Source organism: Glycine soja, chromosome 1, assembly GCF_004193775.1.
Source record: "Glycine soja cultivar W05 chromosome 1, ASM419377v2, whole genome shotgun sequence".
Lineage (NCBI taxonomy): Eukaryota > Viridiplantae > Streptophyta > Magnoliopsida > Fabales > Fabaceae > Glycine > Glycine soja.
Window position 1 is genome coordinate 2,736,762 of NC_041002.1, and position 72,089 is coordinate 2,808,850.

At 32.7% G+C, this 72,089-nt stretch overlaps 6 protein-coding genes, 1 non-coding gene and 2 pseudogenes across 8 annotated transcripts; 4 read left to right on the plus strand and 5 right to left on the minus strand.

The window, feature by feature from the left end:
* Nucleotides 1-8,525: 8,525 nt before the first annotated feature.
* LOC114409538 (ABC transporter B family member 26, chloroplastic-like) lies at nt 8,526-16,749 on the minus strand. 2 transcript variants are annotated; one of them, XM_028373033.1, is made up of 18 exons: nt 16,122-16,749; nt 15,882-16,009; nt 15,343-15,385; nt 15,084-15,128; nt 14,864-14,986; nt 14,676-14,779; nt 14,250-14,304; nt 14,105-14,175; nt 13,908-14,010; nt 13,515-13,725; nt 12,727-12,800; nt 12,105-12,161; nt 11,939-12,013; nt 10,354-10,428; nt 9,998-10,279; nt 9,828-9,889; nt 9,681-9,741; nt 8,526-9,064 (listed from the first exon to the last, which is right to left on the minus strand). In XM_028373033.1, the coding sequence occupies exons 1-18, from the start codon at nt 16,575-16,577 to the stop codon at nt 8,984-8,986; spliced, it is 2,106 nt and encodes a 701-aa protein (XP_028228834.1). In that variant the 5' UTR covers nt 16,578-16,749; the 3' UTR covers nt 8,526-8,983. The 2 variants fall into 2 exon arrangements, with proteins under 2 accessions (XP_028228834.1, XP_028228840.1); XM_028373039.1 differs by having other exon boundaries at nt 15,871-16,009; nt 16,122-16,616.
* A 2,979-nt stretch (nt 16,750-19,728) lies between these two features.
* Nucleotides 19,729-20,634, plus strand: LOC114409563 (60S ribosomal protein L27a-3-like). The gene has a single exon (XM_028373060.1). The coding sequence runs from the start codon at nt 19,946-19,948 to the stop codon at nt 20,390-20,392; it is 447 nt and encodes a 148-aa protein (XP_028228861.1). The 5' UTR covers nt 19,729-19,945; the 3' UTR covers nt 20,393-20,634.
* A 2,864-nt stretch (nt 20,635-23,498) lies between these two features.
* Nucleotides 23,499-31,354, minus strand: LOC114409554 (protein DETOXIFICATION 29-like). Its single transcript, XM_028373048.1, has 8 exons — nt 30,938-31,354; nt 29,321-29,862; nt 27,064-27,150; nt 26,507-26,563; nt 25,493-25,731; nt 25,149-25,267; nt 23,935-24,021; nt 23,499-23,805 (listed from the first exon to the last, which is right to left on the minus strand). Exons 1-8 carry the CDS (start codon nt 31,274-31,276, stop codon nt 23,719-23,721), a joined length of 1,557 nt encoding a protein of 518 aa, XP_028228849.1. The 5' UTR covers nt 31,277-31,354; the 3' UTR covers nt 23,499-23,718.
* A 7,854-nt stretch (nt 31,355-39,208) lies between these two features.
* TRNAC-GCA lies at nt 39,209-39,280 on the plus strand. The gene has a single exon. It is a non-coding gene; the product is annotated as a tRNA-Cys (tRNA).
* A 2,010-nt stretch (nt 39,281-41,290) lies between these two features.
* LOC114409566 lies at nt 41,291-43,649 on the plus strand. The gene has a single exon (XM_028373071.1). It carries the CDS (start codon nt 41,533-41,535, stop codon nt 43,366-43,368), a length of 1,836 nt encoding a protein of 611 aa, XP_028228872.1. The 5' UTR covers nt 41,291-41,532; the 3' UTR covers nt 43,369-43,649.
* Nucleotides 43,650-44,676: 1,027 nt separating this feature from the next.
* Nucleotides 44,677-47,553, minus strand: LOC114409575 (F-box protein At1g70590-like). Its single transcript, XM_028373081.1, has 4 exons — nt 46,968-47,553; nt 46,287-46,423; nt 45,896-46,078; nt 44,677-45,301 (listed from the first exon to the last, which is right to left on the minus strand). Exons 1-4 carry the CDS (start codon nt 47,464-47,466, stop codon nt 45,137-45,139), a joined length of 984 nt encoding a protein of 327 aa, XP_028228882.1. The 5' UTR covers nt 47,467-47,553; the 3' UTR covers nt 44,677-45,136.
* Nucleotides 47,554-54,468: 6,915 nt separating this feature from the next.
* Nucleotides 54,469-55,002, minus strand: LOC114406374 (annotated as a pseudogene).
* Nucleotides 55,003-57,858: 2,856 nt separating this feature from the next.
* LOC114409586 (cyclin-dependent protein kinase inhibitor SMR6-like) lies at nt 57,859-58,836 on the minus strand. The gene has a single exon (XM_028373092.1). The coding sequence runs from the start codon at nt 58,461-58,463 to the stop codon at nt 58,140-58,142; it is 324 nt and encodes a 107-aa protein (XP_028228893.1). The 5' UTR covers nt 58,464-58,836; the 3' UTR covers nt 57,859-58,139.
* A 7,784-nt stretch (nt 58,837-66,620) lies between these two features.
* On the plus strand, nt 66,621-70,647 carry LOC114406382 (annotated as a pseudogene).
* The last annotated feature ends 1,442 nt before the right edge of the window (nt 70,648-72,089 follow it).

The window sequence follows — 72,089 nt, forward strand, 5'->3', positions numbered from 1 at the left end:
TTAATTAATGGAATTATATTGATTTCTACAATTAGAGTAAAAATAATTTGTATATTAAAATAAATTTAAATAATAATTTATCTAAATAATTTATATATTAATGTATGAAAATTAATTACAAATTAGTAAAATTAAAATAATAATATGTAAACTATTCAAAATAAAATTATATAAAATGATATAAATTATAATTTATTATATTAAATATTTTTTAATTTATAAATTTTATAATTTAAAGAAATTAATAATTTTTTATTAAGGATATATATAAAATAATATTTATAAATTTAACGTATTTTAGTGATTTATTTTTAATTTTATTTTTCAATTTTTTTAAAAAATTAATTTAATTTTCAAATGTTTTTATTTAAATTAATTTAATTATTTCAGTCAAATTATGTTGTAATCTTGAGGATCAACTTGAATGCATTTTAAAAATTTTGAAAATTAAATTAAAAATTTTAAAATAATTAAATTGGTGTTTTTTAAAAATTTGAAAACTAAATTAAATGTTATGAAAACTTAGAATCAAATTAAAAATTTTAAAATAATTTCAAAATCAAATTAATAATTAAACCTTAAAAGAAAATTAAACATCACATTTTTTTTTTTATAAAATCACCTTCGTCCCTCACTCCTGACCTAGCCATATCAGTACTATTTGTTCCAATGAAGCCCAGCAAGTGCTCCCAGGTTAATTCTCTTCCCCCACGCATAATAAAAATATAAATACTTCATAGATTTATAATATGCCTGAAAATGAAGCGGGGATTGGATGCGTGATGCTCTCTTCTTTTCCCAATTTCCTTCTTATTTTGAATGAAATCTTAGAATGAATATTGTGAAAATCCTAAAAACTAGTTCAAGGGTGGGTGAGGGTTGTCCCTCCTATTTTAATGTGAAATTATTTTTAATTGATGTAGGACTTAAATTATTTTTAACATGAAATCATAGGATACGTGATATTTTAATGTTTTGCTTATATATTTTAAGATGATTCTTATTTAGAGATGTAATTTGTCACGGATACTTATATTCTTATTTGACATATGCAAAATAATTAATAAAATATTTTTATACTAATATTAAATAGAGTAAATTGTACAAAGTGAATTAATTATGTTTACTTAGAGACATTTAAATTACATTGCACTCCTTTGATTTTAAAATTATACTTTCTTTTATTAGAAGATAAAGTGCGTTAATTATCTTTTAACATAATTTAATATAAACTAACATCTTAACAATAGTAAATAACGAAGAACAATCTTTTCTAATGAATTTATTTCACTCTATATAACTTTTAATGTTATCAACTAACTTTAAATATTGTATTATCAATTTTAGAAATTTACAAAATAAAAAGTTTTAAACACACTCACTATGGTTTTTGAAAGCCTTTGCTTGTCTAATTTCAGTAAATTTATATATTTTATTAAAATATAGATATTTGATAAATGCGCTTCTAAAATCTTCATTTCATATTTTAAAATCTAAAGTCAATAACCAATAAGAATTTAAATCTAGCCTGATTTTGTTAAAGTGTGTCAAAGAAAGAAAAAAATAACTTTTTTAGAAGTTTGTTAACGTTAAAATAGATTAAAATAAACCTGATATTAATATCTTAAAAGGTATAACTATGAGAAGAATGCAACTTATCAAATTAAATTCTTAAAAATACAATTTTATTTAATACTTAAAAAAAGAGTTTTACCATTTAGAATGTTTATATCTTAATGCAGCTCGAACATAATTACTGATATCTGTCAACTGTAAAAAAAAAAATTATAAGGATGTAAAAATAACATTATAAGTGATGTTTAATTAAGAATCTCTTAGAATTAGTAAATCACACGACAAAGATGATGAGCCTCATAACTAGTCACTTGGACACTTGTTGTAATGCTGATGAAGGAATGGAGGTGACGAACAGCCACCATCTACTGCTACTACTTTCCTCATCTTAATTCAGAGATTGTTAGTTAATGGTTTAATTTTCCTGGAGATTTCCAACTATATATCGTATCCCATGCAGACATTCCTCCATATCTCTAGAAGTTGGAATATTGTTTTAGACTCAGACGCAGTCACATAAATTGTATCTAAAAACTTTAAGTGTTCAGTGTCTGCCATATATACTATTAGATTTGGATTATATATATATATATATATATATATATATATAATTCTAGAGAGTTGCTGGAATATACCTCTCGGATCTTCCTTTTGCACCACTTAGTGATCAGATATGGGGAGCTGCTGTCCAAATAGGAATATGGATATTGGTTGTGTGATGGTGTGGGCCCCACTATATGGTTTTTGGTTCCATGAATGGCATAAAGGATTACCCTCCTTGTTTTGTGAATTGTGATCAACTTGAAGGAATGAAGGAAGGAAGATAATTGTTGTAATTGTTTTTGTTTGACATTTATTTGTTTAATTGATAATGTTGAGAACTGTTGCGATAATGGTTTGCAACTAAAAAAGAGAGCTATATAAGACGTGAAATTTATTTTTTAAGAGAAAAATCTTTTCTCTTAATTAATACTGCCCATAAACTAATTAATAATTTTTTTCGGAATGTTTTTAGTAAAAACAATATTAACAATTAATGATATTTTTGGAACCTAGCCATCTTGTTGGTTGGGTCAGCCTTCCGAGCATGATTTGCACTTCCATATGAAAGAAGTTTATATGTGTTAACTCGTTGACAAGTATATCAATTTGTTATAATTAGTAAAATAAAACGAACGTTTGAGTGTTGAATCCGTATAAACTCTATTTATAATTAAATTGATGCAAATCTAATTTTCAAGCAATTGATAGAGTAAAAGAGATAAGAAATTGTAACTAAGAAATTAAAGGGAAAAGTAAAAGACAAGAAAATAAACAATAATTTAAATGTGAAGGATGAATTCATAATGCAAATGTGTTGGAGCCTAACATGTCAAAACTAATTGTGATGTAATGTTAATAATTTTTCTCTATATAATGCTATCCAATTTTTACCCGCATTTACTATGATACTCTATCTTTGGTGCCTAATTTATTTATTTTTTCTCCCAAATTCTTTTGTAAAGATAAATAGTAAACCCCATTAAGTATAAAAATGTATGATATAAGCTAAACAAACATCACTCTATTTCTAGACATGATTTCATTTAGGTGTTCTTTCCCAATTCTCTAAAAAATAACCATTTTACAAAGCATTACTTCCTAAATAATACATGAGCGTGGGTGATCAGATTACAATCAATAACAATAAAGCATAAAAAGAACAATAAAACTAAAATTGCATTAAATAAATAGTAATGAATAGTTACATTATAAGAGTTTGACCTGTAAGCTCCCAAGAATAGGACTTTAGCCTCTCATAATCATGAGAGACTTTTCACTTTATGGCTGATAGGGATAGAAGAAAGAAAAATATGGATAAAGGAAGAGGGGAGAATGGCTAAAGAAAGATGGTTTTTCCTATTAGAGATGCTCAGACTTTGGGTGTATTCAATGGAGAGCTTTGAGTTTCGTTGTGTCTTCCTATTTTGCTTCCTACTCCTTTTATAAGTCCAAAGTAGCTTAAAATTCATGCGACCTCGCACTAATCACGTCCTTTTGCGATTCGATGATCACTCGCTTAGTGCAACGACATCTGGGGTGAGTATGGTGGCGATCACGCGCTAAGAGCGCCTTTGGGATTCTTTATGGGCCTTCTTCACACTAAGCTTGAGCTAATCGCTTAGCGAGTTGACACGATAGGCCTGTCTTGTGTGTTGAACGAGTTATCCTAATCTTTAACTTTTTCTTCACGTTTTTGTATTAATTTTTCTTCCAAAGTACTTATAATTTTCTTTTTTTGAATTTTGCTGGTCAAGAATTAAAATCCTCATTATTTCATTAAAAACAACAGTAAAATAGAAAAATTTTAATCATTTTTAATTAAAATTGATTATCAATTAAACCCAAATTTCATAATTATCAACATGCGAAAGAAACTTTAATCCTCAAAGTGACACCAATTTATAAGTGTGATGCAGAATGTATGTATAATAATAAGACTGACACAAGTATTTGTGAATAAGAAATAATGTCTAAATGGATCCTTTTATATTAGGTATATCCCCGTAGATACAACTGAGACTAACTTTTGTAGAGAGTAGGAACAAAGTAGTATTACTTAAAATAGGTTGAGTTAGGTTCAATAGATTCCATCTGATCATAAGCAAAAAGCCTGACTCGATGGGCCTATGATAATACAATCAATACAATAAGGCTAGAAGTCCTTAATAGTTGGGAAATAGTTGAAAGACTCTGACTATTTTGTCATAAGTAAAATAATTATTTATTCTTGGTACTTTTCAAGTATGATTTTTATGCTTAATCAACTTATACCTTTGACTTTCATTAACTTAAGCATCCAAGCTATTGCAAGTGACCTTAATTTCTCCCTGCTTTGGCTAGGAGCACCAGACAACCAGAATAGTCATTCAAATATCTTATCGAAAGCTTGTGATTAGAGATCGTGCTGTACAACTCAAGTCCAACCGAAAAAAATGACAACTCTATAATTCACTCAATAATTTTATAACAAATAATTCTACAATATTCTAACTCCTATTCAAGTAAAATTCATCTAGAGGTACAATGCACTTCTGATAAGTTTCTTTTTATTATTTTTTATTGGAGAGATTTGAGGAATGATTTTTTTATTGTCTTTTCAAAAGATATGGTAATTATTTAACAAGATGGAAATTTCTTTGGGTTGGATTCAGGCTCGTTGAATGCTATGTGGACAACGATTCAAGATTTAAGCACAGAACATATTAAATGCACCAGTTGCTTGCACCGTTTTAGGAAGTTTGCTTCACTTATTTCAACGAAAAGTGCACGCGCTCTAGATGGAAAACATCAACATTACATTCAATTTTTGTTGTTTTTTCACTTCGCTTCATGCCAAATGCCAATTGATCATAGAAGTATGTTTTCTGTTGTCGTTTATTTTTCGAATCATATATGTAAGTGAATTAAGTTTTTGGTTCTCTCCAGCCCGATGTAACACAGCCAAAAAATAGAAGTATTATATAGTTTTTTTTTTCCTGTCCAGAAATTGAAGCATTGTTCATTTATCTTTAATTAGTCGTCGACATACTTAGATAATTTGTCAATTATCCCACATAAGAATGGTAAGATTAGTACTCCAACCATCATTAAAAAGCATTTACAAAATAAAGAAAAAAGAGATGAAGCCTTTGGGTTTAAGTTTATCAAATGGGCAATATCACACACACAAAAAAATATAATGCCAAATTTGAATAAGGTAACGAGGAAAAAAGTACTTTCTAATTTTGGGAGTTCCTTTTTTATTTCATTTTTTTATATTGATGTAAGATAGTTATAACATATTTGATTTCATGTTCACATGAAAAAAAAATTACGTATTAACGTAAAAAAATCAGAAGCTAACAAGTTTATGTTAAATGAAAGAACACCACGATTTTGAAAATGATGCAAATCCAAACATGTCAAATGGCTAAAACAAGAATTGCATAATTAACCTAAAAATCAAAGCTAACAAAAGGAATTTCTTCATTAATAGCCTATTTGGTTTGAAATTGAGGACAATGAACGTGTGTCAACTTCAAACAATTTATAGCCTGTTTAGATTTCGTAATACTAATCCACGTTCAACCAAAAGTTACCAAGAGTAGTTTTTTTTTTTATCAAATTAACGTGAATATAGAGACACACATGTTACCATCAGGCTTCCAAACAACATTAGTGTTACTTTTGATTTGCATGTCCTTCTTTTGACGTGAATTTGCATGTTTATCTATATTTTGGATGTTATATCAAACACACTCTCCTTGTGACTCATGTTTAGGATGTGAAAAATTCAGTCATTGGTAAAGCTACTCCTTGTAGCCCATGTTTGGAACTGCGTCCCAACTCAAAAAAATCACGACAAGTGACCCCTTGATGCAGAAGCTACAACTACGAGTTTCAAGTTTGATGTGGAAAACCACGTCCATGATGACAAAGCAAACACGCTAGTAGCTTTCGTGTTCTTTCTTTAAAATGATGTGAAAAAGGAGATATATATGAGATTCCAAACATGCTATAAATAGGAAAACAATGTGATTTAATTTGAAAAGTAAAAACTGACTATTTAATTTAAATTGTAACAACTCTATAACTAATTGTTGTATTATATCAATAGTCTAACATATTAGTGGTGAAGGAGAAAAAAGTGGAAAAGGGAACATAAAAAATATGCAAGATATATCGCATTAATGCAATGAAGGGTTTTGTAGTGTTCACTCCTACTAGGCTACTACATTTTGGCGTTTATTCCTAAGACATTGGTGTATGCCTTGCTTTGAAAAAGTATCTTGAAACAGTAAGTGATTTTTTTTCTAAAATAATCACTGGGTGTAGAATGATTTAAGAAAAGATATGAGTAATCTATGTTTCTCAGATGTTTTCCTGTAATCAGAAAGTAAAAGGACATGAAGAGCATCCAGAAAATAAATTAAAATATAAGGTTAATTTCATACTTATGAAAACTAAATTATCTCAGTATTCACATTCAAACGTTGTTTTTTCTTTTAAATGATTGAAGAGAATGGAACATAGAACACAGATTTGTATTAGTATGGACAAAACAGCTTGTCTCTTGTACATATCTCATTTTGAATTTTGAAGCTGTAGACTATTGTATTGCTTCTTCAAAGCAGCACGTACATTACTACACACATAGCTGACAAAAAAAAAACACTAGTGCACACATACTCCTAAGTCCCCTTATTTCAGGGTGAACCTGATCAGTGAGTTTTGAGGCACCAAGCCAAGATAATTCAAAAGAAAAAATATGGAATCACTTTTATTAGCTGCAACTGGAAGGAAAATAACAGTACCTACACCAGAGGATCTGTTGCTGAGTTTGCAGCTGCCTCAGTTCTATGCTATTAGACCTATGTAGATGACATCAATACGCAATTTTTTTTCTGAGGACCTAAAAAAGTCTCCTCTAGCATAATCCTTTCTCAAGTCTGCCAAAGATCCAATGTATAAATTAACAACATTAAAAAATGGTAAGCCTGAATAATACCTTACCATAATATTACTAAGAGTTGTAACTTGTAAGAGAAAAACCATAACAAATACTATCATAGAGAGAGCTCTTGCACAGTGACAAGGCTGGGTTGCCATCCCAAACCCCTATATGATCTTCCCTTTGGAAGAGGTGGCAAAAAAGGCTTCTTCACTTTTATTCCTTTTCTTCTTGAATATCTTGATGACTTATCCTTGCCTACATAAAAGTCCTTTGCAGAGCAATGAACTTCTACATCTTCTCCACCTTGACACACATCCTTCTCTGCATTCACTTTCTCTTTCCCTAGAATGTTTGGCTCTTTAACTTCACCATTCTCATGAATTTTGCATTCACTGGGAGTAGGAGATAGAGTTATCTTTGTGTTAATCATCTCATTTGGGACACTGAGTTTGTCATTCTCTTTTGGTTTGTGTCCACTAAGATGGCATTCACTAATGATGTTTACCTCCGATGTTACCACCCCATTATGTTCTTTGGTTTTGCATTGCTGAGGATGCTTACGCTTCAGTTTCTCCACATCTGTACACGAGATTACGACATACTTGTGACCAAGCAGCAAATGCTCTTCAGGCCTTAGCACTGCCTGATGAGGAGCCATGAAGACTTGTGCTCTTGCAACACACATACCGGGATACTTCGCCGTCAACTTGGATGCCGGAAATGCATGGTGATACACCTCTTGTTGTCCACCCTGATGAACTACCCTCACATATAACTCCTTTGATCTCAAGCCAAAGTCAGAAGGTGTCATGGTTCCTCTCACTTTGCTCTTTCTTCTTGGATTTTTATCCACTAGGCCTAACGAGTGAACAACACGCTTCAGCATAGCGTGCAACTACTGAAAGTTGTGTAATCCAAATGTTTCATCCTCGCCACAAGGTTGGCAAGGAATGAATGAGCATGAGAAAGTGAAATACTGCTTAAACTTTATATACTATAGGTGGTTTTTGTTTCTTATGGCCGGCTGTGTAAAACTTGATATCTTCACCCCATAAGAGTGATGAAAACGAGGCTTTACACGTTCGAAATTAACTCCATCGCTTGTGCCTTGTGCACATTCTTGTATTAGGAACTTACTACCATAAACTTGGCTACTTTGACATTTTCTCATGACATAGGTCCAAGGAAACAAGCACCATTTGAAAATAAATATCCTACAAGGTAAGATAATGCCAAGTTTGATGAAATTACAAGACGTAGCTCCATTTCTAAATTCTACTGTTTCTCCCCGCAAAAGACAGGAACATTATATGGATGTACTGAACCCACAATAATGAGAAAATTGAGAATATATACTTATTTATATGCTTAAATAATTTTTATATATTTATTGACAATTGATGTGCAGGTGATTGTATATATAGCTTAATTTGGTACCAATCAACAAATAAATCACTTTCCATCACCAAGTTCCTTATTTGAAAACTCAATTTATATTAATAGACTTTAACATGAGTATAAAGTGCCATCAAACATGGGCAGGAGGTATTCTTCAACGAGAATGTCTTCCAAGAGCTAAATATTTAAATTACATGTATAAAATGAACAGTCTATACGGTCACTGGGACTACAGTATGACAGTACATCTGATGCTTATCAGCATCTTGACTGTGAATATTGAATACCCCTAACGACCTAGTTACATGCTTTTGCATCTGCTTTAGAACCTGTAGGGTGAAATCTTTCTGAAGCCGCTATGCATTTTAAACCAAAACTTCTGCAGCTTCCTTCTTTGCTGAGAACTTCACCAATTTTCTTGTATAACACTATAAATACATTGGTCAGCAACAAGAAAAAAAAATTGCTGCCTCACTTTACAGCCTTTAAAAAGAAGCCAGAGGAAAAATAGAATATCTGCTACAGAAACCCAAATCATGCCATGGCATCAGCCTGTTTTCTGGTTAACCGTGCATACAAACCATCTTTTAAGAGAAGTTCCCTGTGACTTCCCATCTGCATGGACAGAAGGTAATGAAAATTGTTTTTCTGATTAGGGCAGAGAAAGGATATGAAAATATAATAAGCATAGCTTTTCATTCAAACACAAAATCCAAACAGTTTCAATAATGCTTGGGATGTTAAAGAAGCCTTATTCTACCCGTAAGTTCAGTGAGGGCAACTTGACGCGAGTCTTATCTACCCATTATCGAACAAACGGATAAAAATATAAGGATGATTCAGTGCACGAGGTTCCCACCAAGTGGGTCTAGGAAGGGTACTCTTATCCCTGTAAGAAGAAAGACTGTTTCCAGGTTTTGAATCCGTGACCTCTAGGTCACAAGGCTACAACCTTACCGATGCACCAAGGCATAGCCTAAACCAAATGAAAATATGGCAACTATTACTGTCTTCATGGTCCTATCCTATGCTATATCCATCATGATCCAGCAGAGGAGTTTGAGGAGTCAAATTCATTAACACAAAACATGTATAACCTTCTAAACCCAACTTTTCATGTGAGTTTTACACTGTTAAAAACAGGCTGATGAAAATATTAAGGATAAGTTTCAAAAAGGAAGATTGACATGAATATTTTAGGGCATTCAAAATGAATCAACAGTTTACCAACCTCAACAATTTCCCCACCATCCATCACCACAATCCTGTCAGCTGCTTGTATGGTAGAAAGCCTGTAAGGAAGGTCATACACTTCAAAACTAATAGTTGGAATAACACTTAATTTCAGTTAATTGATACTCAAAAGCAAAATTATCACCTATGTGCAATGACTATGACACTTCTGGTTGCAGAATCACTTCTAACAGATCGAAGAACACCCTACATATTTTGGAAACAGAAGCATCAATATCTTTGCAATCTTTTTCACACTTTAATATTTAGCGTGTCTAATTGCCATCTGGCTTTCTGTTAGTTTCAGAGGCACACCTTAACATTATGCTCACTTTCAGCATCTAGTGCACTAGTGGCTTCATCAAGGATCAATATTTTTGGGTCCCTAAGAAGGGCCCTAGCAATAGCAATTCGCTGCTTTTGTCCTCCACTTAACAGATCATCATCAACAAGTGTTTCATAACCATTGGGAAGTGCTGAGATAAAATTGTGGGCATAGGCCTGCTTTGCAGCCCATTCAATATCCTTCTGCTTTACATCTTGGGTGCATCCATATCTGATGTTTGAACTAATATCCATCCGGAAGAGTTTCGGTTCCTGTACAAACAAAAATTGGGTAAGAGGAGCTATATATATTCACTGAATTTTGTCTATGTTGGTGACTTAAGAACCTGGCCCACAAATCCAATTCTCTCTCTCCACCACATGATGTCCAAGTCTTTAAGAGGGATATCATCTATCAAAATCTGCAACAAAATTTGGTGTCATGATAATATTCAAGTAACATAATATCTGCTCTAAGAATACTACCAGGCAGCATAACTGGCAATAGGTACTACATATCTAATTTCGTGAAAGAAACCTCTAATCAATGGCCAAGGCTAGGGTGGACCACTTTGATAAGTGGTCCTCTGTGGACCATTAATTTAAACCATTAGATTAATCTTATATGATAGGTCATGATACACTAGATCATTTCCCACTCATTTTCTTTCTGACCACGGTTCTTTGCCGCTGGAGGGATTTTCAACTGTGGTGTTCATTTTTTTTTAACCCTCCCTCTCCTCCTTCCTCTCTGGTTGCCACTGCTCCAACCTCACTGCCCCTCCACCTCCTGCAACAGCCGCCTCAGGAGAACTTCGCCACCATCATCCGGCCACCAAACAGCCTGATCCTGCGCCCAGGTTCCTCCTCCATCATTGCCACCACGTCAACATCTCCAACAACCTCACCATAAAATCGGAACCCAAAGTCAAACCCACAGTCAGGCACAATGCATGTCATCAATAATCTGCAAATAAACCCATAGTTTTGCTTTTACTCCCAACCAGATCCAAATCCAGATCACGTGCACCACGTCTTCTGCTCCATGAATGCAAGGTGGATATGTTGGGGCTCGACACAGGACAAAAGAGACCTCAACGGACAACGCGAGGAGTTGGAACGAAGGTTGACGAGGGGAAGAGAGAGGGATTCCGATCTCACAATATTGGTCTTCCTTAGAGTTGCTAGTCGATGAGGTTGTTGGTGTCGGAGTGGAGGTGATGAGGAAAGGAAGAAAAAAGACATTGCCGTCGGAAATCTCCTTCGGCGATGGCAACGGCGGTTGTCAGAGAGGTTGCTAGTGGAGTTGGGGATCTAGTGTGGAAGGACCTATACTAATAAAGCTAACCTAATGGTTAAAAATCTTGGTCCATTTTGGACCACTTATGATACTAGTCCACCGAAACAATGGCCCTAATCAAATCTGCAGTTGGGAAAAAGGACGACTCAAACTTTATTATGTTCACATTATTGGAATGGAAAATTAAAGTTTAATCTACCAAAGTTATTTTGGGGTGAAAGCAATACAATCAAGTAAAACTGTAAGAGAAATGTGATAACTTGCTATTAAGAAATCTAGAATCTGGATTCAAAACCCATGATATCCTTAACCCATTCTTAGAAAGCAGAAAACAAAAAACCATTTGCTCTCTTTGAACTTCTTGTTCCAACTCTAGAGGTTAATCCAATTATGTCATGTGAATTATCTAATTGAAGAGAATATGGTCATTTTACTAAGGTAGAAAGATAAATTCATTTTACCCACTTGAATAGATGTAGCAAAAACAAAATACTCCCTACCCCCCTCCAATAAAAAATAATAAAAATATCAGTATCTTTTTTTTCATTTCCATAGCCTTTTCTTGTAAATCCAATATTTTTTAAACCAACCATCCGAGTCCACTCTATTTTAATGAGACAAGCTAACTCTACCTGACCATTTGTAGGCTCATAGAGACGGAGCAAAAGATTCACCAATGTGCTTTTTCCGCTACCACTAAGTCCAACCTATGCCACAAATGAAAGGAAAAAACAGATTAATCTCTTACCCATAGTGCAGGGAAGGAATGAATTGAAGAGATGAGAAGCCGTTTCTTACTATTGCAACCACCTCTCCAGGATGGACAACAAAGTTCACATGTTGCACTACAGATGCCTGTTACAATAGCTGACATCATTGAAGCCAGTATAACTGACAAATAACAATGATAATCTCAATACCATGTAGATGCACAATCAAATTGAATATACTGGTTAAAATGCCTTGCAAAGAGGGAAGAGCTGCAGAGCTCAGAAGTCAGGATCAAAATATCCACAATACTGACTTGAAAAATTGCATTGATGATACATACATGCACAAGGTGTGTATTTAGTGAGGAAGAATACTGATACATTATGATCCCCCAGAAAAAAAAAATAGAAAACGGAAATTTCAGTTTGATGTAAAAAATCCCATCAGCATTAAATTATATAATGAACATGCATTTTCCTAAAGTGCATGTAAGATGCTATACAAATTCACTGCATATCTCCCCACACAACTTACACTACTAAAAAGAGAACAATGTGTGCACCCACTATTTTTTAGGGGATTAACTTTTTTATTCCTAATTTCTTATTATTGCAGCATTCATCCTTCACTGACTGAGGAACAAAAACTGTATCAAATATACAAGCTTCAACTCAAAGACAAAGTGAAGGTGTTAGAAATAGAGGTCTACCATTGGCCTTGAAGGATAGTGAAAAGATACATTTAGAAACTCAATACACCCTGTTAACCTCTGCAACTTTACCCCTGCAACAAAGTTACACTCAAACTTCAATATAGTAAAATTAAAACAACGGCAAAAAGTCATGCAGGAATTCATCATGTTTCCCATGAGGTTTTCTTTTCTCTTATTTATTAACACAGTAGGTAGAGGAATGAGAATAGATGCAGATACTGGAGTTGCATACTATAGGGGCACCTAGCTCTAGCTAATAAGTACTACTATTATCACAAAAATAATAATAAATTGAGAGCTGCACATGGCATAACTGCAGGAGTCAGCTTCAACTGACAACCCAGTCTGTTCACTACAGGTGTCACTAGTTTTTTTTTTCTTTAAAAATAAAATTCCAATATTGCTTGTAACAACCAGTATCAAGTATCGTAGAAAGTATCTAAAGTTTTAAAACACTTATAGTTACTATCAGTGTGAGCAATCCTAGTGGGATAAGATAAGACTTTGTTGTTGTATCAGTGTGAGCAACCTTATTCCTTACAAGCAAATAAGTAATAAACTACAGAGTTTATTTAATGCATAGTTTAAGAAAATTATAATTATCCCACATAATTCTTGGGGAAGTATCCATGCTCAATCTACTGGTAGAATAAGAATTGAACATGCAGGGAACATGCAGTCTCGAGATAGGTGATGACTTGACAAAATAAAAAGAAGCACAAAAAGGACTAAACTAATATGAAGGTGTTTATTCATATGAAATATTTGAGAAGAAAAATGCTTGCCTCTTTCTATGAATTGGCTGCTAGGTAAGAGATCCATTAAGTGGAATACTTTTTCGCTAGCCCCAACTGATTGCATCAAATTGGATATATTGTCTCCCACCCACCAGGTAGAATAAATTAACCATTCACTGTATAATATAAACTTGGTAAGTTTCTCAGCTGTGATATGACCCGCTAGAATAGACATTCCTCCAAATAGCACAGCGATAACCTATGAGATTTAATGTTTCAATAAAAACACAAGTCAATATTAAAGGTTTAATTAATAAAAACTGAAATCCTAGCAGACTTTCTTCCAAGAGTAAAATTATAGGCTTAAAGGAGAAAAAAAAACGGAAATAAATAAATTAATAAAAACTGATAAATACGTGATTTTAGAAACCCTTAGCTAACCTGAGTTGAATGATAAAGAATGTTAAAGCTAAAATTCCAAACTCCATATGCAGCACTTTGTCGCAAGCTTATGTCAGCTAATTTCTCCAGCCACCACTTATACCTGTAGATACAAATGGACAAGATGCATGTGAAGACAGCAAAATAACAGGAATGAAAATATAATAAATATGACATAATTGTAATAGCATCATCACCTTCCATGTTCTTCTTCTTCTGTTCCATAAACTCGCACAGTTCTAATAAGAGAGAACGTCTCTTGGGCTACCTATGAGAAAATTGTCATCACAATGGCATTTAGGAAATATAAAATGAATTAAAGTATAAGGCATCTTATTCTACATCATTTGCAGAAGCAGTGACTTCTTGGATCAACCTTGCTGCCTTTTTCTGGTACCTATGCAGAAATATATGACCAAATCAATACCAGTGATATAAAGGAGACAAACAAGGAATGAGGTAGAAGCCTAGAAGGGAACACAAGCATCAAAATTTCTTTTTTACAACAACTACAAAGCCTTATCCTACTAGGTAAGGATAAGGCAGAGATTCCTTTAGCTTTTACGGAGTGACATATTATATAGAAATGACAATTATTTAGAGTCAACTAATTGAATTAATTAAGAACAAGCTGACATGATGGGCATTGATGCATATTATGGCTGATATTTTCACCATCAGACATGCTGCCTCAACTAGTTGATTGCAAGCACTAGAAAAATGATGTTTTAAAAGGATGAACTTGAAGAAAATCAACCAAGAGCTTACCTTCCATAACGTAACATAACTGCTGCTAATATGGAGCATACCACCAATGTAGATAAACCAAGTGGCCAAGATAAAATCAACAAGTAGATTAATGAACCTCCCCCCTAACAAGATGAGAAAACCCAATTAAAGCCTCCAACATGTGAGATGAGTTTTACTAGAATTACATCTATCATAACTAAATCAACCTGAAGAACGTTGCGCATTATCAAATTAAGATCATTTCCAATAACTCTTGACACTTGTTGGCAATCCGCTCCAAGCCTACTTGTCAAATCACCTACTGTTTCATTGTCAAAAAACGATATATCCTACAATAAGGGCACTGCAGAATGAGTTAAATCATACACCAAACAAAGGAAATAAATGAATGCAGCAAGAGAGGTCAGTTATTAAGTGCAACCAAACCTGCAGAAGAAGAGATGAGTATAGTGTTTCTCTCATTCTCTTAACCTGCACATATTTCCAAAGTTTGAAAAGTCATATACACCAAAGAGTTGAAGAAAACACAAACTCAAAGCACAGGAATGGGGAGGCTGCAAAATGGTCATTGCTCAAGTACTTAGTCTTAATTTGATAAACTATAGCTCTTATTCCATTACACTCAAGTGTATTTTACACGAACCATAGAAATCCCCATCCCCAAATATCAGACAAAGAAACTCACCAGAATCATGTTTGCGATGCCAAAAAAGCAACCTCGTATCCCACTGAAGCACAAGAAAATGCTTGTTAAGAATGGTCACACCCCACCGGCAACATAAAAAGTTTCAAATGAAACAAAACTATGAGCATCATTAATCATTCAAAAAATAGTTCAACTTTTATCTACTTAACAACAGTATGATTGGAAACCCATTGAGAAATAAGAAATCACACAACAAGCCACGTGTTTGGAAGGTATAACTATTTAGCTCCTTAACAAACAAACGTGACAAAACACATCTTAGTATATGGAACCAAACACGCTACAAGAAGTAAAACCTCAGCTTTACGATCAATCTCAATAAACAGATGTCCTCACTCCTCAGAATCTTATAAAGCAAAACACATAGAAAGATAATGCTTTTTGGATTAACGAGCAAATCCATTACGTTTTTTCATAGAAGGTTCTTTCAGCAACAGCAATTAAGAACCAAAAGAAGAAGAAAAAATCACATCAGTATCAGCAATTAGAAGGGAGATTAGACCATACAAGGTTTTGACCTGCATATTCCCGAAGCCACGCACAACAGAACCAACAACCGCACATTCCGGTGAAAAACAGCAAGGTCCGCACTCTGTGCTGAGAAGATGGATGCTGTCAAGAAATGCGGTATCGAAATCTCCGAAACCTGAAAGTGAAACCCACATAACAAAAGCTCACAACTTTGACCCCCACCTTCGAGAAACACAAAATGGGCAAAAAAAAAAAAAAAAGAAAGAAAGAAAGAAAAGGGAACGCACTGCAGCAACAATGAGAGCAGAGAATGCAGCGAAGATGACCCATCTGTCACGCGCGACAAGGTCCCACATTTTCCCGAGCGCGCGCCACACGGTCACCGGCTGCGCCACCACCTGAACGTCGACGTCGCCGGAGAACTCCCACCACCGTCCGCCGGGAAGAATCGACGGTAAAAACCCGACCCATTTCCGAATCCGGTCGAGAAGCCCGGAAGCACTATAGACTTGTTGTTCTCCGGAAGCTTCTGGGTTGTTCGGGACAGAGATTCCGTTGATGGAGGCGCACTTGGGAGGAGGAGGAGGGGATGCTAGAATGCGGCGGCGGGAAGTGAAGAGAACGATTCGCGTTGCGGCGAGAGTGAAGCGCTTCTGGGAGGGTGTGATTAGAGGCGCGCGTGCGTTTCTAAGAGGGGTTAGAGGAAAAGAAGATGGTGGGGTGCGTGAGAGAAGAAGAGGCATGGTGGTGAAGGAAGAGGAAGATGAGGTTCGGATAATGCTAAGAGCTTGAGAGGAGGAGTGTGATGATGTTTAGCGGAGAAGGAAGAACAGAGAATCGCAAGGTTGCGCTTGCTTCAGCTTCTGACTTGGTGGTGTTTAGTTTACCACAAACAACACATGTCATCAAACGACGCCGTTTTCGATCTTCATAAAAAAGACCCATTGCAGATTTCTACACGACATTATCGGTTTTGACTGTAGACGTGAAGCACTTGTAAAATGAAGAGTTCTTAATCTACTAACAATTGAGTGTTAACTGTTAAAGAGGCTCCCTTTAAAATGATATATTTTAGTGTAGATTTGTTTTATAAAAAAGTTTATAATTTTTTGAAGAAAATTTATGTAAATAACTTTCTTTTTATCATTATGATATGATATATTAGTACAAATTACAAAGTATCCATAAAAATAGTTTAATTTTATTTCTTCATTATAAAAGTAACTTGTATATAAGCGCTTGTATAATATTATAAACTTCAATTGAGTTGCATATTTATATAAGGGTTTACATAAATGAAGGGAAAAGAATTAAAAAAAAAACTAAAAATAAACATTATTAGTAATTGAAAATATATTTAAACCAAATTATTCATCATGAAATTCCAGTTTGAATTACTGATTATTAATAAGAAAATGCAAGCAATTTGTTTATTAATGTTGTCATGAAAATGTTAAATAATTTAACCAACAATAATTAATACAAGTGATTGTCTTTTACATCTTTTATACAAGTGATTCGGGATATCAATTTTAATTGATGTTTTTGATGTGAAATAGATTATGTTAAGTAAAAAAAATATATATTTTATATGTTGTTATAATTTCTTGATAAAAATTAATTATTATTTCCAGCATAACAAGCTATTATTTATTCACCTATTAACTAATTATCTATGCAATGTTCAAACCCATATTAAAACTAGAACTAGAATTCGTTAATATCACTGCTCGTTTGTGTAATATACTGCTGATAATATTTGACAATCAAAATAGGGCATTGACAGCGTTTGCCTCGTACACGGATTAATAATCCGGGATTAGTATCCATAATGGCAATAATTCAGCAGTGTGTGATGTGAAGTGTCTACAAAAATGTGTTGATTAGTTTCATTATATTAACTTCTAGCGAGTGGAGTTTTTTCAAGGGACAAAACTACTTGCAAGCAACATACTGAAAGCAGAGATGAAGAAGAGGCGTGCAAACTTATAACACTTAGTGGAGTTGCCCTCCAAGGCTCCTTAAACACCATTCAAATAGTTTACGTTACTCCCAAACAAGTCACAAGTTTCCACTTTGGGGCCCTTTCTCAAGTCCCGAAGAAGTTCTTGCCTCACTGGGTTGCAATTGGGCCAGTTCCAAACACCTACTCATTGGCGGCAATTACTCAAAGCACATCATTTTTTTTGGCTTGGTGTACCCTCAAAAATTTGTAAAGTCTTCATCTTACCCTTTTCATCTCACTCGCTCTCTTCATCTCTCCATCTTCCTCTTCACCACAGTGGCACTTGTGCAGATCCTCTCGACTGGAATGGTGGCGGCTTCGATCAAACCACAATGATGATTTTCAAGGAGCATTATGGTTGCTTAAACACAAATTGGTATCTATTACATATTGAGCAATTCATAATAAAAAAATACATTATGGATTGAATAATCCGTAATACAAATATATTATGAAATGCCCAATCTAAAACTATATTGTGGAGGTGACGGGTTTATATTCTCTTTCTTTTATTTGATGAAGTAGAGCGAGCTTATATGCTTTTCATTTAGGGGACTTTTGGTACAAGGATTTTTGTTTCTCATTAAGGGAATGGTTTTTCGCAAAAGAAGTAAGAATCTCTATCCACCTTTGATTTGATGATAATTGTATCATCCTTGCCTTTCCACCTTTGACTTTGTAAAGACAAATATCATACGAAGGGGAGGGGTTGAATTGTGATTTATTACAAAAGATTAATTCTTTTCCAGAAAACAAGATTTTTTGTTCGTATAGACAACTTTGTAAGAAAGACAATTTTTTTATCACAAGAAAACTTCAAATGATGAGGAAAAATGAATTTTTAGAAATGCAGATTATCTTATACCTTTTGAAACGCAATTCAAATTCAACTTCAATTAATCAAATAGAAAGGGAGAAATAATAGATAGACACAAAGATTTTATATTGATTCATCTCTACCACGGAGATTAATTTAGTTTTTAGTAAACTACCAAGTTCTACTAATTTTTTCACAAGTTACAAGTATTATGTCATAACCACTTTTGGCTCTTACAAATCAAACTTTATCCCAAGTTTGATCAACATCCAGTATTCTTTCTTCTATCAAGCCATTAGACGAAATTTATGATGAAAGATGACTCAAAGACTAACACTCAATTGTCTTACAAACGCATAAATTATCTAAGCACATAACCTTTTTCTCTCAAGATGTTCAAGGTGTTTTGAGAGTTTTATAATTTTATAAGAAAATATTCAGAAAGACTTGTTGAAGAAGAAGAGTAAGAGAAAATTATGTGTAGAAGATAAACTCTATCAATTTTAAAAAACTTATGGTTTATATAAGCCTTCGACTTTAGAGATATGTTGTCTCATGACGAGTAGGTGTTGCTTTTATCTTTCGTCTAATAAAGAAAGGAGGTCGTTGGGTGCATTTAATGCATGTCTTTTCTTCATAGAGAGAGTTCTACCTTTAAAGCTTGTGTGTACAAAAGATTGATCACATCTTTGTGTGAGAGCAAGTCCTGTATAGCAAAAGTTCGTATTTCTAATGGTATATCATATCTTGACTTCATTTATTTTTCATAAATTTCGATAGATCTTAAGAAAATATTTTTATAGACAGAATTTCAGACATAGAATAATAAATGAAGTATTAAATATTATACACAATATCAAATTTTGATGTTATCTACCTATCGTTTGAAAATATCATACGCACATCATGTAACATATTCTCTTTATATTTGTTTACATCTAATTAAAATAATTATGGATCTTAAGCGGTCTTTTAGGCACAAACGTCTTTGGACTCAATAGACTCTCTATCAAAGTACCACAAACAAAGTTGCACGCTGATCTGGTGGAAGGAGGTGGCAACGCAACAGGGAGGGAAGGTGGTGGGAGAGAGGAGGAAGAAGGTTAAAAAGAATATTAGAGAATTAGGAGGTGTACCAAGCAAGAAATGGGGTGAGTTAAGTACTTTTCTTCATTGGCCCATATGCAGTAAGACGAGGCCCAGTAGCCCATAGCCACGAACAACTAACTCCAAACCCTAACTCAATAAATTCCCCCAATCCCCAAACCCTAATCCTGCCGCAAGCAGAGATGACAACCCGATTTAAGAAGAACCGCAAGAAGCGCGGCCACGTCAGCGCCGGCCACGGCCGTATTGGAAAGCACCGCAAGCACCCCGGCGGCCGGGGAAATGCCGGCGGCATGCACCACCACAGGATCCTCTTCGACAAGTACCACCCGGGGTTCTTCGGGAAGGTAGGGATGAGGTACTTTCATAAGCTCCGCAACAAATTCTACTCCCCCATCGTCAACATCGACAAGCTATGGTCTCTGATACCCCAAGACGCGAAGGACAAAGCCCTAAAATCGAAGGACACTGCCCCTCTAATCGACGTCACTCAGCACGGGTACTTCAAGGTTCTCGGAAAAGGTGTGCTGCCCCAAAACCAGCCCATTGTTGTGAAGGCCAAGCTTATTTCGAAGATCGCGGAGAAGAAGATCAAGGAAGCCGGTGGTGCTGTTCTTCTTACGGCTTAGGTTAATTTTTTTTTCCCATACATTCGAGGTTGTTGTTTTTGTTTTGTGTGTTTTGTTTCGGATGACTTTTTTATATTACATATTGCAAGTAATACATTGTGTTTTTTTATTGTTTCGTTGTTGTCGGATTTAGGTTAATTAAAAGGTTTATGCGAACAATTCTGCGCTAATGTCCTAAAAACCTTGTTGTGATAGGAAATTTATTGGAATAATTGAAACGAAATTTGGGAGGATTATAATTATGGGCTATATTTTGTTGCGAGTTTTGTCGATTACACTAACTACTGTGTTCCACGAACATAACAACGAGTGATGGAATGACCTGCAATCTTGTGGTGCTGTGTCTGAATTTGTATTGGAAGAAGGTTTTAGACTGGTCTCAGTTGAATTCTCGCGATGCTGTGATATATGGATTAATTTTGCAGGTGGCAGAATGTAGTTTTGGCAATGATGTGATACTCATTAGTTTTTCCCAGTTGCAGGTTGTGTTTTTTGCAATTATGGGTTTCTAACTCAGATTTGAATTCGAGAACTTTGATCAAACTGTAATAACCTTGTGCTAATTGATGAACGCCTTCGTTTGTTATTTCTCTTATTATTTCCATCGCAAAAAATCTCCTTGTTTCGTACTTTGGCTTTTCAAAACAAACTCAAAATCCCCGAGGGAAAACAGTAGTCCCTCAACTAAGCTAGAAGAACAAAATCTGGAGGAAATTCAAAAATCTTAAAGGAACATTTGACTTGATTTGCCTTTTTAAGCACATGTAACCATTTAACTTGTCTATCTTCAAGGAAAACATGTTCTTCAATGTGAGAAACCAGGGACGTGTTGTTATGCAGAGGAGGACATCCTCCTTAAAAAAAAATTATAGCAGGAGAATCTGACTCAATCTATGTTTTGGACTTCTGTAGCATTTTGGAAGCATGCAATATAATAGCCACAATATTGGTGGGATTTGATTGTTTAGTTTTGAAAATGGATTCATTATGGGCATGTCAGATAGCAGCTACAGTGATCCCAAAAATAATGCTCCATGTACGCTGTTGCCGAGTGTTAGAAAGGAGATTAAACTTAAACCATGAGAGGAAGGGTCCATTCAAATCAAAAGGAGTGTTGAATTCGAAAGCCAACTTGTTCCATATGGCTTTAGCAAATAAACAGTCCTTAAAAACAATGTTTGTTCAATTACTCTTTTACCAACAAATGCAATATAAGTGTTTGGAATGTTTGTTGAAATACTCTTTTACCAACGAAGTGTTTGGTTCTGCAATAATGATATCTTCCAACATACCAAAACAAGTTGTCACCCCACCAGTAATGGGAGATGTAATGTAAGTATGGATACAGAGAATAATTTTTTATCTGTTTGATAATCATATAAACGAAATTCCACTTCCGCAGGACACCAAAGGTGGGAAATGAGGTGCCTTGAACATCTAAGGTCATTTGTTAGGAGGAGATCATTCCTAACAATTTTCCAAAGACTGATCTTACATCTTTCGGGCCCCGGCCAGCTCCAAATAAGATGATACATAGAGTCCCTTTGTCTCCATTTACGGGCACATATGGATTCATAGGCAGATTTTGAGAGAAAAAACTCCATTTGTGAGTTTCCAAAGTCAGGGCCATTAGAAGGTGAGGGAGGCACCATGGCACTAATTCTATTTACAATTTGGTTCGGAGTGCGGTTAGGAATAGCTTGGAGATTCCAATGCCCAAAACCATCCGGTAAAGTCAGCAACCCAAGAGTTAATATTAGGATCCTTAGGGGATCCACTGATTTTTCAAAAATAGGACAAATGCTTGCATATACCCTTCAGAAGTTCAAGCCACTTTTACATTCTCTAACATAAGGATTTGTGTCATGCCCACATTTATATTTACTAAAGGCAATCTGCACCCAAGGTTGATCGTTCCTCGTACATAATTCTCCCCAGCTTTAATCATATAAGAGGAATTCATTTCTCTACTCATCTTCAACCCCCAAAAGCCCTGGAAATTTTAGGTTGGCAAATTCGCCCCAAGCTACAGTGCGGAATTTTTTCTGTCATTGGTATCACCCCAAATAAGTTGTCTGCAATTTTTATCAAGAGCTTCGCAAATACTAGTACGAATCCAAATAGATTGCATGATGCATGAGGGAAGAGCTTGAAGGATAGCTAGTCAACCGACCCATTATAGAGAGGTTTCTAACTTGCCAAGAATATAGTCTAACAAAAACTAACAATTAACATTTGTTAATAAAAAAATACATTTTGAAAAGTTACTCTATCCACTCTTTTATGAAGTAAAGGTGCTCCAAGATCCTTCCCAAGATCTGTTTTGTTGAATTCCAAGGCCTGAGTAATGATCAATAACTATTGTCTTTTGAGTCTTTAATTCAACTTTTGAAACATCACTTGTACAATTTCTAAAAGAATCGTAATTGGAATTTTTTAAAAATTAAATTTTTAGAGTGGGCAGGCTAAAGATGCGGTTAGCTCTTTGATCATAAACTCCTTCTGGGCTATCTGGAACTGCAGGAATGCACTTAGGTTTAATAAATTCCCTGGTGCCTGCAAAGAAAATGGAAGAATTGCCTTTTTTTTTTGTAAAGATATAACTTTGTTTTTTCCTCACATCTATAAGAAAGAAAACTTTTGTGAAGATAGGCTTGCTAACTTTGGAGCTTTTTCCTTTGGACCTCAACTCCTTTTTTTTTTTCGTGGAACTCTGTTCCTAATTTTGCAAGGAATGAGTACCTTAGAAATTGGATTACTCTTCTAAACTATAGATTCTCCTAGCTTTTCAGTTGGGATTTGTCTATGTTTCCTTCTTTTGTAATCCCCTTTTTATTCTTTAATGAATTTTGGTGTCTTGGTGCTGTTCAGTGTTTCGCTGTGATGCACCCCACCAATAGTTTAAATTGATAGAAAAAAAAAAGTTTTTAGCACAAATTAAATATTTTTCTTAGTGAAATTAAGTTGATTTGCCAAACCTATATGGGTCTATTATTATCCACGAAAAATAGGTTGTGCGTATTATTTTCTAAATAAAATAATTAAAAAAATGACTTTGTAGCAATTAAAGCTCGTCTGTCCTCAATTCAAATATAGTACGTCGTGATGTTGTATGGTACCATGCATTTCTTTTTCTGCGATTTATTAACCAAAAAGAAATTCTCCTACTATTTCATGTTCCCTTCTTCTGTGTTTTCTAAAATAAATAAGAAGTTGAATAATGGCCTTGCAACAATTTTTTATAGAATATTCTAAAGCAACTAAAGCTTTTCTGTCAACAATTCAAGTATCATGCTTCATATCGTACCAATTCTCCTACTGCAATTTCATGTTTCTTGTGTGTTTTCTGTGTCATTCACAGTCGCTTTTTTATGTCCACCCCAAGTCCGTATCCTATCTTCGGCAAGGGAGGCCTGCGATTTAATTTTGTGTTAGTCACCACTTCATAATTAATTATATATATGCTTGAAAGCAAATTAACATTGTCTTGAACTTGCAATTTGTTGATATACATGAGAGAATACTGAATAATAATATCTTACCTCTTCGTTCCAATTAGTTTTGTAAATCAGCACCAAAAGAACACATGTTTGGAGGATAGTCCCTGATATCATTCCTAACCAGATTCCCTGAAAACAAACAATTATCAACAATATTAAAGAACTGTGTACTGCCTTTTGAATTTGAAGAACATGTTAGGTTTTACTTGACCTTTATATTTAGCCATTTTAAAATAATAATAATTTTACAGTCTGATTGTAGGTGTGTCGTTAAGTAATTAGCTCGTCTGTTCTCAAGAATAATAATAATTTCTTTTTCTGATTGTAGGTGTGTCATCTAGTCAATTAGAGTTTGATGTATAATGACTGGGAATATTCTGCATCAGTGTGTTGATATTGCAATCTTTTGAAAATTTTCCAAAGCTACTATAGCAAAAAAAGCCTAGGATATTCTGAATAAAACATATGGAGGGGTTGGCAAGACAAATAAGGTGAAGCTACAAATTATTCGAAGGCAATATGAATTATTGTTTATGTCTGATCATGAGTCCATTGCTAACTACTTCAGCCTAGTTCAAATGCTTGTCAATGCCATGAAGGCCTACAAAGAAGAGTTGACAGATCAACAAGTTGTTGGCAAGGTGCTAAGAACCTCGACACCTCGGTTTGATCATGTTGTAGTGGCAGTTGAAGAATAAAAAGATCTTAATTTAATGAAGGTGGAGGAGCTGCAAAACTCTCTTGAAGAAGATGTGCAGAGAATCAATGAGAGGAGATGATGAAAGGACTCAAGAACAAGCTCTGCAGGCTCAACAATTTCAAGAATAAAGGTGCAGGTGAATGGAACAAGAAAGGAAAAAGCAAATGGAAAGGGGGAAGGAGCAGTGAATCAACAAATGGTCAAGATTAGTACGATCATGATGAAGGAAAATTCTCAAATAAAACAAATGGTGGCCAATCTCGAAAAATAAGAGTTGGAAAAAGAAGTTTGATAAGAGGAAGATTTAGTGCTACAACTTTAACAAGTGGAGGCACTTTGAAGATGAATGTAGAAGTAACAAAGGAGGAAAGGAAAGATTGAATGATGAAGCAAATCTTGCTCATAATGATAGGAAAGATTCTGATACAGTGTTGTTGGTGGGGACCACAAGTATTAAGATTGGTCTTGATTTCTCCTTCACTAAAATTTGTTGGAACATATAATTCATTCTAATTAGTATCCTTATAAATAAAGGAGAGAATTGAGAATGGCATACCTTGACTCCCCAGTCAAGCTTGTAACCCAATACAAGACCCACAGGAATTCCAAAAAGGTAGTAGCATGCAATGTTTACATAGGCAACAAGAGCCTGCCATCCCGCCCCAATGGCAACTCCTGCACAAAATTAAAATTTAAAAATGTCATACATAAAATTAATTGATAATTAAAAGAAAAATGATATTTTTTTATTCTTGGTAATAAAAGATAAATATAGAAAGATTTATAATAATTCACAAGTTATACTCAAACAATTAAGCTAGACTCTCATATCAAAGAAAAATGACTGAGTAACTTGAAAGAATATATGAAATAATTAAGAACCTTAATTAATTTTGTTACCTGAGAGAACAGGCTGAACATTATTAATGACAATGCAGAAGCACAAAAATGGTGTGAGGTCCTTAACTAGATCTTGCACTTCTGTGTCGTTTGAAAACAGGGAAGGGTACTCATTCCGCGAGATCATCAAAACAATAGCGAGTAAAACTCCGATCAAAACCGAAGTAATCACGGCAACCACTAGGGAAAATAATGCTGTTCTTGGGTGGCGTGCCCCTAGTTCATTCGATATTCTCACACTGAAATTTCATCCAAACTTTACATAAAAAAACAATAGTCTTTATCATGATAGTACAATCCTTTTATTTATTTTTTAAAATTTGTATATCATGATTTTATCAATATAGATTAATAAATATATCTTGAATAAATTACTCATACAGATTTTACAACATTTTCTATTGTATTGTCTTTTATTCTCTCTTAATGACATCATCTATTTTATTACACATCTTCTTTTATTTTTATCCATATTTTCTATATAAAATGTTGTATAAATTTAAGAGGAGTATTAAGAAGAGACTTTTTAATATATTATTTCAAATACACTCTAATATTAAAAATTATAAAAGTGTTAATAAGATTAGTTAAATAAGTAAAACTCAAAATTTTGCAATATTTCCAATAAATTTAAATCAATGAAAAAAAATATTAAGTGTTTTAGAGTTGTTGTTAATGTATCTTTAATTTTAATCTGTTTTAAATATATTTTTAATTCTTGATAAATGATATTTTTTTCTTTGGTACCTAATAATTTTTTTAACTTTTTGATTCCTAATAATATTTTTGTTTTGTTTCGTTTTCCTTAAGCCGTATATAAATAAATTTTCAAAGCGCTACTTAAACAAATTTGAGGACCATAAATAAATAAAAAACTATTAGGGACAAAACATTAAAAAAAGTATGGGAGACCAAAATAAAAATTCAGTCTTTATCATAGATCAAAACATATTTAAGTCTTTTAATATACAATTAATTTCTCATTAGCATAAAGTAGGTAATACGGAAGCAAACCTTGTGGCAGCGTTCATCCCAAAAGATACCATGATGGTCCAGCCTAATATATTCATGCTGCCAAGTAAAAAATAAAAATATGATTGTTGCTAAGAAAAACAAAAACAAATGATGAATAGCATAAGCTAAGTGAGAACAAAAGAGAATAACATTATAACAAAAGCTACAAAGTCAGCAATAATGTGAATAAAACAAATGGTGAAAGACACAAAATAAAATAATAAATACCCAACCCCAGTTATACAAAAAGAGTTATTTTCTTTGGACATTTCTGGTTAGTGGATCTGCCACTAATAATTTTGTCTGAGAAATATAAGCTTGTATAGTTGCAGGCTGAATTATCTATAACAAGAAAAATGTTTTATGCTCTTTAATTAACTCTTGAATTAGCAAACAAATCCTATCACTTTATTTCTTTTATTAATTCTTAAAATTTATCAAAATCTAGATCATTAGTTTTTTAGGGTGTTTTTTTTTCTTGACAAATGGAAATAAATATACTCTATCGCATGTTCTTCAAGAACTTAAGAAAACACAACTTGTTATTACTCACTCACCAGATAGAGAAGGCGTCTACGGAGACTTGTGCATTCTTGAGGTATCCAGCGAACAAAATTAAAGCCATAAAGTACCATGTTTCCAAGCTGCGCACATGATGCATCAGAGAAAATATACATAACTTTCTTACATAAAATTAAATATTCCAGTCTTTTAAGATTAAAAAAATGGATATCCATCGAACATGAAACAGGAATACTAGTCAAATAGGATGTTCTTACCTAACATTGATTTAATTTTATATTGCATCACACACGTACTTTAGTTATGTTTATAGTATTGTTTAATTTTTGGTTCAATAACTGATATTAGATATTTTATGTACCTTCTCACACTTATTTAATAACTTAAATTAATTTGTTAAGTAGTTGACATATAATATGTTATCAGAGTTACAAAGACTATACAGTCTATATATACTTTCATTCTTTTAAAAATAAAAGAAAATTCTCAATAAGAAGTAAATTTAGTTTGTGTATAATTGGTTCATTACACATATACACAGCATTATTAACCATATAAAACCCATTAAAAGCTTTTGATAATTGTTTTGCATGTGATTTGTTTCATAAAAGATTTAAATTACACAAATTAATAATTACAAATCTATTGATAACAAAGAAGATAACAAATCGATCACTTTATTACAATAAATTATGATCTTCTTCAAATAAGAAATTATACTACTCTTATTTTAATAGAAAAATTGAGGAAGAAATTAATATTTAAAAAAATAATACATATATAACAAATTCTTATAATACTTTATAATTATTTTTAGTCTTTACCATTTTCCATCACATTATTTATCTTATATCACACTTTTTCCTTTTTTTAATCTTTCTCTTACATAATGTTGTTTTAAATATACTGAAATATCAATACGCAAATGTTTATAACTTTTCATGTCTCTTCTTATCACACACTTTTACTTTTAATTATTTTTTTTTTAAGAAAACTAAAAAATAATATTCTCATTCATTTTTTAATGAGAAAAAAACTAAAAAGTAGTATAAATGCTATGATAAAAAAACTTAAAAGATAATATAATTATCTTTGAGAAAATATCATTTCTCTGTTCTGTAGCTTTCACGTCCACACCACTTGGCTTTTGTTGGTTGTAACTTCAGTCTTCAAAGATCCAAAAGTTTTTGTTTTATTTCCCAATATAACATAACATAAATAATACCTTATGTGGTAACAATAATTTTTTTTTTTTTTTTGGAAACGGCTGTGGTAACAATATACTAGTATCATAGTAGGAATGCTTCTTTTTTTGTTGAATGAAAAAACAAAATATGTGTACATGTATCAGACCAGAATCACCAGATTCCCTGCACTTGCTTTAAAAAGTATTAGACCAGATTCCCTGCACTTGTTTATTTTAAAGCAAGTGCTGTACATTCTACTTTCTACAATATATAATCTAGTAGGTAAAAGAGCAACTAGCCATGGGCAATTATCTATTTTAAACATCTCATTATTAAACACTTATTATTTTTTATATTTCTTGTTTCCTATTAATTAAATCATGTCATTTTACTATCTCATATATTTTAGTTAAATTTTTAATAATAAAATGAAAATATGTTCGCCAGGTATCAGACCAGATTCCCTGCACTTGTTGTTTTTAAGTGCAACAAGTGGTGCACATACTACTACAATCTAAACTAGTAGTCAAAATAGTACACCATTGTTGAACACTCTATTCTAAGCATTGCTCTCAACATTAATACTTATCATTTTTTAATATTTCTATTTTATTATTTATTTATTTATTTTGGTAAATAAAATAAAATATTTTTATAATTTTTATTCTTTTAGACGGATTATAATGACTAATAATCATCATTTCAAGTTTAATAACATTTAACGTTTATCACTAAAAAAATTTCTTACAAACTAAACATTGGTAGTTAACTGAGTCACTATTGGAATATTAATTTACTACTTAATGGGAAGAAATTAAGTTATTTCAAAAGTAATTTTAAGAAAATTATTTCTATTTTTATTATTTATTTTCTTAAAATCTAATAATCAAAATTAATTACTCATTATAAATATTAAATGTTAAAAAAATAAAAATAAGAATGAAAAATAACTTAAAAAGAATTAATTACTCATTTATTTTCTTAATTCATCCTCTTATTTCATATATTCATTAAATTTGTAATTATGAAATTAATGTTACATATTTTAAAGAGATGATGAGAATAAAAAAAAACACGTACGTGGGTGTGTTTTGCAAGCACTCACCAGAGCATAACAGCAGAAGCAAGAGAGAGGCGAAAGAACCCCCAAAGACTCCGAAACGCTTCCCACGAGAACCCGTTCCACGCCGGCCAGCACCACCCTCCGAAAACATAAACCAACTGGGCCACCACCACGAACCACCACGATCCGTTGAGCACGACGGCGGCGCCCACGAGCCCCCACTCCAGCTTCACCATGAGCAGCCAGCTCAGCACCGGGTGCAGCACCATGGCCATCCCGGCTATCGCCGCGATCACCATCACCTTGCTCTGCGCCTGCAGGAACTTCGCCACCGGAAAATTCAGCGCGTAAGCGAACAGCTGCGGAATCATCCAAATGGCGAAGGTCCCCGCAGCCTCCGAAATTTCGGTGTCTTGCCCTATCAACTTCAGAACTTGTCCCGCGAAGATGTACAAAGGGCACAGTACACAGGCCGTGCTGAGGAGTAACACCCATGATCGTTGCATGTACACTCCCAGCATGTCCAGCTTCCCTGCCCCCACTGCTTGTCCGCACAGCGTTTCCAACGCGCTTCCCATCCCTAGCTGCTCGGAATCACATTTTTTTTTATCCAAAATAAACATCAAAATATATTTATGATAATTTAGGATGTGTTCAGTTTGCATTTTTATTTTTTATTTTTATTTCTTGTTTTTATTTTCTGAAAATTATTTTGTTAGAATTTTGAAAATATGTTTAGTTTTATTTTTTATTTTTTGCTTTCAAGAAATAAAAATGCTGTAAATTGTGTTTTAAAAAAAATGTATTTTTAGATTTGTTTAAAATTACATTTCTTATCACCGTATTTTTATTTAATTCAAAATGAGGTTCCTGATTTCAACTAAAAACGAGATTTTATTGTTTTTAATTTTTAATTCGTTTGAGAAAATATTTTAAAAACACATTTCTATCATATTTTTTACTCCCAATGAAAATAAAAACACAAAATAATAAAACCAAACACCCCATATGTTTTGTGTTCTTTAATTAACTGATCTATATTTTTTTATGTATTTTTTTTTATTTGACTAATCAAAACTGCATTATTACATCTAGTGATGAAACAAGTAATTAATGATACTACCTACAAGGAGTAGTACTAGGTCCACTATGCCAGCCAGTGAAACAACTAAGATACGGAATATTTTTGGTCATGATAAAAGAAAGCCAAAACTAAGATACTGTTTATTTTAATATATATATATATATATATATATATATATATATATATATATATATATATATATATATATATATATATATATATATATATATTCAGAAAATAGAAAGATGATTTTTGTAAGAAAATACTGTATCGTTAATAAACACATTGTACCATGTAATTGTTGGCCTATACTACTCAACAAACACTTTGCATCTGTAAGTGTTAAGAAAAGATAAAAAATATCGTGTAAAATTAAAATAAAAACTATAGAAGTATTCATGTGTATCATAGTATTTTAATATATACTGTTAAAAAATAAAAATGTAGAATTATAAAATGCTGCTAGCTAGACACGGATACTATTAGTATTCATGTGTATCAGGGTGTGTATATGATGTAGCCTCTTTCATCAATCATGAACCGTAGTTATGTGATTATGGAGAGAAGGATTTTACCATTATGCCGTAGGAGAAGCCGGCGATGAGGGAGTTTTCAACGGAGACGGCGGCGAGGTCAATGGTGCCGACGTGGCCGGCAAAGATTTGAGTGAAGGCGCCGAGGGAGTACTTTGAGACGAAGGAGAAGATGGCGGGGCCGGCGAGGTACCAGAGCTTCTTTGACTCCACCATGAATTCCCTATAGAAGTCGCCGGCGCCGGTGATCGGAGCTATGTCAGGGGTGCCGGCGCTAAAAACTGCGGTTGTTTCTGCTGGGTGTGGGTGGATTTGACGGGGTTCGTCTGCCCTGGCCGTGAGAAGTGGCTGTGTGGAGGAGTTGCCATCTGAGTGTTTCATATTGCAGAGAGAGAGAGAGTTAGAGTGAAATGAAAGAGCAGAGTTTTTTGATAGGCTCAACAGCAAGTGTTACAGACCAGGTTAATTTATATATATGACCTAGCTTATCAACATTTTAATTTTATTTAATAGAAAGAGATCATGTAAAAGAGAAAAGTGTGTGGGGGAGTGATCATATAGATGTATAAGAAAAACATAAAGAAAATAATATGTTAGTAAAATGTATAAAGAAGTATATTGATGTTAATTATATTTTCATGTTTTTTCATAGTCGATCTTGTGCGCGAATTATATATATATTTCATATCTTTTGATGTTTAATATTATTCCACATGAATTAAGAAAAATTTAATGGAATTAAAGATTATTAAGTTTGGACTAAAATGTCCTTATTTAATATCTTGATTCACTACAAAAAATAAATGATTTGTGACAGCTAAATAAGTTTTTTTTTCGGTTAAAAATTGTCACAATTTCTGTTTTCGATAGTTAGGATTAACTATCAGTACTTCAGACGTTAGAAACAATATGTGACCGGTTTTAGTTAAATATAAGTAAATTTGTTTGAAAAATTATGACTGTTAAAAATCACCAGTAATTACTTTTTTTTTCCTTGACTTTTTCTAACAATTATGATTGTAAAATTGTCATAAAGTGTTTTTTTCCTTTTTAAATTTTTTATAACAAATATTATATATTTTACTATTCATTATATCACCTATTGATTATGATAGTAGGAGACACCTCATGGGTGGCCCTCACCTTGTTCTTATGGCTCCTCATGAACCACCCTCACATGGAGCAAAAAATCTTGAGCAAGGTCACAACTTTCCTCGCCGGCACGTGCGGCGGACACTGACGTTGTTACCCAATCCACCTCAAACTAGAGGGAGATCTGACTTTGGAACCAAGATTTGAGTGGTTTTAAAAGTGAGGTTGAAGGATTTGGGAAGGAGGAGACTCGGGAGATGTGGGATTGGGGTGGGAGGGTTTCAAATTTAGGGATTGGACTAGGATTAGGTTAGGTTTTGTGAATAACAGTGCATTGAGGAGTCTTTCATAATTGTTCTTACTTATTAAAATAAAAAATAAAAAAATTATTGACGGTTTTAATCGTCATAAGTGTCCATCTAAAAAAACTTTAAAGATAAATAATAGTTAATTTTGTTTTTAAATGTGTAATTAATTGACAACTACATAAAAATATAAGATTTAGTCTCAAAAGTGTAAAAAGTACAATAAATATATTCATTCGTTAATTTTTGTTCGTCATTATTAATAAAATAATTCACATAACACAAAAAAACGAATTATCACTAAAATAACTGTCAACATTTTTTAAGTACTTATTTCTCAACCAATTATATATTTTCACAATCATTTGAATGTTTTCCCTGGAAACAACTTTAACCAAAAGTTTTGAAGCATCGGATAGATGCTTGGAAAATATCTCAAGATTTGCTAGCAATTTCAATTATGAATTACCTTTAGATGGAAAGGTAGTTATTTTGGGAGATATGTTATTTCTAGGAGATCAAGGCAAGATACTAATGCATCCATTAATATTCTTCATGTTTGTGGTTTTTTTTTTTCCTTTCAATTGTTGAGGCTTTCAAAAAACACGAGACTTAATTCATCCTGAAGTCAATCTAACCATGCTGAATTGAAACAATTTAGTGAATAGATATTGTAAATAGGAGATGGATCCTTGCCGAGGATAGCATTGAAGGAGAGTGTGAAATTGAAATACCTCAAGATATGTTGATTAAAAATTCAAAAAATGCTTTGGATGAATTAACTGACTTTGCATATTCTAATGCGTTACAAACTTTGAATAATCCTAAATATTTCATGGAAAGAAGCACCTTGTGTCCTACATTGGATGTTGTAAGTTGTAACACAAGTAAATTAACAACTACATGATAAATAAAATTGTAGGAGAGGAAAACACATTTGAGTTTTGAATCAATTGGTGTTGAAAAAATAAATATCAAATGTGAGTTAAAGACTTTTTCATTAGAGATCTTAAATGATAGGCAAAATTGTATTCTCATTTTGTCTCCAACTTTAGATTTGGTCTCCCAGTAAATTAATTCACAAATTTTATTTTTCTAAAATCATGTAATGTTAATCTCCTAGGCTACAATTGGACGTTGACCGTTAACAAGTGATGTTGACGTTCTTATTGGATGACGAGTGCCACGTGTCATGTTCTGATTGAATGCCAACTCCATGAAAGATGAAATGCATTGTTGTTTTCATTGACCAATCATAACATAATATGTGACAGTCGTCATCCAATAAAAACGTGACACGTGACAGTCAACATTACTTGCTAACGGTTAACGTCCAACCGTGACCTAGGGGCTAACATTGCATGATTTTAGAAAATAGGAGGACAAAATTTGTGAATTAATTTACTGGGGAACCAAATCCAAAATTAGAGATAAACTGAGGACCAAATTTATAATTTTATCTAAATGATATTAATTGTTTTGGATTTTCTCCTCATAAAACTGAATTTGAAGGTTGGAGTGTCTGTGATGTTGTTGAGGGATATTAATCAATTAAATGCGAGTAAGGAGGATGAAAAAAATGTTATCCAATATCAAATTCTTACTAAAAACAATGTTGGTGGTATTATGACTCCTAGCAATCAAACAATACTATATGATTTTATCAACAAAAGAAAGTAATACATACCATTAAAGTAACACAAAGTAACTAAATGATTTTATCTTAACTGCATGATTATGAAATCTATTCTGTATTGTTTATCCTACTTCTATCCAGGCATTCATATTGGCTTTGTGGTGGATTTCAATGTTCAAACATAAGCATATTAATTGGTTAAATCACTAATTGAGTATTTGCTTTCTCATTCTTTCAGGATGGAAAAATAGAAGCTGAGGTCAAGCTCACGGGAATTCTCAGTTTAGGAGCATTGCAACCAGGTGAAAGTCGAAAATATGGCACGACTATTGCACCTGGATTATATGCACCTGTATGGACATGGCAGTTGATTGCAAGCCCGGTGAAGCATTTAATCAGGTCAGTGTGCAACTATACTTTTCATTTGGCAATGTCTTTATTCTTCAATGCTGAAGTCTGAAGGAATGTTTTGGTTGACTCATACTTCAATGTTTTTAGCTCGTGTAACATTGCCGCCCATCTCAAATTTTATTCTTAAGAAAAAAAATTGCATGAAAATCTACTGTTTATGTAGCTTGCATTCTGTAACAGAAGGTTAAGCACCACAATGAATTGTGTGTTGAATAATACCTAATATTAAGAGTACATAGTAGTATCTCTTTTGATAATTAATATCATATTAGCTAAATAACATGATCTTTGACATAGCCACTCATGGTTGTATGAAGTTTTTGTTCTTTTTTACTTCCCTTCCTTTTACTGTAATTTTATTAGTCGAAATTCTTTCATAACTTAATAGTCCATCATTCTATGGTTCCTTTTTGAAAAAAGGTGGAAAAAAGTCTTCCACTTCCATCAAAACTATAAAATTCACTGCTAGTATGTGTTCATAAATAATACGACAAAGTAGTAACAGTCCTCTTCCCTCTCCAGGTTGTCGAGGTGGATGCCAAGGTTGAAGAGCCAGGAAAGAATAATGTTTACAACAATGCATTTTATGCAGAGGAAAAACTGCTTAAATCAGAATTGGAAGCAATGCGTGATTGTAACCCTTTATCTGCTCGACACTGGATCGTAAGTTCCTACCACTTGTATATTATAAGAAAAATAACAAAAAGAAGAAGAAATGAAACATGCAAAATTCCAATTTTTCTTGGTGACTATTTCCATCCACCTCTATTACTGTAACTATACTTATTGTGCTAGCAGGGACAGTCAGTGAAATTTTCAAATTTGGCTGCTGTTTTTATTCTTCTCTATATAAGTAAAATTCCTATGTATGTTTGCCTTTTTATCATTTGTTTCTTCTACCTTCTCAGTTTTCATGTTTTCAATGTGCATATTTCCTGCTAGATACCGGCATATTGAGTTGTTCTGCAGTTAAATTATCAAAGCTGGGATGGTTCACTTGTTAGAAAACACTCTTTGACATATTGTAACAATTTTTGCTCAAGTGAACTTCCTGTTTTAGGTTAGGAACACAAGGAAGGTACCTGGTTCAAATTGTTTACCCTTGGCTGGTTCAGAGGCCAAGTTTCTGAGGAGATCAGCTTTCTTGAAGCACAATCTTTGGGTCACTCCTTATGCTCCCGACAAAATGCATCCTGGAGGAGAGTTCTCTAATCAGAATCCACGCGTTGGAGAGTTCTTTGATTAGTTCACTTGTTTCTATTTCTATGAGAGTTGATATATAATTTGCACATGTTCTTAAGTATATAAGCATGCTTTATGTATGTTGCACATCCAATACACATTAAGGGATGGCAATTTTTCCCATCTTATAGGCATCCTCACGATGACTGTCTGATATAAATAGTGTGTTTGGAAAACACCAAGAATCAATTCTACTCCTCAAAATCATGGTGGTACCAGGAAAAAATAGAAGTAACTATTTGTTACTTTGCCTTCACCTTGAAAAATAATAATTTTCTCATCATGAATCTAATCCAAACACACTATAAGACATCATTGACTGATAATTGTACTCTTTGGGCTTTTGTTGTTCTAATTCATTCTTTATACATGTTATCTGATATGGAGAACTACTCCAGGTACGTGTTTGGTGTGACACATATTCCCCGATTGGAAGACTGGCTAGTTATGCCTGTGGAACGCATTGGCTTTACGCTTATGGTATTCCTCTCAAAATTATCTTATTTCATTGCCATTCTTTCTGTGCAAAAGTAGAGTGAGATTCATATTAAACTACTATAACATGCTTAGGGCTATCACAACAAGTTTTGAGTGCAATGTAGTTATTCATTATCAATCTCATTTGAATTCTCCCAATCCAAAACTGAAGTTCATCTTCGAAATTGTTAAACTGTGCTATGTTTGAGAATTAGACATCAAGTCTTTGGGAGCACTTTTCAGTAGCATCGGATAATTTTCTGTCCATACTGTTGCAATTAATTTTGTTCTGCTATTCATGATGCAGCCACATGGGTTTTTCAATTGCTCCCCAGCTGTAGATTTTCCCCCAAGTGCAAGTGATTTGGATGATAAGGAGAATGGGATGTCTGCAAAGCCTATTCAGAATGGGATGGTTGCTTTGCTCTAAAAGGACCAAAAGTAGAGACCATTTGATTATGTTTGTCATCACCTAAGTGAGTGCATCATTTTAATTAATTAAAAATCTTCAATAACAAAGTTTCTTGTGGTTCACAGAATAGCTATTTACGTGATGCATGTCATGTAATTGTAAAATGATAGTACTTTATTGGTTTCTCTGAAATCTAAATTGATGCGACGTTCTTTTCGTCAGAAAGTGGAATGTGTTGGATTAAAATACGTTCCCATGTAATATATACTGTTTGCACCTGGTAAAATTCAGTTCCATATATTTACACAAGGATAATACTGAGCGTGTGCTTGGAATATAGTTGAAAAAGTGGAGTTCTGTTGAATTTAATTTTATAAACTTAAATTTAGTTAAAAGTAAGTTTAATACAACTTAATTTATGTTTGAAATGACTTTTCTACGTTCATAATAGACAAACGAGAAAGGGGTAACTTGATAAACCTCAATTTGGATGAAAATCACTTTTTGTCAAACAAACATATGCAGCTTTTCATAAAGAGTGAATCTCAGATTGGATGCTTAAATGCAAAACCAAACACCTTGAGTAGTATGAAAAATCCATTTCTTCATTCTTTATATATGCAACACATGGATTAGTATAATTTCGTCAATACAAAATAGCAAAGTTCTTCACATAATAGGCCTTTTCTTTCTGCATCCCAACCATCTCAACCTACACCCCTTGTGAATAACAGATTAGGTAATTCCGAATGTAAAACTTTCATTCTTAATTTTTCTCTACTGAAAGGAGATACTCTTTGTAAATTTCGGATTAAGTAATCCAAAATGTAAAACTTTTATTTCAGATTAACCTTTCCATATCGAAGAGGGATATAGGTTGATTTTTATAGGGTACAGAAAGAAAAGACCCACAAAATATTAGTACCATTCCAAACCATCCAAATGATGGCCCATAATATGAAAATCCTCGAGATTCCTACCCATCATGAGTTGGTATGATTATGATTGCTCCAAGGATCGTCGAATTAGGGAACAGACGTGTAGTTTAAGACTCATTTAGTAGTTAAGCAAATTAATATGGAAAATATTTTAATTTGATTCGATGGCCATCGCAGGTGCATTAATTTAATATAGAGATATCAGTTAGCCGTCACAAACATTATCTTGTTGACGATAATGTTGTCTCAACCAAAATGGTAGTTATATTACAAATTTGAATAAATTATTTGCACGTATTATTTTTAGTGCTGTATTAAAAATTGTTTTTGATGTTAATATCTAGTTAATAGAAGAGATCATTGTCCACTAATTTAAATACCGAACTGAATAACTGCGTTTACAAGTTTTGAAAGTGAAATAAGTTTTGTTAAATTACACGCAACACAAAAAAAATTCTTTTAAGTTGTGACATGTTATTAGGTTTGGGAGCTTCTAGAGAGGGAATAATGGTTCTATTCTTTTCCATTCTCATTGTTGTATTATAGTTTTGTTGTTGCAATCAAGTATCAGTAGTTGCACTACTTGTTGCAACCAAGTATCAGTAGTTGCACTACTTGAATGTGATCATTTTCTTTTATTAATTTTTTTTATCAGTATGAATAAAAAAATATGTATAAAAAATTTATAATAATTCACATTATTATTTAATCAACTGAACTAATTAGATTACTTTGTGTTTCTTTTGTTGATTTTATATAACTTGTACACATCATAAATTTTTATAATTCAGCAGTTAAGACTTTTGTTATATGTGTCTTAGTTTATGCGCACCTTATTTTTAAAGTATCTATCTGTTTTTTAGTAGTAAATAGTGTGCAACTTATTATTTGAATGGTGTCTTATCTTTAATTATCCCTTATATGGTATATTTGTAAGGACATAGGAAAACATTGATAATGATAAGAAGTAGTAAAAGGAAGGGATGGAGAAAGAGAAAACAAGGAGGGATTGGATTAGAGAAGGAATGACTTGTCTTTATCTATTTGATAAACGTGGATTGAGGGGCTTGACTATTGTATTATTACTTGCTAGGAAAGTGCACATTCCTTGTATATTGTTAGGAATGTGGCTTCAAGTTACCATACAACTTCAGAGTTCATGTGTCCATTTTAATTTATTTTCTGTGGTCGTAGTTAGACAAACTTGGAATTTTATTTTTCACTAGGATAATGGAATTGAGAGGTGTCGTGCATGTGTGGAGATTCAAACTCGAGGCCTTCAATCATATATGATGGTGTCTTGCACTAGTTGCTATAATTGTGTGCTGTGTTCATTGTTCAACATGTCCATTTGCACATTTGATAGGGTCTGGAAATTTCTACAGGACCTTCTAATTCCAAATACAAATTTAAATGTCTAACAAGTGAATAAAAATAATAGTAATAAAAAAGACAACGGTAAGATTGAATAAGACTAAATGGAAATAAGTTCATTGTTTAAAGAGAATCATAAAATTTTATAACTGGTGAAATAACATTTGTGAAGATAAAGTAATTGTCAGAGGTCAAAATGTCACAGAACCTGTACAAAAAATGTGTTTCATAATATCGATTGCAATAAATGTTAAAAAATTTAATTGCATCAATATTAAAAAAAATTGTGTGAATATTTGTTTTTGTTTTTTCAGTCACATTCATTAATACAGATTATAGGAAATTTACTCAGGTATCTGACGTTACAATTTCAAATGAAATATTCATACCTTTGATTAAATTAAAAATGCTTACTAGGCATCGTCAGGGTCCATAGCTCAGTGGTAGAGCATTTGACTGCAGATCAAGAGGTCACCGGTTCGAACCCGGTTGGACCCTTAAACTTAAATTTTTAATAACGTAATGTAGTAATATAGTTAATACATTTAGGTTATAATATATTCAGGGGTGTAAATGAATTTATGTATTTTTTATTATATTATGTTAGATTTTAAAATTATAAAGGTTTTTAGATTACATTGTAAAACTAAAAAATAATAATAAGAAAAATAAACAGAATAAAATCGAAAAAATGAATTATAATATTTCAAATTAAATGCTAAAAATCTATTTATTTATACTTTGCCTATTAATTGATATAAAAAGATTAAAAATTATACTAAACCTTAAAAACAAGTTTATAGAAAGATTAACTTATTTAAAAATTATACCTATCTAAAATTTTAATATAAAATAAATTTTTAAGTAGATTAACAAGTCAAATTAGCCTTTCAAAAAGACTAATTATTTATAACAAATTTTTGTAAACTATATAATTTTATTATATTCAAATTCTAAACTAAAAACTTATAAAATTATCAAAATTTATAAATAAATATGAAAATATAAAAAAAATAGAGAAACCTCCCTATCCCTATTATGTGAAATTCACAAGTTGAGTCTAAAATAATTTATAACAAGTAATAAATTAAGTTTAAGTCTTAATATTTTTAAATAGATCAAAATTATTTAAATAAAGTATTCTTTTGTGTTAACAAAGATTAATTCAATTAATGAAAATAAGACTTATATTTCATAAAAATGTGTATTTAAATTTTGTTATTGTTCATATAAGAATCTTATTAGTAGGTGATGTTATATACTTTTATAAATGTTATTTAAGGTTCGAGACACTTATTTATAGTGATGAAGTTATAATCAAATAATTACTCAATCTCTTGATTTTAGAGATAAGATAATTTAATATTAAATCTGAGATAAATAAGAAGACAATAACTAAATAAGAATGATGACAAGGAAAGATATAAAAAAGATTTGATGACAAGAAAAATATATTAAAAGATTTCTTTGCAAGTTAATCATTAGAAATGTAGAATATCCTCATCTAGTACTTCCATGGACCTAACTCACCCCTTAATAAAACAAATAAATAAATAAATAGTGTTCTACCGTCTTAATTTTTGCCGTCTAATTTATTTTTTAAGTCAATTTAATTATTTAATTTTTTAAAATTTTATTTTATTTTTAAAATTTTTTAAATCGATTTAATTTGATCATTCAATTTAAATGATAAGAAATTACATTTGATGATAATTTAAAATTGTTACTAAATAGTTTTAAACCAATACAAAATTCATTTTTTCAAAAAAAAATAGTCAATTTTAAAACTTAAAAGACTAAATTAAACTAAAAAAAGTACTAAAGAATCAAATTAAATTTAAATAATAAATTAAAAAACTAATTTAATGATGAAATATTATTAACAAACTTGGGCAACAAAAATACAACTGTCTAGTTACAAGAGAAATTTTATTTATATTTTTTTATAAACCCTTACATAATAAAAATTTGTAATAAATAATATAATATAATGTGATTAAACAAATAAAAACATTATAAAAATACTATATATCAACATTAACAATATAACTTATCATATACAATCTTTGTAAAATTAGTATGTTAAAAAAGTGTCGAAAAGCACGCTCCTCGGAAGCGAGTGCCATGAACTGTGCAGTGCTCGACAGAAGAATAAACAACAAGTATTGTGAGCAGAGGTTACGTTACGTACGAGTCAATTTGACTCCTAACCCCTAAATCCTAATTAGCAAACTCAAATCCCTTAATCCCTTCTTCTTACACTAATTTAAACCTAATCAATTCTTGCAAGCTCTCCTCGCAATTCGCAACGAAATCCATATTATTATTTGTCCTTCACGCAAAGCAAAACAAACAAAAATAACTTAAAGATAATTACTTCAATTAATAAAATCAGTAATTTAGTACTATATAATTTCCAAATCCACGATTAAAAAGAGTAATTAGAGCCCGATATAGAAAAAAAGGACTGTATAATTTTCAATTTTTTTTTTAAAGTAAAGAGAGAAGAAGTTACTTGTGTGCTGCTAACGTTTGGAGTTAAGACAAAACAAAAACATAAAAACATGCGTGGCAGAACAACAACAGTGTCAAATGAACAATAACATAAACGCCCGTTCCGTTTCCCGACTTGGATTCTATCAGACTCAGCGTCGACTCGGTTGACTCGTTTCTATCGCAGCAACACACACCACCATCATATCATACCACCGAAGAAATCTCTTATTATTATTTTTCTCGGCGCAGCGGCGATGGCATCATCGGAGCAGGAGAAGCGAGTGGAGGACGAGTTGTCGTACCCTATTATGGTGGCGGAGCGAGTTCGCTCGGCGGTGGACGAGTCCGACTCGTTCAAACTCGAGTGCTCCGAGGTTGGGAAGCACGTCGATCGCATCCTCCAAATGCTCCGAACCCTCGTTCGCTTCGCCACCGCCACCGCCACCTCCGCCGCCACGCCGCCCCTCTACGATCGTCCCATCCGCCGCGTCGCCGCGGAGACGGCGAAAAACCTCGAGCGCGCCCTCGCCCTCGTCAGCAAGTGCAAGCGCCGCAGCATCCTCCGCCGCGTCGTCTCCATCGTCGGCGCCGCCGATTTCCTGAAGGTCCTCACCCACCTGGACGCCTCCGGCGGCGACATGAAGTGGCTCCTCAGCATCCTGGACGGCGGCGGCGGCATTGTCGTCTCCCTCCCTCCCATCGCCAGTAACGACCCTATTCTCTCTTGGGTATGGTCTTTCATCGCTTCCATTCAAATGGGTCAATTAAACGATAGAATTGAGGCTGCGAATGAACTTGCTTCTTTAGCACAAGACAATGATAGGAACAAAAAGATCATAGTTGAGGAATGTGGGGTGCCTCCTTTGTTGAAGCTTTTCAAGGAAGGCACTTCCCCTCTTGCTCAAATTGCTGCTGCTAATGCTTTGTGTCATTTGGCTAATGATTTGGATAGGGTTAGAGTCATTGTGAGTGAGCATGGTGTGCCTGCTGTTGTCCAGATTCTCAGTGACTCCCCCATGAGGGTTCAGACCCTGGCTGCCAATTTGGTTGCCAGGATGGCCAAGCATGACCCTGTCGCACAGGAGGATTTCGCTCGGGAGAACGCCATTAGGCCGCTCGTCACGCTCCTGTCGTTTGATACCTTTGTGGATGATCCATTGGGGCATTTGGGGAAGCAGAGTATTCACTCCATTGTTCAGATTAATAAGGAGTTGGGGAAGGGTGGTCAGGGAGGGTGGAAGTTCGCGAGTTCCTACTCGAATTCGTATTTGTTTATGGAGGGGAGTAGCCGGGGAGGGAACCATAGGAAGGAGAGGGGGAATGAGGATCCTGCTGTGAAGCTTCAGCTGAAGGTTAGTTGCGCTGAGGCGTTGTGGATGCTTGCCAGAGGGAGCGTGACCAACAGTAGGAAGATAACCGAGACCAAAGGGATGCTTTGTTTGGCTAAGATTGTTGAGATGGAGCAAGGGGAGCTGCAGCTTAATTGCTTGATGACAATAATGGAGATAACTGCTGCTGCTGAATCCAATGCTGATCTTCGTCGTGCAGCGTTTAAGACCAACTCTCCGCCTGCTAAAGCTGTTGTGGAACAGCTGCTGAGGATAATTAAAGAGGTGGACAGCCCGGCATTGCAAATTCCAGCAATGAAGGCCATTGGCTCATTGGCTAGGACGTTTCCTGTTAGAGAGACCCGGGTAATTGAACCTCTAGTGACACAGATGGGTAATAGAAACACAGAAGTAGCAGATGAGGCAGTGGCTGCACTTACCAAGTTTGCTTCTCCGGATAATTACCTACACATCGAGCATTCTAAGACGATAATTGAATTCAATGGAATCCCGGCACTGATGAGACTGCTAAGGAGTAATGAAGTTACACAAATGCATCGCGGGCTAACACTTCTTTGCTACCTGGCACTGCATGCCGGCAACAGTGAGTCCTTGGAACAAGCAAGGGTGTTGACAGTTCTAGAGGGTGCAGACAGAACAGTTCTTCCTCCGCATATAAAGGAATTGGTCTCCAGGGCAATAATCCACCTCAATTTGTATCATGCAGGAATGAATTCTCAAAGGATATCATACTTGCCTTGACTGCAAATTTAGCTTGTTTGTGGACCCTGCGTTTTTGTGGGTTCATCAGTAAGTGTCGAGTTAGTTGCATCTGGTCAACTCTTTGGGGAATAAGGGGGCTTTATAGGAACAAATCATAGTTAAGAAAATACATTAGTTCTTCAGCTTAGACAGTTTCTTCTTTTTTTCTCCCCTCATAAAACTAGTCAATGGGTTTGGCAGTTGTGCAGAGATTTTTATTGTATAATTAATAATTAATTTTTAGTCATTTGATTTTATTACTTGAGTACTTATTTTTTTCATTAAGCATGTTCTCTACATTGCCTTTTTGATAATGCAAATTCTTGTAGTTGGATAGAATTGTTGGAGGTTTGATTCCTTCATAAATGTTGCAGTGGCTTTGCTGTTGGAAGTCTGTTTATCAGCTTACCTCTGATCTCATGTCTTGAAATGATCAATACTTCAATTGCACAATTTTTGTTAATCGAATCTGCTTTGTTCTTCAGTCTTTGGAGTTTTATATTAACAGAAGAACTTACATTTTGTGAGCGCTTGTTAGATCAATACCGATGATAATGGGTATGCATCATTCTTATATGACAACAGGAATCAGTTATTGCCCTTCTTGTCCACTCATAGTATGGAGCTTATGACTTGACTATCTTTTGTGATGTTCATAATTTGTAAGTGGGAGCTCTGTTATGTTAATAAGTGCTTTTATGTGCTATTCTGTATTTCGCTCGTGTAAAAAGTTTCGAATTGAAAGAACTTGTCTGCATGTTCTGGTCGGCCAAATGATAATTCTACCATAAGAGCCTGCAGGATTCCGTTACTTCAGAGATGGTGACTGAACACGGCATTGGAATCTCTTCTTTTTTTTTTTTCCTTTCTAAATGTTTTTTAAACTGGTTGTTGAGATTCCATGGAATTGGAAATTCTACTTGTCCCCTTTTCGTTCCTGAAAAACACATGTTTGACATAAATTTTGAATGGTAAGAATCTATTATGCCCATTATGATCCAATTTGATTCAGCATCGACAAAGCACTGGCTATGCTTGCAAGTCATGCTATTTATTTGATTTCATGAACCATTTGGGAATATGAATACCACATTCAAGATATTCCATCTCTATCTATCTATTGTTTGTCCAGCTGAACAGGCAAATGCCATCTAGAGGGCAAACAGAAGCGTGTATTTTTCTTGACATCCTTAACCAGTGAGGCACCTGCCTAAACGAAACTCGTGATTAACCAGAGTATATGAAACTTTCACGCTAGGGAAGGGTGAACATATTATTTCAGGAAGAATATTGATACACTAAACGATGTCATAAAATTGGACATGGTTAATTAATTGTAGATTAGAATTGAACAACACTGGAGGTTAAACTGATTCTCTTGTAAAGTCAGACACACAGCTAGGTAAACCTTTTCAACCATTACATAATATGGAGTAGTATGACGTTGCAATTTTCTACTTGCCATTCATGACAAAAAACGCCCACCACATTCTACCCTGCACAGTTCTAAGGGGAACTTAAGAGGAACTTTCAAGTAGTCAATAGGGCGTTTTACAAACTAGTTTTACAAACGCCCACCAACTAGTTTTTTTTTATATATATATTATAGGAAAACCACTATATTCAGGATTAGTAGGCAAAGGCAGTTTCTTAGACAGCTCCTCCTGCTTTCCTTGTTTTTATGCTTAGGCATTCTTTGTTGACTTCTCACTCTTACGACTGATCAAGGTCATGCAACTTCTTCATCACAAACCACATAAGGATTGGGTCAACTTGATGGCAATGCGCGCCAACTGTTAGCTAGATGCATAGCGTGATCACGTGAAACTGATGAAAGCCGATGAAGAACTGCGTTCTTGACATGAGCAGCACCTTTTTCTCCAGCACGAGTAGCAAGTTCCAAGTATACCACAGCCTTCATCATGTTTCCTTCCTGTACCAAATATTGTCCAGTAATCCTTTAGTTGTTAATAATCATTACTATAATCCTACCATTACTTTTAGTCATTGCTGATTGCCATTCTAATAGTATAAACATATTCCAGACAAGAACACAAGAATGAAACCGAAGTATAAAAATTGAGGCAACTGATACAACAATGGAACTTTAACCGAAAGAGCAAGTATCAAAATGCCAGATTGAAATAAAACCTCAAACAAACAACAATCAGTGTGCAGGTGCAAAATCACATTTTGCAAGAGTCAATGTGTAAGTCTAAATCTATTGTAATGCACTTGAAAACTTGCATAACAGAGGTCAAAACAGAGAGTGTAACCAAGCAACACTGACAAGAACCAAATTTATGAGATGACAAAGTCATAGAAAAAACATCTAGCAAATGCCTTCAGTTTCAAATTAACAAGCTTCGGAAACAAATTAATCAGGCAAAATCACAGATTCAACAAAAGTGCCATGATGTCCGGTTTTTAAAGAGAGAAAAATTCATAAAGACATCGAGTGTTTAATTTGTTCTCTGGCAAACATTCAAAGCACAAAGGAGCAGCACAAAGGGATAAAAATACTTACAGAAAAGAGAGCAAGTCCATGCTCAAATTGAGCTTTACTATGACCACGATCTGCAGCCCGCTTCATCCATTTTCTTGCTAGTTGATGATTACTTGCCAGTCCTTCCCCAAAGGAGAAGCACAAGGAGATATTGTACATAGCACGGACATACCCACCCTCTGCAGCTTTCATATACCATTTAGCCTGTTCCAGGAAAAACTTGTTAAAACCAAAGATCACAACACATCACAATAACAACAGAACCAAAAACACCCAATATCATAAGCCAACTCTCAAACCAAGAACCAAGCAGATTTCCCATCCTTTAACACACACACACGCACCCCTGAAAGAAAAGGTTCACTACTTCACTCAAAATTAGAAGAGGAGAGGAAAAGGATAGAGCACCAACAGCTTCTTTCAGATTGCTACGGACCCTCCCACCACTTCGATGCAGACAAAGTGCAAGCTGGTACTGAGCACGAACATTCCCACAAACAGAAGCTTTACGTAACCATTTCACAGCTTTCTCAGTGTTCGGAGGTTCAGCTGCGTAACATAGATATAACTTTTCAGACACCAATTATCAGCATCAACATAATGTATATATATTCATTAACAATCCCCAAACAAATACATACATATATACAGATATAAAAAGCAACACCTTACCCTTTCATTTATTTAAATAATAATACCAAAAAAAATATTTCTAGCCCCAGTCTCGAAGACGAAAAAAAAACTTTAAGATATATATATATATATATATATATATATATATATATATATATATATATATATATATATATATATATAGTATGCAAGTATGCAGTGAGTAAGAGGAAGGAGACAGAACAACAAGGATATTAGACACAACCTAAAGTATGTCCGAAAATACCAATAAACATAGACAGAATAAAAAAAGTGCATGTGATAAGGAAGATTCCCTTCCATTCTCTCCTACGAAGAAGGAAATGAAACATAAAACTTCAACACAACGAGAATTGCCCTGCAATTATATACACTATTTATTTTCATATTGCTAGTCGATGTGGGACATGAAATTAGGGTATAATGTAAAGAAATGAAAAACCTTGGAGATAGGAAAGTCCCAAATTGCACTGAGCAGAAGGATTTCCGAGTTCCGCGGCCTTAAGATACAACTCCATGGCCTTCGGCTTCTCGCCTCGCTCCCAGTAGATGAGGCCGGCGTCGACCATGGCGAGGGCGGAGCCGCGCACGGCGGCTTTGGTGAAGGAGTCTAGGGCCTTGTCGACGTTGGGGCGGACGCCGCGGCGGCCGTGCTTGAAGCGCTTCCCCCAGCGGAGCAGCACCATGGCCTCCCGCAGCGGCCGCAGCGCCTCGCACCACGCGCGACACACCAGCGACGCCGCGCGGAGATTGGGGTCGTCGAAGGAGGCGGCGATCTTCGCCAGCACGTCGTAGGGGAGCGACGAGAATTCGCCGCCGACGCCGGGAGGGGACGGCGGAGGAGGACGCGCACAGAGGCGCGTGGAGCGTGCGGCGGAGAATTCGGAACGGTTGGAGAAAGGGAGGGAGGAGAAGGCGCGAGGCCATGTTCGGTGCTTCATCTGCTGCAGAGTGAGTGTCAGAGAGAAAGAAAGAAAGAGAGAGTGCGTTGGTGAATGGGTGGTATCGGTAATTCGCTTCTTCACGCGTTTTATTTTGCATAATATCTATCTATCAGTAAAGTTTATTGGAATATTAGTCTCTTTCAAACTATACTTAATTAATATATAGTAATTATTAGTGTAAGTATAATGTATGAGTATAATTTTTTTAGGTAAATAGTGAAATATATGCATGAAAGTACGAGGATATGATAATTTTGTTAATGAAAAATAATAAATTTAAATTTAATTTTTGAATGTGTAAAAAATATAATAAATTAATTTTGTAATAATTAAATGATAAATTGATCTTAAATTTTATTATTTAATATCAAATTAATACTCAAAAATATAATTTATTATCAAATTAATCTTTAAACATTATATCTTAATAATAAAATGATCTCACAAATTTAACGACAAGATTAATTTGTCGTATTTTTTCATATTTAATGATTAAATTTGTATTTTTCATCTTTTAAGAATCAATTTATCATTACATCATATTTTCAAGAATAAATTTAACTATTTATCTATTTTATATTTTAAAAAATAAAAAATGTATTAGTACATTTTTAACACAATTTATTTATAACTCAACAGTTATAATCATTAGATGTGGCTGTAAAGTTCATTATCCTTTCATATCAGTGAAAGCTCAACATATTTCCTTTATTTCTTTTTAACAAAATATTATATCATCAAAATGTATTCTTTGGCATTTACTCTTTATTATTTGAGAGGAAAATTTATTAAGAATTGTGAAATTATATTGTTTATATTGTTTATTACACTAATCCTGAGCTAAGTCTCAAAAGAGAACAACAAATTATATCAACAAGCAAGATATAAACAGGGAGAAGACAAACAAATACATGTATACATGAAAAACACCAAAACCATAATAACAAGATCGAGATACAATCAAAATAACTATGTAAGCTTAGAAGCTATCTTCATTAATCAATGAAATGTAGTTGTTGTTGTTTCATTATAAGAGTGCAACTCTAAAAAGTACACTCATTTCCATCGCTTTTGGTACCGACAAAAAATTCAAGTAGCATTTCACATTGAATTGACCTTTTGAGAAATGATTAAGAGAGCTTACCGTGTTTCGTTGATGTTGTCACTATTGGTGGTGTTGTGCTTGCTATAGTGTCGGGGTTTACAATTTTGATCATAGTTATTGTTACCTATATAGTTTATTTGGTCAGTGTTGTGATGGCAGTGGCTAAGATTGGTTTTTTCTTCTTCATAAAACTGATTATATTGTTCTTATTGATCCAATTCTATTCTATATGTATGTCAATTTATGAATACATTTGTATAAAATGATTCAATGTATCGTTTTGGGCAAGTTGGTTCAATTTTATTTATTTGGTAGCAATGGTGAAATTTCATGAGAATATGTTTCCTAAGTGAAGTGTTGTTAGTCTGAAAAAGATTTTCAAAGTAACAAGAATTTCTTTTATAAGCCATTGCCACTAAGATAAGGATTCGGAGCTATCAATACTCAGATTCCCAATTCTCCTCAACTAGTAAATCAATAATAAAAAAAAAATAATGTTAATGCTATTATTCTTGATAAGTTGCAACTTAAGTTTCTGAATTTCAGTTGCAATCCCATCATAGCATCACGCATCGCCGTCTTTTAGATGTCTACCTCGTTCCAAGGGAAAGGGTCTGGTGGTGGGATTCGTGGGAAAGGGGTGTTGTCGTGTAGCAAGGGGCAACATTGGAAAGATATCAAATTTTAATTATTAAAAGAAATGAGTATCTTACAATAAAATTTATATATAAGAGTATTTTTAATAGAAGATCAAGATTTGTGAAATGAGTATCTTACAATAAAATTTATATATAAGAGTATTTTTAATAAAAGATTAAGATTTGTGATGTTAATCAATTTTTTTTAATCCTGCTTTGCTATATCAATGTAAAGATCTTTCTAAGTTTTTAGTCTAATAGAAAATCAAAATTTGTAAATTTATATCACTTTTTTTAAGTCCCACAAACAAAAGATCCACCTTTTAATATTTACTAAAACAATAAAAAAAATCAAGTCCATAATGAAGGTTTCTGTTTATTGTTTTTTTCCAATTCAAGTGTTAATCTTAGAGTGTTCTTCTACAAGAATAATTTTATCATGTTAGAAATCAATCATCACTCCAAGAATATATTTTAGTAAAATTAATTCTTCCATCTAAGATCAAGGTGTAAAAACACCTATTATCCATTCTTATATCAAAGAAGATATAAGAACACGATGGTGCTCTAACTATCAAAGTTTTATTGGAGGGGACTATTCTTTTGCTTGTCAAATTCGACTGATATAACATTTCTCTTGATGTGGTATCAAATACAACACATACTTTTGGTACCAATTAAAACAAGGACAATGTAAAAAAAATTCTTGAACCTCTTTTTATCATACAAATTTCAATATATATATATATATATATATATATATATATATATATATATATATATATATATATATATATATATATAGTCATATCGAAATTTAGAGCAATTGTTTTTTTTACACAACTACTATTATTAAAAAGATCTATAACTTCTAAAAAAAATAAAATCTATAACTTGACTTCTTTCAACCTATTTTCTTGGCCACTGTATGAAGAATGTGGTCCGTGGGGATGTTCTTTTCAAGAAATGGAAGATCATCATATTTCGCATTTTTTTTCTCAAGTTCCAAGACTCTTACAATTTGTGTAACAGAAAGCCACCTTCTCAAAATGTTCATAGACTCTTAACAATGTGTCTAACAGAAATCCATCTTCTCATAATAAGAGAATATGTTCATGATCCTCATAAGAGAATATGTTCAGATAAAAAACGCAGTTCTGATTCGGTCGATAACAGGTAGTTATGTTCTGCTTCTGCAACTAACTTAGTAACCTACATTGCTCACTTAGAAATATCTCATGGGACTTTACATGTTGAGGACTCTTTCTTTTGCAACAAAAAATTTCGTCTGATCATAATTTCATTTCGTTTAACATAACTAACTTTACAAGTTGAGAATCAAATTCTTCACAAAAAAAAAAAAGTTGGCATCTAGTTGAAATGCATATCACTTATTAAAAGAATGTGTCTCTTCCACACCGATAAAAAAAAATAAAAAAAATTGACCAACAGAACATATAAAATTTGTGCTCTCAGAATTTCCAACTTTATCAACTTATCCAACAAATTCATGCACTCCATGATTGTCATCAGAACGTACAACATTTGTTTCCTAGATTTTCAACATGTTAAACTGTTTCTTGGCAACCATTGTCTGAAAGATTCTTTTCAATAGGCAATTCATTCAAATTTTCGTAGCCACTTGTTAGTATTTTCCTCTTTACGAATACTTCAAATGTTTCTTTTTTATTTATCCATTTTGAAATCGCAAACAAATTAAGAAATATAATTAATATATTTATTTATGTTAAATTTATTCAAAAAAATTTATATGACTTTTATTAGTATTTATCTTTCATTTACTTACAAGTGTGTGTGTTTTAGGGGAGAAAACTTAAATCCAAAATCTTGTTTAAGGGGATTGAACCAACTAGTCATGCTTATTGATGCTTATGGTAAGTGTGTAAAATATTAAGAATTAGGTGAAAATTATAATATAATTAAAAAAGTAATTAATGATATATTAGATTTTTAAAATGACATAAATAAAATAGTTTTTAAATAGAATGGGAAAATGAAAAAATGGATAAATTAAGAAAAAGGTACACAAAGAGTATTAAAGAACGTAATACTAACACTTTTCTTCAAACTACTATTAATTAATTATTAATGATTAATGTTATATCACAGGAACTTAATCTAATCTTTAGACCAAATACAGGCCCAAACATGTATCATTAGCTTAAGCCATTTTTGGGTTTAGGCCCAAACGAAATCTACATTGATATTGAATGAAATTAACGACCTTTGCTTTGGCAAAACTAGTATATATATCAGGTTAATTTCTCTTGTTGGCTGCACCTACATACGATGCATATATCACAAGAAATTTTGTGCCTTGACAAATTTTCTAAAGTTGGGAGAGCATCTTGCAGTGTTTGTCGAATGAAATTGATGACTATTCTTGTAGCATTAAGTCTCCAAAACTTCTTTTTTTTTTTTTTTTTCAAGTTAGGGTTGTCGCATATTTGAGCTGTCACTTGGACTTACCATAAGAAAGATGGATTTAATGAGAATGGTGTTCTTTGAAAAAAATTCATGAATGATTTGAGAAGCTTCAAAGGGTAAAACCAAAAACATTTGTTAATTAAATTTTTCTACACCTATATAAGCTCAGGGTCTATAAGTTTTATATGCAATTGCTTCAAGATGTGGATGGCTGCTGGGATTCTAAATTTTAAATCCTAAATAGAGATTCCATACCATAATCGGGAATGAGAATTTGTCATTTTTCTTTGTTAACAAAAGTCATCAGTATTATCTCATTTTGAGTCTTAACTTTTTTAATTGACTTCAAATAAAAATCACCCTTGCATGTGGTCAAAGATAAAATAATGAATATATTTTTATTTCTTTATTAACGAGGATTACTTTATTATATATTCATTCTGATTTTTTGCAAAATAAATTAATGTTTTATGAGTAATATTTAAACTTGAATTATTTTATTTTAATTTTTTACCTTTACCTTCCCAATTCTTCATACGTTTTAATGGGTTTTAACATTTTCGCGTTCATTTGTAAACACTCCCCTCACACCTCTCTATCTCTTTCATTTCAATTACATGTTTCCTCATATATTTTCGGATTAACCTTCAACAATGATACTGTTATTGTTGAGGTATGGTGTAAAGAAAAAAAAATTTAATGTAAGTTTTTACAAGTAAAGGTATAATGTAAAGAAATGTGATACATCAATTATTACGTTTTAAATTTTTTTTTTCTTTCTTTTTTTTTCTCTTAATTGTATAAATTGTCGTAAAAATAATTATACAACTAACATTTCTCTAATGTAAAAGAAGTGTCAAAGACTATTCATTTTTTTTTAGGTTAAGACTATTCATTCTTAATCCATATATCTTTGCCAATATAATTTGTAAATTCCTCCTTTTATTGTCGGTTCCAAGGACAATCTACTGGACCTTAGTGGTATGCAAAATTAAATGAGACGCGGGTAATTGAGTAGAACAAATTTACAAGAACACTAGAAGGTGACATTCGAATATTGGTTAATACTTACATAATAACTACGTCACAATGCTGTCATTTTTTGTTTGCATTCTCCTATTACCTAATTAACATTGCATTCCTTTGTATCCGATTGCAATTAATTACCAGTTTAACAAATATTTTTGCTTTTTTAAAGATAAAATTTTGTTAATTGTTTTTGTTCAGTACTGTATTATCTTTCAAAGACAATAATATAATATAATATTTTTGTAATAATTTAATAACAGTGAGTTTCGTGGTTGGGTTCACTTCCTGCCAAGTGCTAACTTAATGCTTTTGTTTTGCTGGCAAGTTTGACGTAAGACTTTTGGTGAGCAAATTTTGGTCGGTTTGATAATGTTTAGACCTAGTGATTGACATTTTTTATCCAATAATTGTGTTGAACCAATGGGCTAATTCGAGATAATTAAGTTTTAAAACATTGATATAATTGGTTTTTGAATTTCTAAAAACTTCAATTTGAGTATGAGAATTTACAATGGGATAAGCCAACAATAATATCCAATGAAAACAAATAAAAGCCTTGTCTCTTCGGGTTTTCTCATTTTCTTCTTGTTCCTCCTTTTCTTCTCTCACGTTTATGTTGGAAATCGTTGTCGAGTGCACCCCGTTTTCAACGTTTGAAATCCCACCACTCACCATCATCATGCAATCGCTGTCAGAAAATACAATGAACTTGAGGTTTTTCCCTTTTTCCTATTTTTTAATTGCTAAAAATATATAAAAATAGATATTCTTTTATAAGATAAATATACAAAGTAATATAGATGAGATAAATATAAATAATTTGTTTAATTTATGTTTCTTAATTATGTTCATAGTTACTATCTATATGGACAATTTATCGATCTATCATTACACATGTGATTTTTAATAATATGAATAAATACTATTATATGGTATTTTATTAAATATTATGTATAATTTATATCACTTAAGGTTATTTGAAGATCAATTTCTTATCAATAATTTGAGTGGCCTTAGGCAAGTATAAATTACCTTGGTAAATCCCACCCAAGATCCAAATTTTCCTCATTACACATGGATTATCAAGGGTTTAGCTATTGATATTATCTAAGGTCAAATTACCAACCAAAAAACTCATACTGAAAAATCATTTTTGACTCCTTCCTGCCTGTAGATTACTGAGGACTTTTATGTAATTAAGTATTATCAAGTGGCAAATTACGGACGAAAAGCCCTACTTACATGCCAAAAATTGACATCTTCTCACCCTTGTATACATTAAATGACACGCATGGATATAAAAATTAATCTACTAGAATCCTAGACAGTGACATTCAAATATATTGATCATACTTACATAATAACTACGTCACAATGCTGTCATTTTATGTTTACATCCTCCAATTACCTAATTGACACCGCTTTCGTTTCTCCAATTACCTAACTGACACCGCTTTCGTTTCTATCCGATTGCAATGAATTAAATGTTTAACAAATATTTATGTTATTTTACAAGGTAAAAGTTAAATCACTACTTAAAAATTTTCACAACATTGTTTTTACATCGGTTGATAAAAAACTGACTTAGAAAGAATACGGTGACATTTTTGTAATTAAATTCAACAATTTTACAACGGTTTTAGAAAAATCGCCTTAGAAAGTTATCATTCTAAGACGGTTACAAAATCGTCTTAGAATATTTTGCACCTATATATATATTATTTCTCTTTCTCCTGTGGGACTCCCTAATTAAGAAGAACCCTAGGCTGTGATTATCACCTACACCGCACTCGCAAGCTCCGGCCGCATCGATTCCGGCAACCGAAACCTCCACATATCGAGCTCCAACTAGTTGAGCGAGAGCTCCACCGAGCCACCCTCCCTCACCACGATCTTCGTCACGCCGGGGTGGATTTCCACTGTGTGCGCCCTAACATCGTCGATTCCATCAGTCTCCGCCATGAACCGGAAGAAGTTAGGGGCCTCCTCCACCGCCACGTCGGCATCGAAGCGGAAGGGAAGCTCCAGGACGCAGCTGAACACGTGCGGGAGTCGCCGGAGCTTCTTCCTAGCGATCCCCAACAACGCCCTGAGCCTCCAACATCGGGTTCCCCCCGTTGCCGCCGAATTGGATGGAGATGTTGCGTTTTCAAGGAACAGGGTGGACCTTCATGATTTTGTTTCTACCGTGGAACACTAGAGAGGATTGCACCACCAAGATTAACACCGCGACCATGACCAAAGGTACCTTTTCTATCATAGACGAATGGTTCTTCTTCTTTGTCTTTCGTCTTCCCCCTTTCTTTTTCGGGCGAAGACAAAATGAAAATTAATATATTTATATGCAATACCCATAAGCCATAGAATTTATATGCAATACCCATAATATGAAGGGTACAAAATTAATATATTTTATTTTCCACTTAATCTAGACCCAAGTTCTTTTCTTAATTACATTTGGGTATTTTCTGCATGAATACTTTAAAAAATAAGAAAATAAATAAAATAAATTATCTATAAACTAAAATTAATTTATACATAAATATTAAATAGTATTTTAGATAAACTAATATGGAAGTGCTTCTACATATTAGTTTATGTGTAAACTAATTTTAACTCATAGAAAAATTTATTTTGTTTTTTATCCTATTTTTTTTAGAAGTACTTGTGAAAAAATTTAACCAAACACACCCTAATTCTATTACCATTTTGTGTCAAATGGACTTGTATGAAAAGAGAATCTAGTTTCAATGATTCATATATACCATAAAATAAAATACCAAATCAAATTCCATTCTTCTTTATTATGAAAGCTTCATAATATGATATATAATATATCCCAAACACTCCACACTTCACTAGCCACTAGACACTCGAGTATAAAGTTAATTAGTTTAAATTTGTTTGAATGACGAGCATTAAAATGGTATCATGGTAAGTTGGTTCATGGTTGTAGAACCACCAACCACTCCAAATATTTTCTAGAACATCTTGAAAGAAATAATATAATAAAAAAAATTCTTTGTTCCTTGTCTCCCTCGATAGAAAAACCAAGAAAAATAAACGAATTGCTAAAATATTAATACACATATGTGTGGGTATATGCCAAACAACTTTGCTCCTCTCCATGTGGACTCCAATAATGAGACTCAATTAAGAATTAGTGTATAGTGAGCCCAGCAAATTCTGCACTCTTTTTCTGTTTCTTTTAGGGTACAAATCTTTCAGTCTTCTTTAAGACGTGTTAGAATGCCATTCCCTTAATAACAGGCTCCGATCCCAAGAACCATATTGTTTAATGCACGATTCCATGATGAACTCCCCCTGACCACTATTGTAACATTTGCTTTGCCTTTTCTTGCATCTTCCCACTATTGGAGTTTTGCTATGTCTATATATATATATATAAATATATTCATTATTTGATAGTACAAGAACAGGATATTAGGATAAGATAACAATGACTACTTACTATAGTAGCTAGCATTCATTCATTCGGTCAATTATTGACCTTCAAATTTTAGCTTTTACAAGTTCAGAAATGTGAGCCATTCAACTAGCATAGGATTCTAATCTTCACCTCCACGTGATTTGTCGCTTTACACCACATGGCTCCATGAGCTAATATCACAAAAGAATTTACAGAGAACCTTCCCACTCTCTACATGAATCTGATGAGGTAGGTGGGGGGTCATTTGGAGTTATGTAACTTCTTAATATTTTTTTTAATATTGTTTGTCATATTTATAGTAATTTCGTATTACCTTTATACGTTACTATCACACCCTTAAGGGAAAATTTAACTTAATTTATTTCTCTTTTTTTTTTTACCATAAAAAGGAAATGTAGAAGAAATTAAATATAAGAAGAATAAATTAAAGTGTAACAATAACATTGTTATCATTTTTATTCATATGTGAGACTAATTTTTTAATAATACAAACTATCTTTCCCATCAAATCTCATTCTACATTTTTCTAACTTATTAAAGCAACATTTGTTTTTAAAAAACCATCATTCCATGTTACCCTTCCTCCCATTCCTTTAGAGGCTATCATATACTATATATAGAAATGTTGTAAAACAAAATTGTAAGTTTTCTAACAAAGTTTTTGACAATTTTTAAAAAAGTAGCTTTAAAAAAAACTTGAGTTTCTTTTTATAAATAATTAAAATGAAAGAGACATCTATATCAAAATTCGTAGACTTAATTTACTACTAGTATAGTCGTTGGTGCACTAAATGTTGAGGAAAAAGTTATTTAATGGAGATGTGGGACACTATATGCAAGACCCTGAAACTCTAAAAGGAGCAAGATGACAGAAGACTATGAAGCTAGAAACTGGGGCTATGGCTTGAGGACCAATTAAGTGGGGCTTTTGTTTCTCAGTCAATCAACAATAAGATCGACGCATCTGTGTGTAGCATCTGCCTACCCCATTGAAAAGGATTTCACTCCCACTTTGCATTTTAAACTCTCACATTCAGATGCTTAGCTTAACTTGGCTTTTTGAATTTTTGACCTAGATTTTCTCATTCTTGCGCATGGTCATCAACAGTGGCACACATAAATAGGCACTCATTGATACAGGAATTAAGCTAGTTCAGTTCTGTACATTTACATTTTTAAAAATTTTGAATAAATGTTTAGATAAGTTAAGTTTCTTCAAGAGCTCGCCAAGGTCATAATACACAGGACTATCAACATTTAGAAAATTACTTTTAAATTCTTTATCAATAAAATTATCACAACAGTGATCACAATAGCAACAAAATCTTATTTAAGTGAGATATTTAAATCACACAACCACATTTAATTTAAATTTATTTTCTTATGATATATATATATATATATATATATATATATATATATATATATATATATATATAAGTCAATTCTTATTTTTATCGAACGAATCTTTGATGGCTTTCTGTACATTTACATGAATCAATAGAAAGAGTACTATTCCTTTGTAAATTTACAGATAAGGAAACATGTCTTTTATGTAATACCAAACGAAGCAGATAAACATGCAGCAGACAAGACAATGTCAATTCAATTTGACGTCAGCTACTTCATCATATTACCATCTCTTCTTCAAGAGAGAGAGAGACTCAAAATGAAACAAAATTAACACAGGCAACTAAAACTAGAAGAAGATCAAAGCATGCAACAAGCAAGCAAATATCTAATTTTAATTTGTTTATTCAGCTCTTTATACAAATACAAATACCCTAATAATCTCTAAACTCCTGCAATGTTTAAGCTCTAGCTAGCTAGATTAATTAATAACAGAGAATTAAAACGACTTAAAAACTTAATAAAATATAAAATATATAGAAAGTTACATATAACAGAACTAAATTAATTATAGCTAGCTCTAACTAATAACTTGCTAAAGTTTTAATTGGTGAAGGGTTATATATTTTTCCCACCTCTATGATATCAATTAGCTAGTCCTTTCAACATGGCGTATAAACACAGTTTCTAAGTCCGGTGGAGTGAAGAACTCTCTTGCTCCACCACCACGATAGTTGCACTTCAAAGAAGGTTTTCTCTTCCTAGGAGCTGGTGGACACTTCAACGTGGTTGGAATCTTTGCTTCTTCCCCTTTTGGTGTCGTTGAACACTCTTCCAAGTCACCTTCTTCATCTTTTTCTTCTTCTTTGGTGGTAAATATTGGCTTCAATGGCGCTCGTGAAGGGATTCCAGCGATGACCCATTTTCTAGTACTATCTGACTCTTCCACTTGTGGCTTCTCTGAGAACCCCATATTTAACCACCAAAAGGGAAATATATGAATATGTATGTATAGGAAGGAATAATAAGGGAATAAAGATGGTTCTTTTATTTTTTTTTCTTTCTTCTTTTTCCTTTTTTTTCTTTCTTGTTCAATAGACTTATACTCTTTTGGGTGTAAACTGGTTGAGGAATCAGATGAAACCAGTAGGAAAGTGTTGACTGGGGAAAAGAGAGTGAGATGAGGAATAAAGAGGGGAAATGAGAAAAAACTTTTGCACTGAGAAAGATGGAGAAACGGATTATTAAGAGAAAAAGGAGGGTTTGGTTAAGGTTCAATGGAAGTGTTTCTTTGAAGATTGTTGAAGGTGAGGGGACAAAGGAAAAGTGATGTTTAAAGAGATTAGAGACTTTTATAAGGGCTTTTTGGTGCGCGAACGTGTAAAATGATTACAGGATATGGAAATTAATTACTCCAAAAATGATAAACTCCTTCACGCATGTAGTAATTGATACAGTAATTGTAATAAAAAGGGTGCTGAGAATAAAATGAGATAAGCTCACAATTATTAAATTTTAAAAATTAAATTGATGTTTTTTTATGAAATGAGAATCAAAGATAAATATAAAAAATTTATAATATTATATATATATATATATATATATATATATATATATATTTATTTATTGTTTAACCAAATGAGATAGATTTTTGTAATAATCAGATAGATGGTAGGGGTTTGTGAACTGTGAAAGGAAAAAAATATAGTTGAAAGAATAGATTTTATTAAAGATAGTTAACAAAAAAATTTAACAAATATTATTTATCCATAAAATTAATGGATAGTTAGTACTTATAACATATTGAACAAAAAAAATTAAACAGGTGCGTCAAGTAATTAATATGTATAACATTATATTCCTTACATATCAAATTTTAGTCATGGTGCATTTTCTAAATTTATGAGAATATAAGATGATCAGGCATGAATTTTAACTAACAATGAGTAAATGTACAAAACTGATATCTTTCCAAGTCTTTATCAATACTCTGGTTGATCATAAAATGTTTTTATATATTAACAACCAAAATTGTTTATTATAACCGCATTTTATATATTATTAAATAATTATACATATTTATTGTCATTAATGTATTTTTAAATTGAAAATTTTGATGTAATAAATAGTCATACAATATTATTATTTGATAAATTTATAGGTAATTAAAATATATTTTCAACATATTAATTAATACAGTAAAAATCGACGAGCAGATAATAATATTATATTTGAAAAAAATGAATAATTGGATAAATTATACTTTATCCTCTTATGATTAATTTTACCTTTCCCAACGCTGTATTTAATATATTTTATCAATTTAATCCCTCTAACAGTAACAGCTGGATTAATATAAAAAATATGGTAACTATAATTAAAAGCATGCTTAATTTTAACAGAAAAATAATTATACATGGGGATGTAAAAAGTTTTACACTATTATTTAATTATAATTTATTATTTATGATAAATGTATTAATTTTTATGATAATTAATTACTTTAAAAATTATATTAATAATGAATTATGATCAATATAAAAAAGTATTATATACTATTTGTGCATGACCATAAAATTCTAATTTTAATCCAATAAAATAAAGAAGGGAATTGGAAGAGTATAAAATTTGACAAGTTAAATGTAACTTGCCCTAAATAAATATATGGAGACAGAGAATAATTAATTAATTAATTTAACTAGAATGTTTATAAGACCTCTATTTTATTAAGGTTCGGACAAATGTGAGCACTATTTAGAGCGAGCCGTATGAAATTTTACTGAAATAAAAAAGTAGAAAACTTTTTAAGAAAATGTTAAGATATTAGTCTAGCAATGCCCATATTAGCAATCCCAAAACAAGTTATCAATTTCCAAAATCAACGTGGCATCTCCATGTTTGTGAGGTTGCATGTTTGCCCACAACCTCCGATATTCTTATTTTAACATGTTTGGTGAAATTTTAAGTACCCAAATTCATGTTACATGTTTGGTGAAGTGTTTATAAGTACTGATCAATTTCATTTTATATTTTCAAATATAGGTAATTTTTTTGGAATAAAAATATTTAAGCATAAACTGTTTTTAATTTCAATTTAATTAATTTAACGAAATCAAATCTGCCACATGCTCACCAAAAGATACGTATTGTTCATTAACACTCCCGACATTTGCAACAGAGAAGAGAGAGGTGCATTTTAAACGTGGAAGTGTCTGACAAGAAATGCAAAATGCTTGAAAGTTATAAGGCAATATTTTGGTTTTATTTTTCACAATTAGTTATGAAAGAAAAATAAAAAAGAGGATAAAATAATTGGTATTCTTTACAAGTTAAAATTAATTTATATATTTTAATTTTTATAAAAGCTTTCTTATTTAATTTATTATTCAGGAACTGAAATATATAATTTAATTTTAATTTATGAAAACATTGATTCATTTTTTTATGTAAATAAATATATTCAAATAGAGCCTAAATATTATAAAGTGACATAAATTAATGAAAGCATTGCTATTTTTTTATTAATAAAACCGTTAAAACTAAAGAATCAGAAATATAAATACATTAATTATTGTATAGATTATTTGAAAATAAATTAATGTTATATTTTTTTATAATCTTTTGGCTAAAATATATATTTTTGTCCCTATAAAATTATCAAAGTTTGAATTTAATTTCTGCAAAATTTTCACTTATTTTTTGTTCCAATAAAATTATAATGTATTATTTTTTAGCCTAAAGTTAAGGTTGGTAATTCCAAAGTTATGCGTCTGAAGTCTGTCCACTAAAAACGTGACCCATGTAGTTATATTCTCACTTTCTCTTTTTTATTCTTTCTCCTTTCTCCATGCATTTCAGATCTTCTCCCACCCCACCACTACTGGAGGATATGGAAGTGACGACGACGTCAATCATCACCATGGTGGGTAGGGCTGGTTAAAAACGAGTTGATGTTGCGGGTGCTGAAAAGACCCTTTATGGTCGAGGTCGAGGGTGATACTCCATGGTCGAGGTTAGGGATTGTGTAGCAGCATGCACCAGGTCCTGAAGCTAGTGCGGCGGATTGGGGAGGAAAGGAGGGCACGGTGGAGATGGTGGCGATGACTGGTGGCAAGGAGAGGGAGGGTGACAACGGTGCCAACTGCCAACACAAAGAAGTAGTGAAGAAGTTGGTGGTGGCGGTGGTGGAGGGGATGGATTTGGATTTGGTGTGGGGGAAATTCGAAAAGTAGATGAAAATAATTTGTTTACTAGTAATTTTCTTACTAGCATATTATAATGTTTTAGAGATGAAAAATAGATGAAAATATTTGTAAGAATGATATTTGTATTTCGATAATTTTATATGGACAAAAAAAATATTTTATTCAAATTTTATAAATTAATATTTCATAGAAACATTAAATAAAAATTCATACATTGAATATCCTAAAAATATAAAAACATTTAATAATAATTATAATAAGCTAGTAAGAAAACTAATAGTAAACAAATATTAAACAAAATTTAAAATTATTCTTAAACCTAAATTAATTAAATAATACGAATAATAAGTTTTGATATAAAGTATCTTTTGGCAATTAAGTGTATGTTTGGTTGTGTATTATTTTCCATTGAATGTGTGTTCATCACAGTCACACGTAGGTTATGTTGTTGAACGAGATGTTTGAGTAATTCAGTTTACGTGATTTTGCTTAAGATACATGCATCTTCTTTGATGCTTATGTATCCAACAAAATAATTGATTTTCAATGGCTATTTTTTTGGTTTCCAATTTGATCCCTCTTTCATCTATCCATTCTCAACCGCGTGCATCTCATGGAAAGAAGGAATAGAGCAGAAATGCACTCACACTCACACATGTAATAGAAAGAGTACAAACCACGAATTACGAAAAACTTGGGAAGCCTTGCGAAGAGCTTCAGATTTTAGAATTAAAACTCAAAAAGTTATGGGAGGGAAACTCATAAGGATAAACATCCATCTAAGCTGTTGCTTTGGTCCATACTATCTCACTTTTTTTATAAAAAAAATTGTAGTAAAAATACTTTTATAGAAATTAGTTTTAGTATGTTTTAATATATCACAAATTAATATTCATAATCTAATCTTCCAGAAAGTAGTTTTCACAATCCAACATTGTTAATTTCATTGTAGTTTTTGAAAACCTAGTTTTTTTAAAATAATAATAATAATCTATATATCAATATCAATAATTATCTTTAAGAGATGCATTTTATTTCTCAAGCTAACATTTTAATTATTAATTTTATTATAAAAAAACCTGTTATAAACCTACCTATTTATTTTAAATTAATAATCAACATATAAATACAATAATAAATAAGAATACACAAGAGATGTTCAAATAACTAAAACCCATTTTAGTAATTACATACCCAATATCAATTTTGATTTAAAGTATCCAAACAACATTCTCTTAAAAAAAATCATTTTTTTTGACATTTGTTATCCAAACAAAAATCATGTTATCTTATAATCAATTCTGACCATAATTAATTTTGTAAAATCAATTTCATTCAAAATCAATTTTATCACCCAGAATTCAAAGACACGGATGCTTAATTACTATCTCTTAAAATTTGATTATTTTACGGGAGCACTACTTTGGCGTGTAAACTTTCATTGTAATACCGATAAATATCAATCAATGTTATTAATTAAGGTACTTAACATATTAGTTAAGAAACTATAAATAAAAGTAATTATTATAAAATCATATAAAAACTTAAAAAAATATAAATAACATAATATTATATATCTCAATAAACAAATATTTCCTTCTAATTTTTTACCCAATAGCTTGAGATATTCTTTAGCATTTGCCATTAAGTGTCACTTGTCCCTTGATTAAAGCAACTTAAAAAGAGAAAATGAGTGAAACCCGAGGAAGGTGGTGACATAAGCGAAGACAATCGATTAAATAACAAGCATGAAAGACTGAGAACTGAAAAAGAGAGAAATATGGGTGCCCGTAATAGTAGCTGACCGTCGGGCAGGACATAATAGAGAGCAGCAATTGGGTTTTGGCGCCAAGTTTTTAGGGTTTCGGGATCACCAATAATAATATAATCAATCCTATGTTATTCTTAAAAAGCCTCATGTGATGCGATACAAAGCACTTTTCTTTTCTGTATCTATGATTTCATTGGAGGGACCCCTTTTGAACACATGCTTTTGATTTTGAAAACAAATCAAAAGTTTTCCAAAGAATTTCCATATGCAACCAAAACCTTGTATTATTGAGTGATGTTTCGATCTGCATATTCGTTATGATTTTCACCTTTATAAATTTATACACTATGTCCGGTTTAATTAGTTTTTAAAATTTCACAATCTTCGTTTCTGTAACAGAATAAAACCAACTATCACAACTAATTTCACAAACCCTTTTCTTTTTGTAATTTTACTATAAAAAAAAGATTCTTTTAGATTATCTAAATAAAATAAGATTATCTCAAAACAACTTTAGCTTCACCACTTAACCTAACATAAACATACCCAAATATAAATTATTCAGATCGAACAAAGTCTTAACAATCATATTAGCAGTGTGAAAGTAACATTTGGCATGCTACTAGTATTCTGATTACGAAATAGTAGCTTTTGACAACATAAGACGACTCTAGCACAGTTGATGTAGTTAATTGACGTGATTAATTAGTATGATTTTTTCAAAACTTTGTCCTTTACGCAGTGTAAACGACAGATTCTTCTGTCTTTCAAAAAAAAAACGACAGATTCTTCCATCATTATTTCAGTCCTCACATTTAAGTAATTTTGTTGGTGCATAGGAGTTAATTAATTACAACGATGTGATAAATAATGAGTTGTTGGTCATCACTTTCAAGCAATTATATTAATGCGTGGAAGTTACAACTATTAAGAACGTGAGAAATAATAATTTTAATTATCAATAACTGTCACCTGTTACTTTGCCCTCACTCTTGGGATAAGTTAAATTTCTTTATTACCTCCTCATGTTCTTAATATAAGACACCATTTAAAAATAATTGAGAATCCTTAATATAAGGAATTCATTTTTTTTTCACTAATTGTCTTTATTAAACACACTAAGTATATGTGTTTTTTTATTGATAATGATACATGATACTTTTAAACTTTATGTTTTCACATTCTCCATAACAAATTATTAATAAGGATAATATTGGCACATTACTAATATTTTTTAAAAAATAAATCAATAAAATCAATTCAATTAATTGTTATATTTTTACGTCGAGTGAGAGGAATTTTGTAGTATATATGAATTTTATTGAGTTTTTTTTGTGAAAATTTTTACTGACCTAATTTTCAAACTATTAATTATTACACCTTGAGCTTGATCAATAAGAATGATCAAAGTGTCACACCTTTGGTGATATTGATCTGCCTCTTATATATGACTTTAATCTACATCTTCAATTTATACAAACTATTAATTATTACACCTTGAGCTTGATCAATAAGGATGATCAAAGTGTCACACCTTTGGTGATATTGATCTGCCTCTTATATATGACTTTAATCTACATTTTCAATTTATACATCTCTCATTCTTATAGAATAGATCCTATTAATTTTTATATGGAATATAAAAAAAAAAGGTGGTAATCCAACAATCAAATTAGCGTGAGCTTCAAATTCATTGACATGACCATAAATTGTGGTGGATTGAGTGAGTCTGAACAAGTTGCCACAAAAGCCATCATATGCGTAGGGGGAAAACTTAGTTTACACAACTCTAAGAAAGCCTACCCAAGAACAGATTTACCCATTCGGGTAGATCCATTATTGATACAAAGATAAAGTTGCCCCATCCATATAAAAAGAAGGAACAAATTGTTTCCTATTTGTAGTATTATGTTAATGAGAACAACCCAAAATCATTGAGAAGGTGGATTGTTATGCGCTGGTGGAGGGGAAAGGGGAAGGGGAAGAAGTGAAATGGTGAATGAGCTATAATTCCTTGATTTGAGGTCAAGGATCCTCCTTGATAACTAAGTTTCTCATAAATGCTTTCTCTGGTATATTCCAATATGGTCAAGCTTTTATACAATGTGTTCATGTTGGTTACAGGGAGTTAACAACTCTAACGGTTCTAATGATTTTGTAACTACTTATGCTAACTAACTAACGAACCCATGGTCATGCATGCAGTCACGTGTTTGGGTCCTTATACGTAATCGTCCAAGTGCTTAGGTCGCGTGGTGCTTCTTCGTGGTCGTCCCTCGTGAGTTGCAGGTGGTGAATCTTCACTCCTGCTTCTGCTGCTGCTAACATCGATATACTCTCAAGTTGTGGAATTCTAATTTTAAGTGTCACTGAGATCCCATAAGGTCCAATGATAGCAAACGGTTCACTTAAAAGGAAGACAATCACTACTACAAAAATGTTATTCTAATTTTTGCGGTAGTATTCAAAGACGATTTTAATTTTTGTTAAAATCATCATTGAAATAAGATACACAACATCAATTTTATTAAAATCGTCGTGATATCGAGTTCTTCTTCTTGTTTTCTCCCATGACCAGAAATCCACACTTTTATATTTGCGTGATATTGATAGTTGCGGGAGCAGACCAGTGCAATCTTCGCTTGCGCATCACCCTCAGTGTGGCCCACAACGCCTTCTTCAATGAAATCGAATTCAGCAAGCACGTCCCGTGCGTTGTCTTTGTCGATCTCGAACCCACCATCATCAATGAATTCCGCTACGGCACCTACTGTTAACTCTTCCATCCCGAACAACTCATCTCCGACAAGGAAAGATGTTACCAACAACTTCGCCAGAGGCCACTACACTGATTCCTCCCTCTCACATTTTCACTCAATTTCATTTTCTCTGACCTATTTTTTCAATTTTTAACCTAATTTTTGATTTTCCCCAATTTTAGTTGGCAAAAAGATCGTAGATCTGTGCTTGGATCGCGTTCAGATACTCGCAAGCAACTGCACTAGTCTCTAGGGCTTCCTCGTCTTTAAAGTTGTCGGTAGTGGCACTTCCAATCTCGAATCCCTCTTGTTAGAACGTCTCTCCATCCACCTTGGTTAAAGCCCAAACTTAAATTTGCATTGCAGGAGCAGGAAAGAGAGAGAGATATGGAGAGATGTTTAGGAGGAGAACACTGTGGTTAGTGTTGGGGCGCGACAAAGAAGAATGTGGCAGAATTCACAAGCTGAGAGGAACGCCTTTCGCCTATTCTTCTTCTTCAACACTTATCAAGTTCTTAACCCCTCCCGTCTCCACCCATTACTTTCATGCTTTCTGATCCCAACTAATCTCTAAGGTTATCTCACTTTTTGATTTGGGTACTCTTCAATGTTCAATTTTTATCCTTTTTAAACCTGTATGATCTTATGTAGTCATGATTTTGTTCCTTTACTTTTTATATATTCGCAATCACTCCAAGCCATCCTCTTCTTCTTTTTGAGTCTCTCCTTGTCCCTGATGATGCTATTATGTGAGTGTGAATGTTTAGTTAGTTCTAATGAAATGATGCTTTTATTTATGGTCATCATGGTCATGTACCACAAATGAGGAACTTTTCTAAGATGGTCTATGCTAAAAAAGAAAGGATTAAAGCTGCTAATGAACGGGGTTCATGCTCAAAAATTGGTTGGAAAATGGTCCTTTGGGTTAGCGGCATGGGTGTTCAGCATGGTGGTGCTCAGGGGTTTAACAAGACTTACCTGATCTGGTCTTTCAGTGACTGATTGGAAATTCATCAATACTCTTTATCCTTTCTCAGATGAAGAATGTTTGCAAGGGTTTGACAAATATAAGCAACCACCTGAGAACAAGCGGTAAACTGCAAGCACTTTCTATAGCTTACCACCTTTAAATGCATTTCTTCTACACCTTTTATTTTCCATTAACTTATGAACTGCAAGAAGGGACTTATTTTTTTATAGAGAAAAAGATACAAATGCGTTAACACATGTAAATAAGTCCTCTTGAACTTGACTAACTAATTGCCAATGTTAAAATGAAACGATGAAACATAGATAATTAAAAATGAAGGAATGGTGGAGAATAATTGATTGAATAGATCAATTTTTTAAATTAGCCTTTTGTAACTTTTCCAATGGACAAAATTGTTTTATCTTTCAAGTTCTAATTACAATCTACAATTTTTAATATTTATTACGTGAAAAACAAAGGGATTAATTAACTGGAAGTGAGTCAACACTTAACACTCATTCTAAAAGAGCTTATTAGTTCTTATGAATGTTATGATGATAATTAGTTTTGCCCTTGTTGCAGTGTTAACAAAGGCATGAAGATTGAAGAATTCAAATTCATATACTGGATGGAATATGCACATCGTATGGGGGGAAGGGCACTAGGAGTTATGTTTGCTTTGCCATATTCATATTTTCTTCATAAAAGGGTATATTAGCTTGACATTGGTGCTAAGACTCTTTGCTATGTTTGCCTTAGTTGGGTGCTGGGCAGGGTCTCATAGGTTAGTGGGTGGTCAAAAGTGGTTTAGAGGTTGGAACATAAATAAAATAAATTTCTCTCTTTATTTGAAGTTAAATTGACCTGCCCTGTCAGATTCTAATAACATTTTCTTTCTTTAGGAATCACCGTTTGAATATTCTTAGCCAAGGGTAACTCCTTATCGTCTTGCAACTCATCTTACATCAGCATTTGTTATTTACTGTTGCCTCTTTTGGATTACACTTTCTGTTTGTTATGCCTAAACCACCAGTTGAATCACTAACATGGGTTCGTGGAGCAGCTAAAGTGAGGAGACTTGCATTGACTATCAGCATACTTATTGGTCTTATTGCAGTCCCTGGTGCATTTGTTGCTGGAAATGATGTTGTATGTTCTTTTATTCAATAGTTTCTTGCCTTTCATATTTAAAATTGAAATGATAGTTGAGCCTTTGGTAAGGATAAAGATCATCATTCTGCTCACATGTTGATTGTCAAGGGCATGCCTTTAATACTTTCCCAAAGATGGGTGATACATGGACACCGAAAGACATTTTTGAAATGAAGCCTTTGATTTTGAAATTTCTTTGAGAATGCAACAATTGTACATGTAATTAATCCATGTTGATATCTCTAAAAAATTTAAATAGTAATATCCTCATAAGTGTGGTTTGGCAGCCAAAGTTTTAACAACATGAAGTTTTAATTAGTGTTTTGCATTGCTCTTAACAACTTGATTACCATATACTTGCAACTGCAACTCTGATTTTCGTGAGCATTTTATGGTGGTCAACAAGAAAGTTGGAGATACATCCTATAGTACGATTTGTGATTGGAGGTGTTGTTGGCATGTCAGCTCTTCAAGTCATAGTTTCATTTTCAATTTTATATACTTTACAATAATAATTATCATTTTATATTGTTGTTTCTAGCTAGCTCTCTGCCTTTCAATATATTGCCTTCTTTGTCTAGTTATGAATACTCAGACCTGTTACTCAATGTGTTTTTTGTTGGACCTTGTGGCCTCAATAATCTTAAGAGGGATAGGCTTAGAATACAGAAGAAGCAACAACAATCAATTTAACAATGTTCTTTAAACATGCAAGACACAATTGATTGCAACAAAATAAATAAGATAAGGGAAGAGAGAATGCAAACACAGTTTTATACTGGTTCGGCCACAACTCGTGCCTACGTCCAGTACTCAAGCAACCCACTTGAGATTTCCACTATCTTTGTAAAATCCATTACAAAGTCTGAACCACACAGGGACAACCCATCCCTTGTGTTCAGGAATCCTTTACAACAAGAGACTCACAGTCTCTTAACCAATCTCATTGAATAAGAAGAATGGAAGAAGAATTCTCTCTTCAAGAGAAGAATATTACAATAAAGATCATGTAGGAATCCTTATAGATTTTGCAAGTGTTTGGCCAATGATTTCTTTTGAGAGAGCATTTGAAAATGAAGTTCTTTTGGAATCTCTCTCATTGTCTTTTGAGAGGATAAGACATTTTTGCCAAGCAAAACTCTCTCTTCAAATTCGTGCCCAAGTCACCTATTTATAGGCCTTTGATGACCATTCACAAGTCTAATGAAAAGATGTGACTGTTGGCAGATTTTTTGAAAACTTTCCACTGGTAATCGGTTACAATGTTTGTGTAATCGATTACACAGTTATAATTTGAAGGGTTATGACTTTTGAATTTGAATTTCCAAAGTTTCGCTGCTGGTAATCGATTACAGACATGTGGTAATCGATTACATGTTGAAAATTCAAATTCAAAACCTTTTTCAACAGCTATTTCTCAACCCTGTCTTCTGGTAATCGATTACACTTCCTGGTAATCGATTACCAGAGCCTTGCATGTCTTGAAAGCACTTTGTTTTAAGGCAAGGCTTGGTCTTTAGTGAATCTGTCTGATTCTTCAAGTAAATAAGATGATGATAATAAATAGATAAAATAGAAATAAGAAGAAAGACTTTATGGTGTTTGTTTTTGTTAGTGGTCTAGTATATGATTTCCCAGAGATCTCTCGACATGTATCTACTAAGTGCAGATTGTTTTTCCATTACTTGTTATACTATAGAATTCAAAGAAATATCTATGCAATAATCATGTTATATGGAACTTTATATGAAACTTGTTTCTTACAGCAACAACAACAACAAAGCCTTATTCTTGTTTTCAATAAATTCATCAAAATATTGTTCATATCTAAATTCTCTCATCTCCATAATTGATGTGATGTTGTATCACAAGGTCTGATTCAAGATTGAGGTTTTGGGATGTTGAATCTGGCTGTGACACACTTGTGAACTTTGAAATAATTCGCCTGCAAATAAACAAACCTCTTTAACTAGCCACCACTCAAGATTCAACCCTTGTTTTTGTTCCATGCATGAGATTTGTGAAAGTATGTATTTCCTTTAATTTTTTATTACTTATTTTAACTTTAAATTAGATGTAAAAATGCAATTGGGAACACTTATCTTTCTTTTTTATTCTTCAGGCATTTTACATGTGGTCTATGAATGCATACACAATATTGCATGGCCACTATGAATGTTTGTTGACTAGGTAATTTCCACAAAACAACTGCTTCATAAATCACAATCACAGGCACATTGACCAATGTCAATTGACTTGTTGGTATTTATAGTTCATGCCTTTCTTATAGATATTCTTAGTTGAATCACAATCGCGCTAATTAATTATATGCTTTGTTGAATTAAATAATTTAGACATTTTTAGTTTTTTGGATTCTATGTTAGTTTAATTACCTGATGATTCATATTGAAAATTTTGAATTTGCCATCCTACGTATTGTCTAAAGTGCATCAACTATAAGTACACTAAGGCAAGTTTAATGTACCTTTTATTAATTGCTCCCATAATTAAAGGACGGGAAGGAACTTCTAAGTAATCCATGTTCAGGGACAGAATAGTTTTAGTTGGTCTTATTTATGCATCTTTATTCTTAAAGCAAGTACTTGATTTAGCTTTCTAATGAATTAGGATTAAAATCAAGTGATTTAGACTCTTTCACATGAGAGATCATGGTTAGAATAGTTTAGTTGATGAAAATAATAGTTGGAATAACTTTAAATGCTGAAAAATTCTTAACATTGCATCACAAGTACTTTCGGTAGACCAAACACCCAACACTTCTACAAAATTTGCCCCAAGTATGATTTTCCATACCTAAGTGTTTGTTTTTCTCATCTCTTAGATTTTGCTCTGTTTCTATGTCCTTTATTATGATTGAATTTTACATTTCTGCATTATTACTCTGAATATACTCGCTTTTAGTAATTTCATTGATTAAAATTTGATATATACAAACTTTTAGTTCAATGTAGACTTGACACTCGGTCTTACCATTTAATATTATTGGGACAAATTGGTACAATTGTGACAAATTCGATTTTCTACAAGTTTAAAACTTGGTATAATTTGGTTGCAAACCTTTCTGTAAAACAAAATAAACATAAAAAGTAAACGTCATACTTTCTAAGACGACTTTCTAAAAAAATCATAAATCATTAATTTTTAACAATTTTAAAATAAAAAATAACACATTCGAAGATGGTTTCTTAGAAAATCGATGTAGAAATCGGGATTATAAGACGGTTTAAAAACTGTCATGAAAAGTGTTGACTTTTCACGATAACATATTCAAAGACAGTTAATAACCGTCGTGAAAAACTTAAAATAACCATCTTTGAATACCTTTTTTGTAATAGTAAATAATGATAAGGATCACAACTCAAGGTAGAAAATCATGAAGTCGTGTTGTCCATCTTCATGTAGTCATGGATGCTAGAAATTTAAAAGATGATTCATGTGTGGTCATTGCCAAGGTAATATTTTAGGATTAAAAATGAATGAAAAGTCCTTAACGTCTTGATTTAACAAACAAATTATTTAACTTTTCAAAGTAACAAATAAAATGCATTTTTAAGTCTTATGAACAAAAAAACATTTTTTATACTAATTAAATGTTATATAGTTTGTATGCCTTACAAGAAAGACAATGTGTTACAATCTTATATGACTTAGAAGTGCACTCAAAAACTTCAAAAAACTAGGTAAATGAGGTACAAGCTACCTAACTCATGAAAATACATTT

Bases quoted from the DNA above. Each gene is read 5' to 3' on its own strand.
- LOC114409566 (XM_028373071.1), top strand. From the start codon at position 41,533: ATGGCATCATCGGAGCAGGAGAAGCGAGTGGAGGACGAGTTGTCGTAC.
- LOC114409554 (XM_028373048.1), bottom strand. From the start codon at position 31,276: ATGAAACACTCAGATGGCAACTCCTCCACACAGCCACTTCTCACGGCC. The intron at 26,564-27,063 runs GTGAGTGAGTAA...TTTACTTGGCAG, and splicing joins GTAGACGCCTTCTCTATCTG to CATGAATATATTAGGCTGGA. The intron at 25,268-25,492 runs GTAACAAAATTA...AATTTTGTGCAG, and splicing joins TGTTCAGCCTGTTCTCTCAG to GAGTTGCCATTGGGGCGGGA.
- LOC114409538 (XM_028373033.1), bottom strand. From the start codon at position 16,577: ATGCCTCTTCTTCTCTCACGCACCCCACCATCTTCTTTTCCTCTAACC. The intron at 14,780-14,863 runs GTTGATTTAGTT...TCATCTTGTTAG, and splicing joins TAATGCGCAACGTTCTTCAG to GGGGGAGGTTCATTAATCTA. The intron at 12,162-12,726 runs GTAGACCTCTAT...CTATTGTAACAG, and splicing joins ACTATCCTTCAAGGCCAATG to GCATCTGTAGTGCAACATGT.
- LOC114409563 (XM_028373060.1), top strand. From the start codon at position 19,946: ATGACAACCCGATTTAAGAAGAACCGCAAGAAGCGCGGCCACGTCAGC.
- LOC114409586 (XM_028373092.1), bottom strand. From the start codon at position 58,463: ATGGGGTTCTCAGAGAAGCCACAAGTGGAAGAGTCAGATAGTACTAGA.
- LOC114409575 (XM_028373081.1), bottom strand. From the start codon at position 47,466: ATGAAGCACCGAACATGGCCTCGCGCCTTCTCCTCCCTCCCTTTCTCC. The intron at 46,079-46,286 runs GTTGGTGCTCTA...TTCCTGGAACAG, and splicing joins GTAGCAATCTGAAAGAAGCT to GCTAAATGGTATATGAAAGC. The intron at 45,302-45,895 runs GTAAGTATTTTT...TATTTGGTACAG, and splicing joins ATGGACTTGCTCTCTTTTCT to GAAGGAAACATGATGAAGGC.